Raw genomic sequence first — 62,500 nt, 5'->3', positions numbered from 1 at the left:
CTATGATGTTCAGTTCTGGTCCCCATATTACAAGAAGAATATAGGTCTATTAGAATCAATACAAAGGAGAATGACTAAAAGGATACAGGGGATGAGGGGTATTCCTTACGAAACGAGACTGAAGTTACTAAATTTACATTCCATAGAGAGACGTAGGTTAAGAGGGGACCTGACTGAAGTCTTTAAGTGGTATAGGTAGGGATTATGACAAGGGGGGCGTAAGCAAAGTTCTCAGGATCAGTAATCAGGATAGAACAAGAAATAACGGGTTCAAACTTGAAAAAATTTAGGTTCAAGTAAGAGATAGGAAGGAAATGGCTCTCAAACACTAAGTGGTAGATATAAAGAACGGACTCAGTAATCAGGTTGTTAGTGTTGAGTCATTAGGGAGCTTTAAAAGAAGATTAGACATATTTATGGATGGGGACGATAGGTAAAAAGAGGTAGGAATGCCACGTGTAGGCCTAATGGCTTCTTGCAGCTTCATTTATTTTCTTATGTTCTTGTTTCGACTCTCCCAGCGCACCACTTTTTTTTTTTTTTTTTTACAGTTGTAAAATTAACTTCCAGAAAAAAACTCACCCCCTTCCCTAAAAAAAAAAAAAAACACACACAAATGTTTGAAAGCTTTCATGGAAAAAAGGGAAAAAGCGTGATGACCACATTGACCTGGATAACGCTAGTAAAAAAGTGCGGCAAAAAGTATATTCAGCGGTAGGAATGTAAGCTGCCGGTGCGTGAGGGGCCCCGGCAGCCTGTAATGACACCAACGTAAGAACCTAAAAAGAAAAAGAAGGAAAAGAACTTTTACCTACGCCATTGTATCAGCAATAACTCTTTCTGTTTTTTTCCGTTCTGCCAAAATTAGTTGCTGTTTTCTCGTCCCTTTTTTATTTCTTCGTTTCTCTCTTGCACATGCTAGGTCACCTATTTACCTATATTATAACATACTCGAATGAGACTGTTGTGTTGGTATTCTCATGCTTGTAAGTGAGATCCTATGAAATTTATGATAATCCATATGAAAAATCAGATTTTGGATGGAATAATCTGATAATCATTAAAAAATTCCAAATGACAAGACTGTCAAGTCTGCTGCCTATCACCTGTGTAACATACACACACACACACACGCGCACACACACACATATAAATAAATAAATAAATAAATAAATAAATAAATAAATAAATAAATATACATATATATATATATATATATATATATATATATATATATATATATATATATATATATATATATATATATATATATATATATATATATATATATATATATATATATATAGATAGATAGATAGATAGATAGATAGATAGATAGATAGATAGATAGATAGATAGATAGATAGATAGAAAGGTAGATAGATAGATAGATAGATAGATAGATAGACTGATAGATAGATAGGGGGATGTAAGCAAAATTCTTAGGATCAGTAACCAGGGTAGAACAAGAAATAACGGGTTCAAGCTTGAAAAATTTAGGTTTAGGAAGGAGATAGGAAAAAATTGGTTCTCAAATAGAGTGGTAGATGAGTGGAACGGACTCAGTAATCATATTGTTAGTGCTAGGACATTAGAGAGCTTTAAGATAAGATTAGACAGGTTTATGGATGGGGATAATACTCGTAGAAGGAAATAGGTAGGTATATTTCATACAGGGACTGCCACGTGTAAGCCTGGTCGCTTCTTGCAGCTTTCCTTATTTTTTATGCTCTTATGTTCTTATGTTCTTATGCCAGTATGGGTTCCGTCAAGGCTGCTCTACTGGTGATCTTCTGGCTTTCCTTACTGAGTCTTGGTCATTCTCTTTTAGAGATTTTAGTGAAACTTTTGCTGTTGCCTTAGATATATCAATAACTTTTGATAAAGTCTGGCACAAAGGTTTGATTTTCAAACTACCTTCCTATGGCTTCTATCCTTCTCTCTGTAACTTCACCTCAGGTTTCCTTTCTGACCGTCCTATTCCTGCTGTGGAAGATAGCCAATGTTCTCCTAAATTTATTAATAGTGGTGTTCCTCAGAGTTCTGTCCTGTTACCCACTCTCTTTCTATTATTCATCAGTGATCTTCTAAACCAAACTTCTCGTCCTGTCCACTCGTACGCTGATGATACCATGTACTAGGGAATGTATATAAGCTTCTTCTATTACTACTGTGTTATATTAATAAAAATAATACAGTACAAAAGTAATAAATATATGAAGCTGCCCGCGTCACACGTCCACCTCTGAGGCCTGCAAGAACGACTTGGGGTGATGTAAGGGTGGTTGCTGGCCGGGTCAGGTCACGGCCAGGACTGGCGTCCGGAAGACAAAGGTTGAGGGTTGACCTCACTGCACGAGGTGATAGGAAAGGCGACCGGAGGCTGGCGTCAGGTCTCAGGGGAAAGGCATGCCATTGAATGTGGGCGGTAAGGGTGTGGGCGTGTGTGCCCACACCAACACAATGTTCAGCCACCCTTCTAAGCATGCCCTCATGCCTACAAAACATGTGTGAGCACATTGAAACACATAATTCACATCATAAATACACTGTTATCTGTGTAAGACACGTGATGTATGCACTGTAGCCATTCGCAAGGCTCACAGAACAAAGACGTCAGAAAAGAGAGCACGGTGACCAAACACAAAATTCACATTAGCTGTGACTTCAGCACAGCGAATCACAGAGTACTAGAGAGTGTATATAATCTTCTTCTAGTACTACTGTGTTATATTAATAAAATAATATTGTACAAAAGTAATAAAGATGTGAAGCTGCCCATGTGTCACACATCCACCTCCAAGGCCTGGGTGGACACGACTGGGGGTGATGTAGGGCCGAGTCATATATATATATATATATATATATATATATATATATATATATATATATATATATATATATATATATATATATATATATATATATATATATATATATATATATATATATATATATTGCTATTTATTTTTAATACTGAATATGTTTTCCAGTTCCGGTCCGGCCTGAACTGATATTGGTTCAGATGCATCCCTAATATATATGCGTATTTATATAACAACGAGGTAAAGGTAACTATAAATAAGTAATGAGCTATATGAATAAAGTCATCTAAATCTGTCTGTTGTGTGTCTTGTGTGCGGAAATTGTGCGTAGCCATGCTGAGTACTGATTGTTGCCTCCCTTTTTGGCCATGCACCCTGATCCTGGCGCCTCACAGCCCCTCATATGACCACACACCTTCGGAAAGGTTAAGTTATAATCTGTATTTCTACGTGTTTCTGCCTCTTATTTTCTCGCCCAGATTCTCATGGTCTCTACCTATTTTTCTTTCGTTGCCAAGGCATGTGACCTGACACTGGCCACCTCTTATCCCATTATTCACAGTTCTGTATGTGCGCATCATCATTTAGGTTTAGTTAGCTGAGCCTGTTTCCCAGCCTATTCTTCTGTCTCTCTTTTTTTTTTTTTTTGGTCGCTTGGTTACACTCAAAAGACGCTAGTTGCCTCCTTTCCTGGCCATCACAGTCCTTTATTTACGCACTCTTTTCTATTTTTTTTTCCGTTTAATTTTAAGTCTCTGCCTCTTCTCTGGTCGCCTGGCTGTATCCCTGACTCTGGCCACTCCACGTCTGTTCCTCATGGTTTCTCTTTTGTTTATCGCCATCTTTCATTAGTTGTCCGAATCTCTCTCTCTCTCTCTCTCTCTCTCTCTCTCTCTCTCTCTCTCTCTCTCTCTCTCTCTCTCTCTCTCTCTCTCTCTCTCTCTCTCTCTCTCTCTCTCTCTCAATGCCTTGTTATTAGATTGGCAGTATGGGCTTCGTCCTAAACTTTCCACTTATCTAGCTGTCCATAAACTTTGTCAGAATATTTTTGACGGTATTGATATCAATATGTATCAGCTAACTTCGTGTTGTGACTTTTCTAATGTCTTTGACACTATTTCACGTTAAATTTTGTTACAAAAACTTTCAGTTTATGGCTTTTGAGGCAGGACTCATGGCTGGTTCAGAAGTTATTCAAATGGTCGACATCAGTATAATGCATATAACAAAAGAGTTTCTTCTAGAAAATGTGTCAGACTTGGTGTGCCACAAGGCTCGGTTTTAGGCCTGATGTTATTCTTATTGTTCGTAAATAATATTGTAAATTCCAGTGATAAGCTCAAATTTATTCTCTATGACAGTGACAAGAATATTCTTTTTCATGACACAAACTTAATTGATATCCAAAACATAAATAAAATAAATAAATAATGAAAATAAGGAATTAATTGTGAGTTTTCTTCCTGATGTAAAGCAAACCGGTAAAAATCACGACGTATAATAGTCGTTTTGCACATTCGTCACTACAATTTAGAGATCTTAAACTATTAAAACAACCAGATATTGTTCACTTACAAAAATGCAAATTCGTTTTCAATAGCTTGAAATTCAGTATGCTACTGAAAATCTTCCCAGCTGAAGACAACCTAAGAATACCACTCTGCACAACATCCTTATAGCGGAACGGAGTACTGGAACCATCTCTCACAAGACATCAAATTAGCTAATTCAACACTAAGTTTTAAAATAAAGTTAAAACAGAAATTACTGGACGGTTATTTTTAAGAGAACATTGTATTTTTATGTATGTGTTTATGTATAATTTGTCTAGTATATGTATTTGTTGGATGTGATAATGTGTTCTTGTATATCTATGTATATTAGCATGTAAGATAAGATTTAGGAATAACACTTATTTTTTACCTTAACAGGGTTAATTATATGTACTATTTAGGTATATGTGGTTCTTGAATAGGATTATATGGCTAAACTATATCAATAAGACATGAAATCCGCTCAAGTACAACTCCTTGATGCTCAAAATGTTTATGCTTCTGGTCCGGAAGAGTTTCGGCTCAACGGGCCAATATTTCGCATGAACTGTATTATCATTATTATTATTATTATTATTATTATTTTTTTTTATTCTCATCATTGTAAACCAATTGTGACCAATAATCATATCAATATAAATATCAATTCTCTCTCTCTCTCTCTCTCTCTCTCTCTCTCTCTCTCTCTCTCTCTCTCTCTCTCTCTCTCTCTCTCTCTCTCTCTCCGGGTGTGACAAAAAGTAACATCAAATTAACAACATCAACTACTGCTACTACTGCTACTACTACTACTACTACTACTACTACTACTACTACTACTACTACTACTACTACTACTACTACTACTACTACTACTACTACACTACTACTACTACTACTACTACTACTACTACTACTCCTACTACTACTACTACTAATGATAATAATAATAATAATACTGCTACTACTACTACTACTAATTATTATTATTATTATTATTATTATTATTATTATTATTATTATTATTATTATTATTATTATTATTATTGTTATTATTATTGTTATTATTATTATTATTATTATTATTATTATTATTATTATCATTATTATTATTATTATTATTATTATTATTATTATTATTATTATTATTATTATTATTGTTATTAATATTAATAATATTATTATTATCTTAACTGTATATTCCACTGATGTCACATTACGTACACACACACACACACACACACACACACACACACACACACACACACACACACACACACACACACACACACAGACAGAAAAAAAAAAAGAAAAGAAAAGACCAAACAAAAAAGGCGCAACTTGACACATCACGATTCTCTCTCCCGCCAACCTCTTCCCCCAAAGATGGAACGAATGATTGGTGACTGATCATGAAGCACAATTTTGTGGAGCCGCTTCATTGGAGATTGACAAAAGTGGAATACGTAAGAAGTGGAGAAATTATAAGCTTAGATCAAAAACACGTAAAGTGCTTGTAACATATCATAAACACATTTATAACAGTAAATATTTAATCGTAATTTCTGATAAGATGAGCAAGAGTCGCTGAATCCACACATGAGATACACAAAATGCTGAAATTTATCAAGACTCAATTTCTTGTAAATAACTTATTCTGTTTGTCTTCATAATTCAAGATGTTTTCAATAAGCATTCTTTCTACATGTGCAATATACTGAGAAATATCAACACTAGTATCGCTGCCTTAGTCTTACAGCTTTACAGGGAAAGAAACGTTGCGTGAGACCTATACAGTAAACGACGCATTAAGAAACCTTTCATTCTCAAAGAAAAAAAAGTGTCCCCTCAGTCTAAGTGTATTAGATGATGAATGGGATCAACTACCATTCTCAACTCTTTTGTTCAATTTACGTTGATGTTGTTGATGGATGAAAATCATGATGTGATGGCCAAATTAAGATTATTGTGCCTTGCCACTTATTTGATTTTCGGTTATCGGAAACTTTTTTTTTAATCTGAAGAATTGCAGTTAGAGTGAGGGGGGTGTTGAGAGGGCGAGGTATAGTACAGTGTTCATTGTGATCGGGAGCTACGGTGGTGACTGAGTGATGGGTTAGGAGAGTGATTGGTTATGATGAGGTGATGAGAAAGGACAGGTGGTAATGGTGGGTGTGTTAGGTGACACACACACACACACACACACACATAAGTTTTTCCCCATCCCCTATGTACATTTTCAGTTTGTCAACTGCCTAAATAATAAACCATTTATTATTATTATTATTACACGCACACATACATGCATAGTTCTTACTACATATTACTGCTATTTAGAAAACTGTATGCTTCTAGAAAAGTTTCATGTACGTATGATAGCATTTTTTTCTTTTAAGTTTGTTGCTGCATTCAAAATTTCAATGCTATCAAACCACAAAGTGATACGAAAAACTGACATCCACAGTGCGATTTTAACGGATACCTGACTGTCATGTAAGCACTCAACCATTACTTACTCCCTTTACAACATGCTATTTACCCTCAATTTTACTGGCAAAATCCAGTGTAAATAGGTCAGATCGTGTCTTGCCCTCGTGCCCGTGACGTAGGCATTCTTCAGTTTCTTGTACCATGAAGTACCATTTTTGCCCTCTCGGAATATGACCATCGCTATAGAAACAGGCAGTTCTCTCCACCTAAAATAATGTTGAGTTCCACCAGCGTCTTTTTATAGGGCAATAAAAACAGCAGGAAAAAAAAAAAAAAGGTAAGAAAGTGACCTCTTGGAGTGGGATAGTATATAAGAAGCAAACTGGTTCGCCACGACTCACAACACGCAACCCCAGATCGGTATACAGCTGCCTCACTCGCACTCAGGAGCAGCGATTCGCGTTACGTGGTGAGTCGCACTACGCGCTGGACGTTATACGTACTATCTTACGAAATATCTCCCAAGTGTCTGTGTGTGTGTCAATGGAAAATATATGTATACACACATACACACACACACACACACACTAAATGAAAGCCCAAAGTTGTCATCTTAGGGAAGAAGCAGGAAAGTCCGAGAAGCCTCAGCACCTGCTGGTCACCAAAAAGACAGCGAGGAGGAGCAGATAGACGCGGCCAGCAGGGGACAGTGCGCAGTATGGGAGTGGGGGGGAAGGAGTGGTGGCGCCGATGTCGGTGGTGGTGCGTCCCTGTGGTAGCCGTTCTGCTAGTAATCTCTGGCCAGACTTGCACCTCTGCCTCCTTGTCAGGTCAGGAAAAAAGTGGTGTAACACGAGGCAGATGAAAAAAAACAAAACAAAAAAAACAGCACATGTCCTTGTTGAAAGATTATCAAGTCAGTTGCCCAATATGAATGTTCTAATTCTGGTAATATCGTTTCAGTCTCCAAAGGCTTCAGTGCGTCCAGATCTAACACCACGCAGCTGCAAGCCACCACTGATTCTTTGAGTGATGGAAGTCCTAACACTGATCAAAGAAAACAGCATGATTCACAGGAAGAAAACACAAATGCCGGTATACATAAGATGGATGGTAGCGAAGATGCTATTAATGAAGATAGAAGAATTGAAACCGACGAGGTGAGAGGCGAAAAAGAAAAAAATAATAATTATGAAAATCCTCATAGTAATGTGCTTACGTTGGAGGAGGTAAAGAGAAACATGGAAGCAAAAGATATTTCGCCTGAAGTATTCCGTCCAGACGTAGTGGAGAACGAATTGCAGCGCCTCTTGGCTTTCTTCAACCGTAAGTTCGTTGTTCTCGGGAACAATGTGTATATATATATATATATATATATATATATATATATATATATATATATATATATATATATATATATATATATATATATATATATATATATATATATATATATATATATATATATACGAAAAAGAAGTTACATCAAGTTACTATGCATTCATTATACTATGTAATTCCTTGTTAAACTGGCTTCATTAATAAGAATTCAAAATTCTTGATCTTGCATTGACAACTTGTCATTTTTACGGTTTTAGCAGCCCAGCAGGACGGAAGGAGCGGCGTCAATGCCAAAATAAGTCTGTGGGAGTTCCTGGTCAACTATGTTACCGGCAACGTTCAGCCTCCACTGCATCACCAGTCCTTCACTAAAGGTATGCTTCCTATGTGAATCTTCTCGAGGACTGATGGAAGGAAAAACATCACCAGATTCGGTGACCTTTGACACACAATTAATATATATATTGTCACATTATACAATCGATGAATAATGAAAAGACTGCCATCAAATGTATAAAGCTTTGCATCTCAAAACTCTTAATCTCAATGGGCTTTCAATAGTCAATATTCACCACACTAAAGGTAAGCATTCATCAGCACATCACCGCGCTGGATTCTACTCAGCACACTCGTATCAATATCCAAGATGAACATGCCGTGATTAGTATACATGAAATAAAGTAAATTAGTAAATGCAACATATAGAGATAAATTCAAATCATAATATAATATCATGCATTCTTTCTTTATATATTTCGCTTCCTGGGGCACTGACCCACAAACCACAAACATCTCACCGCCGGCCACAAGCAAGCTGCCACACACGCCACTCTCTCACTCATCCTATGGTGTAAATGAATACACGGCACACGGAATGACTCAAATGAATATATGTACTGAATTCAGCAATATTATTAACAAAAATAAACAAAACATTGCATAAATGTGGTTACTCACATGGCACATGTAAAATACTACCTGCAAGTACTACAGCCAATCTCGAACGAAAGTGAAGCATCCAACCTAACGGAACTGCTGAGAGAGGGTCACCCGGCCACTTGGCCGCCCTGTGCACGCTGCCAGACACAAAATTTTGATTCACCTTGATAGCTGTAGGAATATTCTAAAATTTTACTGAGAGAGAGAGAGAGAGAGAGAGAGAGAGAGAGAGAGAGAGAGAGAGAGAGAGAGAGAGAGAGAGAGAGAGAGAGAGAGAATCATGATACAAAAAGAAAAAATCTTCACAAGTGTCTTGAAACTCCCTTGTAAGCTAAGAACCGCAAAAGTAAGCAGATTTAATAAACTTCCTTCCTCTGCTTTTCTCCATTAGTTGTAGAGGAGCCTCCCCCAGCCCATCCTTGTGACAATGTACCCGGAAGCTACAACCAATGGTGAGTTCCTGCCACAATTATATATATACATATATATATATATATATATATATATATATATATATATATATATATATATATATATATATATATATATATATATATATATATATATATATATATATATTCTATTTTATTTTGTTTTGATTTATTTATTTATTTATTTATTTATTTATTTTGTGTGTGTGTGTGTGTGTGTGTGTGTGTGTGTGTGTGTGTGTGTGTGTGTGTGTGTGTGTGTGTGTGTGTGTGTAGGAAAAGGACATCTTTCTTACAGCTGTAGGATTTACACGTTTCGATGTGATACATTATGTCATAATTATAGTGGCTAAAATCTGGGAAAATTTATAATTACACAGCAGTGAAAATTCGAAGCTAGGATTCAGTTTATCTGCACAGCCCTTAAACGTCACAAGGCACTGAAGGGACGCTGCAGACACAGTACTATTGACGTAACTTGTGGACATCGTTTTAATGCAACTAATTAGATGGGCTATAACAAAAATGTTGTCCCCAAGTTATGTGATATTGTGTATGCAGCATTACCCCTTATATTTTGTATATGATAAGGACTGTTAAGGGGCATGAGTATTTTACCGGTTTTTTTTTTTTTTTTACTTGCATAGTTATTTTCATCTTTCCTATGTTTTAAGTTCTGATGATAGCGTAATGAATCATACCGAAACGTTTTGACTCCATAAAAAAATTGCTGTTTGTTTGTTTGGCACCGGCCAAGGGCAACAAAGTTATGAGAAAAAATGCCCACTGAGATGCTGGTCGTCAAAAAATAAAGGATAAGTGTCTTAAAACCTCCCTCTTGAAAGAATTCAAGTCACAGGGAGGAGGAAATACAGAAGCAGGCAGGGAGTTCCAGAATTTACCAGAGAAAGGAATGAATGATTGAGAATACTGATTAACCCTTGTATTAAAGAGGTGGACAGAATAGAATATGACGATCCTCGTCATCATAACCAAGGTTTGACAATTCATATATTTGTTTTATTTATTAATTCATTTATTTATATTAATATCAATTTCGTTACACATGTAGTTGTTTATTTTGATTATTTTTCTTTGCCATGCCAGGTTCCGCGACGCGGTGCCGCGGCGAGTGGTGGTGGCGGGAGGTGGAGTGGCTGGCTTGGCCGCCCTCACCACCCTCATCAGACTGAAGGTAGACGATGTGCTGCTTCTCGAGGCCACCGATCGCATGGGAGGTCGCGTGAAGACAGTCATTCACGGTAAGTCATATGGACAATTCACACCAGCCAAGGGAGGGAACATTTTTTTATGAAATCTAGTGACTCGTACATATTTCTTTTAACAACTTGAATTCTTATCGGTACAATCTCTCCCCTTTCAACCCTTAAACGAAAACAGTTTAGATGTCCCCAGAATGAAAATGAAAAATTAGTTGGCATTTTTACTTTTTAATTTGTTTACTTTGTAAATAATTCTGTGTAAAAAAAAAAAAAAAAAAAGAATGTCTATATCCATAATATTTAATGAGATTACACTGTGAATACGTCTTTCGAATTTCGTATCAGCTGCCGGATCTTGAATGCACAGAAGCAATACAGTGTAAATTTCAGTCAGTTTTCAGCTAGTTCCTAAACTCGGCATGGTTAGCAACGAACACGGAATATCAAGTTTAAAAGATATGCATCAAAGTCAGGAATGTTAATGTCAAAACGCCAGCAAAGCGTTCAGTTACAACGACTCTAAATCTTATTGTTTATTTATTTATTTATTTATTTATTATTATTATTATTTTTTTCTCAACAAGTAAGTTGAACTATGAAATTTCTCTTATAGCATCCGTTACTTAAGCGTCAGCCTATTCGTATGGTTTCCTGATCAATTTTCAGCTTTCTTTCTTTTCATAAATATTTGGATGCTTTTTCTCCTTCTTTTGGTAACTCATTTAAATTAATGATTATTTGTTTCTTTACCTGAAAATTAAGGTAATTGTGAAGGAAAGAAAAATCCAAGCAAAACTAACATGTTTCCGTCAACATTTCAAGACAGACTTTTGCCATGAAGGTTCGGGTGACATCATGTTGTGATGTTACTGACGTCTCTCCCATAAAATTCGAGGTGTCGCCGCACTTCCAGGATAGAAATCGCTGGTTTAGACTCTGAGAAGGACAAGCACCATTTTTTTTTTTTCCGACTCTTGAAAAAATGCTTTTAATTGATTTTTTTAGACTACTAAAATCATAGGATATTCTTATTTTAGAATTTCTCGCAACTCTATGGAATGAAAGGAATGCAAGCTCCAGTTCACTAATGCATTAGCTCCATAGCACTCTTCTGTGTGTGTGTGTGTGTGTGTGTGTGTGTGTGTGTGTGTGTGTGTGTTCCCTTGATAAGTTCCCAAGCAATAATTATTGTACCAAAGATATTCACAGATTTACCTGGTAGTGTGTATTTGCCCTATAATGAATATATGTATATATATATATATATATATATATATATATATATATATATATATATATATATATATATATATATATATATATATATATATATATATATATATATATATATATATATATATATATATATATATATATATATATATATATATATATATATATAAATAGACTGCTCTTCTGATATCGACTCGAAGTGGCTTGACACCCCCTCAACTTTTTCTTCATTAAATTCTGCAACATTTGTGGCTTTAAATCTGATTTTCAATCTTTGGAACACTATCTTTCTTCTACTAAACCTCATCTTCTTTTCCTCACTGAAACGCATGTGTCTGACGGAAGTGACAGTAGCCCCTTCTCTGTTCCTTTCTACTTTCTTTATTCTCAATTTCAATCAAAAGTTGGATGTTGCGTCTATGTGCACAACGACCTAACGTGCTCTCGTGCCCACGCTCTTGAATCGTTCGAATTTTTTGCCATCTAGCTTCGACTGCAGAGTCACTCTCAGTCTAAATTTAACTATGCTATATACCTCTCACCTAACTTCTCTAACTATCAAAATTTTTTTGGCCATTTAACTTCCAGGGTGGAACACATCCTGATTCTCTTCCTTTTCGAGGAGATCTCCATTCTTAGAAATTTCAATGTTCACCACCAGTTTTGGCTTTCCCTCTCCTTTACTGACTAATCTGAAGAACTAGCCTTTAACTTTGCTATCCTCCACGACCTAGAGCAATTAGTGCAACTCCCTATTCGCATTCCTGACCTATCGCTCCAGTTCCTCCTCAGGATCCCCTAAAGTGGAGGTGCCTCTGGGGTTTTGCTTCTGCTAATTGGGGGGACCTGAAGTATTATTTAGATTTTCCTTGAAATGACTACTGCTTCCATGTCAGGCCCCCGTCTCTATGTGCTGTACGCATAATTGTCTGGCATGGAGGTGTACATTCCTCACTCTTTCTCTTGTCCTAAACTTTCCAAACCTTGGTTTAACATAGCCTGTTCTCGTGCTATACATAATAGACAGGCGCCCCACAAACGATACTTGAGCCTTCCATTACCTGAATCTCATCCATTTTATATTTCTGCCCAGAATCATGCTAAGTCTATTCTCCAGCTAGAAATATCAAAATCTTTCTAGATTTAACTCTCTTCGTGAATTCTAGGACTTAACCAAAATACCTCTAATTCTTTCAACCTGATGGCACCATTGCTATCTCATCTATCTCTAAAGCTGAACTCTTCGCTCAAACTTTGCTAAAAACTCTACCTTGGATAATTCAGGGCTTGTTTCTCCCTCTCCTCCACCCTCTGACTACTTAATGCTACACATTAAGATCCTCCGCAGTTATGTTTTCCATGTCCTCGCTGGCCTTAACCCTTTGAAGGCTTATGGACCTGATGGGGTCACTCTTATTGTTCTCCAAAACTGTGCCTTCATGCTTGTACCTTGCCTCATCAAACTCTTCCATCTCTATCAAAATATAACTTTCCTTCTTGATGGAAGTTTACCTACATTCAGCCTGTTCCTGAAAGGGTGACCGGTTTAATCTCCCAGACTACTGTCCTATTGCTTTAATTTCCTGCCTCTCTAAAGTCTTCGATTCTATCCTTAACAGGAAGATTCTTAAACATCTATTACTTCAGACCCTTACATCTGATCGCCAGTATGGGTTCCGTCCTGGCCGCTCTTGTGATGATCTGGATTTCCTTACTGAGTTTTGATTATCCTCTTTTAGTAATTTTGGTGAAACATTCGCTGTTGCCTTAAAAATAAAAGCTTTTGATAAAGTCTGGCACAAGGTTTTGATTTCCAAACTACTCTCTTACGGCTTCTATCCTTCTCTCTGTAACTTCATCTCAGGTTTCCTTTCCTGCCGTTCTATTGCTGCTCTGGTAGACAACCACTGTTCTTCTCCAAAGTCTATAGAACAGTGGGGTTCCTGAGGGTTCTGTCCACTCCCTTCTTATTATTCATCAATGATCTTCTAACCCAAGCTTTTCCTTCTGTCCACTCCTACACTGATGGTACCATCCTATACTTTTCTACGTCTTTTCGTAGATGTCCAATCCTGCAAGAACTAAACAGCTCACGCAGGGAAGCCGCAGAACGCTTACTCCAATTTCTCATTGGGGCAGAGTAAACTTAGTACTGTTCAGTGCCTCAAACAGTCAATTTCTCCATATATCAATTCGATATAACTTTTCAGATAACGAGCCTCTTTTCTTTAATGATACTAAACTGTCGCCTTCTTCTACATTGAACATCCTCAGTCTGACCTTCACTAATATAATCTAAACTGGAAACTTCACATCTCACTTCTAGCTAAAAGTTTTTATGAAGTTAGATGTTTTGAGTCGTCTCCGCCAGTTTTTCTCACCCCATCCCCCACCTCCACTGCTAACTCTGTACAGGAGCCTTATCCGTCCATGTATGTATGCTTTACATATATGGGCGGGGGAGGGAGAGCGGGGAGGAGGGGGACGGTTTCACTCATACCTTTCTTTGACAGAGTGGAATCAAAAGCATGTCATCTTATCAACTCTAACTGATGTATTCATTTTCTCTCTCATCGCTGCACTGTTGCATCTTTTGCTATCTTCTACCGCTATTTTCACGCTAATTCCTCTTCTGATCTTACTAACTGCATGCCTTCCCTCCTCCCGCGGCCTCGCTGCACAAGACTTTCTACTTCCTCTCACCGTTATTTTGTCCACCTCTCTAATGCAAGAGTTAACTAGTATTCTCAATCATTCATCCCTTTCTCTGGTAAACTCTGAAACTCCCTCTCTGCTCGTTTATTTTCTCCTTCCTATGAATTGAGATCTTATAAATGGGAAGTTTGAAGACACATCCTCTATTATTTGATTTCTTAGTATGGCTTTTCTTTGGGAACTGGCACTCAATTGGGCCTTTTTTTTAAGCAGATGGCCTCCTTATATATATATATATATATATATATATATATATATATATATATATATATATATATATATATATATATATATATATATATATATATATATATATATATATATATATATATATATAGAGAGAGAGAGAGAGAGAGAGAGAGAGAGAGAGAGAGAGAGAGAGAGAGAGAGAGAGAGAGAGAGAGAGAGAGAGAGAGAGAGAACGCTATGTCAAGCTCTTTCCTCTTCATTCCCGTTAGCGCATTCTGAGGCTTTCATTGTAATCTAAACTTCCACAAGATCGCAGATTTTAGAGACCTGCCGTTAGAATCACTACAATGCACTGCTTACAACTACTGGTTTTTAATTAGTGGTGGTGAGAGATTAGTACTTTTCATAACACTGTTTACTCCACCAAAATCAGTCCATCCCATTGGTATTCTTCAGATATATATATATATATATATATATATATATATATATATATATATATATATATATATATATATATATATATATATATATATATATATATATATATATATATATATATATACACACACACACACACACACGGGTAGTACTGCTTTTCTGTCATACGTATTTATTGCATGTCGGTGAACGTTTTCTATGACTTCATACTCGCCTTTAATTGTATAACTTAAGATGGAATTATTGAATATTATTTTTGTTTTCTTCAAATTCATCTTCAAACTTTATTTTTTGGTGTGGTTTGTAAACGCAAAATAATATCTTATATTTGTTGATTCACTTACCATAACAATATCATCGCATATCTGATGCTATTTAGGTATTCTTCATTGACACTCCTAAATCCTGCTTCTTCCCTTACCAAGTTATTAGGGCTTTCTTTAATACCCCTGTGAACGTTTTATGCATGCACTGGGTGACGTTCCTTCCTCTGAGGTTCATGTCAACTTTCCACTTTTTCAGCGCCTTCAAATTCTGCACACTCATTTCCGGAACCTCCCATGGCACGTAACTTATTCACTGATCCACAGTTCGTGTCTATCATCTTTTCTCTGCTCTTTCCTCACACACAAAGTAGTCTACTTGTCTTGCCCTCACTCTCCCTTTGTAACCCACTGACCTGCCTCCCTGCACGGTTATAAGACGCTGAAAGCAATATAATCATAAACATATCCACTTGATTATATGGATACGACGGTAACCTGTAACCGGTTTGTGTGTGTGTGTGTGTGTGTGTGTGTTTGTGTGTGTGTGTGTCAATTTCTCTCTCTCTCTCTCTCTCTCTCTCTCTCTCTCTCTCTCTCTCTCTCTCTCTCTCTCTCTCTCTCTCTCTCTCTCTCTCTCTCTCTTTTATATTATATATTTTATGCTTGGCCCGGAAGGTAACTGGGTGGCGGAGGAAGGGCCGGGATTAATCCAGGGAGGCCGCAAGAACCCCATATACCAGATCGCCAGAGAGGAGGGGGTTCTCGGTGAGCCTGTTGACAACATTCTGCAAGGTGAGGCTTACTTATATTGACGTCCTTTGGTTGAACTGATTACTTGCAAATTAAATTTCACAACGTAAAAACAAGATAAGAGGAGAAGTTTTAACACTATTTTTGTTTTCTTCTTTCCTTGTGTGGTTCATTTAGTTATTGTTGACTAATAAATGAAGTGTCCATGCAGCTATGTTCCTTGCCGGGTGTAGCAATGCGCTGCCGCATCTGCAGTCAGGTATTCGTGAAAAGAACAGACATGCATATTCGTGTAGGTTTAAGTGTGCAATCAGATTTTACCGTGAAAAGTAATCTCGTCCATATATTAATATATATTATAATGTTCGTTGCAAAGTATACGAGCACACCCACTTCATGCACATGATTGTCAGTGTCCTACTAACAACACATAACATGTCATTAGGAAAACGTAGACAGCTGCACCCCAGGAATCTTTCAAAAAAAGTGTCTTGAGCACTAGGTATAGCCAGAGTTAATGAAGAATCTCTCTCTCTCTCTCTCTCTCTCTCTCTCTCTCTCTCTCTCTCTCTCTCTCTCTCTCTCTCTCTCTCTCTCTCTCTCTCTCTCTCTCATTTACTACAGTATACACTCACACACGCAAACTAAAATTGCGAGCATATCAGCAATTAATTGTATTGTTTCATGATAATGGAAGAAGTATCACACAAGCATTGTCTTTGGGACAGCTGAAAACGTGGTGACAAGCAGAGGGCAGGCAGTGACCCGTGCCGTGAAAGAGCTGCATGCAAGCATCCAGCAACACCTGCGTCACGTCCTCGACACCAGGGAGCTGGAAGATTATTACGACAAGTCACTTGGAGAATTTCTCAGCAGCAGGTGAGCTGTGATTCTCTTAGTAATTTAAAACGAACACAGAGAGAGAGAGAGAGAGAGAGAGAGAGAGAGAGAGAGAGAGAGAGAGAGAGAGAGAGAGAGAGATGCGCTTCGCAAGTGTAAGTAAAGTCACGTCATACTTAAGTGTTCGATAAAAACAACCGCAGTGTGACAGGTGGATTCTGTCTTTACACCGGCAGACACCAGTGGTTATGGGGCCCGACGAGAGAGCTGAGCCTTAGGGCAGCGTCTGAACACATCATTCACCAGGTGAGTTGTTATTTTGTGCTTGCAGTTCTAACAAAAGGAATCTTGACTTTTAACATATATAGTTACATACGAACTTCTCTCCTTGCAAAAAAAGCTGCTTGGTATTCTTACTAATTTTTGGAAGCCTCTACATGCCCTAACCAAAGTTGACAAAGTGCAATGCATGTATTGCCGGATTTTTTTTTTTTTTTCGAGGATTCTTTGTATTGAATAAATGATGAGTGGCATAATTCCTTCTATGCTAGAGAAGCAATAGCCCAGTCGTTAAGGGTATAGTACAGTGAGCTTCCTAACACATCCCCCATATTGACGGACCTCCATGACTTCGTCAGTTCCACTTCCGCGTTGATGTTCAGGCCTGAGTTGGATGGTAGACTTCTGGTGCAATTAAATATCTATATGTTTTTTTTTTTTTTCCAAAGATTATCCAATAACTTTCGAGCATCCAGCCTTCAAACATTCCTCAGTAACTACTGTTTGCTATGTTACTGTTTTGCATTATTAGCAGTGATTTATTAGAAGTAAAGTTGAAAGCATACATTGTAACTACACGTGGCCTTCGCGCTCATCTCCGTCTCATTGCCCTTCGAGTCTGTGGTGGATGATACCCTTTAACCAGAGTCACATGAGCACTGTGACATCTGGGTTTCCATAGTTCACCTTCCATCTCTACTTTCAGAAGCTATATTAGTATTTCCCAATCTGGGGAAAATTTCCCTCTGGAAAGAAATTTCAGTATTCCAGGGGGGAAATGTATTAAGGGAAATAAAAATGACTATAATTATAGCTAGTGGCCGACAGAAAAAGAAAATTAAATTCATATGATGTGGCAGTTGACTTTTCTTCAAGTACTAATGTACTATATAAAATCTCAAATCAAAATTTGTTACTTTTGCCTTTAATAGTGACTATGTACGATAATTTTGGTCGAAATTCCATAATTCTGTCTTGAAAGTTTTTACTTTTCCTTGTCACTCTATGAAAGAGAAAAAATCCGAACAGGCGAACTGGTTGAAGGGGGAAAAGACAGAAAAAAGGTTGGGAACCACTGGGCTAGATTGTCAGTCCCACCCGTGGTGGTGCAAGGAGGATTTTCTGAGTGACGAGTTTTGAGCTGACGTCTTCCCTGAGCTTCCCGATGAAATCACGATTAACGATAAGGTTCATCACCGTTGGTAGGAAGTACCCGGATATTCTTCGGTCACTTGGCGATAGTTTGAAAAAAAGAAAAAAAACAAACAAAAGGGTAGCTTCTGGCAGGAAGTAAATCTTGAGTCACAGAGATAACGCGTCCGAGCGTTGACTCTCTCGGATTGCCACTTCTTAATCTGTCCTGAATGGTCAAATTCTGCAATATCTAACTTCCACCATATGACACGGATATGCATTCTCACTTTTATAACATGAACAGCAACAATAACAACTATGATAATAATAATAATAATAATAATAATAATAATAATGATAATAATAATAATAATAATAATAATAATAATAATAGTAATAATAATAATAATAATAATAATAATAATAATAATAATAATAATAATAATAGTAATAATAACAATGATAATGAAAATAATATATATATATATATATATATATATATATATATATATATATATATATATATATATATATATATATATATATATATATATATATATATATATATATATATATATATATATATATATATATCGCTCCCGAGAACAATTTTGACGGGAATCAATGTATGTATGGAATTATATTGGCAAAATAGTATTGCTGTGTTGTCTGTGGAATATGTTATGATGAAAATGGAGCAAGATAATAAGAGTAATGTGTGATAACAGAGTGCCAAACCTTACTTCATGTGCAAGTATAAAAGTCCTACCGCTGTATTTTATATTCATATATTTTAGGTGTTCCCACCTTTTTTTTTTTTTTTTCAAGCACATGCACTCTTCCGGGAGCTTTTGAGAAATCCAAGTACTGTGTTTTATATTCATATATTATGTTTTACGTATGATAAAGTCAACATCTGTATGGAGTTTTATTGACATATTACTATTGCATTGTTGTCTGTTGAATATGTATTGGTATAAGTGGAGTAATGAGTGAGTGAGGAAACCATAACACTTTTGGTACAGATTGATAAAATGTAAAATCTTTGAGTATAAAACTCGGTGAGAGGCCTTTAACACTTGGCCATGGAGTAAGTTTTGATGTTCTGTTATCACTCACTACTCTTGTTTACTTGATCCATTTCCATCCTAACTTACTCCACAGACAACACAGCAATAGTAATTTGTCATTATAGCTCCATACAGAAGTTGACAATGGATGAAATATATAAAATACCTAGATGTTTAGATGTTCTCATTTTAATTTAATGTGCATGTGCAAGGGCATCAACTGGAAGAAATTTTGATCCGGGAGCAAATTGACACAACATAACCAGCAATGCACAACGATGCTCAAGATTACTGTCCAAATAAGGAAATAGAAAGCTTTAGATAAATTAGCATCTCAGACACTGCATCTGCGGCAGAAATAGTTACTATATAGCAGTGGTGTGGTTAGGCCTGGCATTTGAAGCTATAGTCCTAAATGTTTCAAGAATTGCCCTGGATTTATTTATTTATTTATTTACTTATTTATTTTAGAATAGTCCTATCCAGTTCAATACAAAATGTTAATTCTTGTTAAGCTGTTACTACAGGAAATTAGATTTGATAGATCTCATATGGAGATTGTATAGTTTGATCCTTTTTTTTTTTTTTTATGTAGGAGGGACACTGGCCAAGGGCAACAAAAATCCAATAAAAAAAAAATGCCCACTGAAATGCCAGTCCCATAAAAGGGTCAAAGCAGTAGTCAAAAACTGATGGATAAGTGTCTTAAAACCTCCTTCTTGAAGGAATTCAAGTCATAGGAAGGTGGAAATACAGAAGCAGGCAGGGAGTTCCAGAGTTTATCAGAGAAAGGGATGAATGATCAAGAATATTGGTTAACTCTTGCGTTAGAAAGGTGGACAGAATAGGGGTGAGAGAAAGAAGAAAGTCTTGTGCAGCAAGGCTGTGGGAGGAGGGGAGGCATGCAGTAAGCAAGATCAGAAGAGCAGTTAGCATGAAAATAGCGGTAGAAGACAGCTAGAGATGCAACATTGCTGAGGTGAGAGAGAGGCTGAAGACAGTCAGTTCCTGTCCAGTTAATGTTCTATTCATGTATTCATGGCCACTCACCAGCAGGCCATCAGTCAGTGGTGCCAGGCAAGCCAAGATGCACTTCCTGGCCTATGCACACGTGTGAGTGAGAGTTTGTTGATGGGCAGTAGTAGTAGCAAACAAGACCTGAGGCTGAGGCTATGGACATAAACTTTAGAAAAAGAAAAAAGGGGACCAAGGCAATGAAGTGCATCCTGCAAGCAAGAAGAGGCAGAGGAAGAATTTTACTTACTGCTATTGCTGTAACTGCAGATGAGTTGGGACGGGAGACTACCACTGCCTTAACATTGCCTGTTAGCTCTGGCAAAGTAGAGGGCTCTTTAGCTAGCTAACAAGTAGCCATAATCTACCTGAGTGGTTCTCAAACACTTTTGTCACACAAAGCACCCCAGCTCCTTAAAAAAAATAATAAATAAATAAATAATAATTGTTTTTATATTGTAATGATGGGGAATGCTCATTCAGCAGTTTGGAGTGGAACGAGGGACTAATTTTTCAAATTTCCAAAAGATCCAGCTATTATCAATTTTGTGACATTGTAATGCTGATATTATTTACAAGTTAAACTGAAAGAATAAAGAATCTATTCAATCTGCGTCACTTTCACTTATGTATTCAGAAGAAAACAGTCAACCTGTAATTTAAGTGTGTTTTGTATGATTTCCCCATATGTACTATTGTGTGCTATTCAGAGATAACTTGGCTATAATTAGTTAATGTGTGAGTGTGCGTGTGAGCTTAACCGGTTTCACACAAGCGGTTTTTTCCTTTGCGGTAAAATGACCACATGGGTGGGTGTCTAATAAGCATGTCTTCACACGAGTGGTTTTTTCCCGTGCAATTCATCTGCAGCAATGCACAGAATATTTTTCAGTTTTCTGTTTGTTCAAGATGGGGGACGTAAAGAAGAGAGTGATCTATGTGTATATAATGAACAGGGTATTAAAATATATATATATATATATACGAGTATATATATATATATATATATATATATATATATATATATATATATATATATATATATATATATATATATATATATATATATATATATATATATATATATATATATATATATATATATATATATATATATATATATATATATATATATATATATATATATATATATGTGTGTGTGTGTGTGTGTGTGTGTGTGTGTGTGTGTGTGTGTGTGTGTGTGTATATACTGTATTTTTATTTATTTATTTATTTTCAGAAAAAATACCATCCATGATGCCAGAAACTACGGTATATTTATGATTACTTTCTAGTATTGAAGTGCTTTTCTTACTTGTGCATATGTGTACATTACTGATTTAAAATACATCTTGAAGTACTATACAAGATGGAGGGCATATATATCTTATATATCTTAATATATATCTTAATATAAAAAAAAAAGTACTATCCTTGGTATCAGTATATGCACATAAGTACCAGTATTCATGTGACTGAGGCAGTTATGCTTTCTGCCAGGGTGTGAATACTCAGTTTGGCTCCTACACCTGGTTTAACATATCAGCCCATGATGCTGATAATTTCATGGAGCTTGGACAAGACCACATCTGGCAGGGTGGGATGGAAGGTCTGGTGCACACTCTAATGGTAAGCCTGGTCATGATATATTTATTAACAATAATTAATGTAATGATGATGAAAATACTATTGACAGCAGTAGTATTACATAATACTTTTAAAGTATTAGTGCATGATACCACTAGATTTATGAGTGAGAATTACCAGTGGCAGCATCGCTATGGAGTGGCATGGAGCACCCACTAAAACTTATTTCTGTGCTATTTTTTTTATGAATGTATTATAAAGTCTGCATATACTGCACTGTAATGCAGTGTTTGCTGGTGTAATTCTGATTGTCTCATTAAATAATTAAACAAATACACTGACCTATAGGCAGTGGAAGGTGCAGGGCCTGCTGAAGTTGAGATTTGCACAAGCCAGCTCCGCCACTGAGAATTGCATTATATTTTCAAACACATCACGCATTATGAATACAGTTCTTATTCTGTTGCAAATCCTCTTTATTGTGCTAAGCACACATTGCATCCAAAATTTTTTTTTTCATTCATCTTTCATCAAAATTCATACTGCATGGAACAACTTTGAGCCTGTTTTCCATCACTGTGATAGAATAAGGTACCCAAAGGGCAGGTGAGAATGTTGAGCCCTGTCTGCAAAGTGTATTGGGACCTTCCTGATGGACGTCATACCCTGGTGGTGACTGCAGACGGGTCCTCCTACCTCGCCAATCACGTGCTAATGATGCTGCCACTGGGTGTGCTGCGAGAGCGACACGACCACACCTTTGAACCACCTCTTCCCACTAGCTTATCAAGGGCGATATCAGTGAGTCTATTTACCTCAATGAAGTATTCACAGTCTGTGTGAAGCTTTTCTGCCTTATATTTTACTTTTATCTACCTAAATAAATCCTCTTAATCTCATGGATGTTACTTGCACATACCACCTCTGCTCTCAAACAATTCCAAATCTCAGTGCTTTTATTTGATTGATTCAGAATTTCTTTATATCCCTTCATCATCTTGTTTAATCTTATCATCATCCCTTATCAGGAAATATTGTAAAGTATCTATCTATCTATTGGTCTATTTTTATTTATTTCTGCCATATATATATATATATATATATATATATATATATATATATATATATATATATATATATATATATATATATATATATATATATATATATATATATATATATATATATATATATATATATATATATATATAAAATATATATATCCAAAAAAATGAAATATGGCTCCAATTATTTCTAGTAAAGAATGAAAACTAAATATATGCAATTTAAATTTTTTGAAAGAAATATGCAGCAACTTGATACTCAGAATACACAAAGAGTATGAAGTGAAGTTTTAGATGCTTTTTCAGGGCTAAAGATATGAAAAAAATTGTTTATATATTTACCTAACTCTTTCTGCCTTTATTTACCTAATTATCTCTCTCTCTCTCTCTCTCTCTCTCTCTCTCTCTCTCTCTCTCTCTCTCTCTCTCTCTCTCTCTCTCTCTCTCTCTCTCTCTCTCTCTCTCTCTCTCTCTCTCTCTCTCTCTCTCTCTCTCTCTCTCTCTCTCTCTCTCTCTCTCTCTCTCTCTCTCATGTTACATGCAGATGGTGGAACCTGGAACAGTAAACCAAATCAATCTTGGCTGGGCCTCACCATGGTGGGGCAGTGAACCATTCCACATGGTCATCTTCTGGAATAGCAATGAATTCCCACCAGAAATGGTAACTTTAAAATATTGGCAGTACTGTTTTTTTTTTTTTTTTTCATTTATCAGAAATATTTTGAGGAAAATCAAAACTTTATTTTATAATATATGTATATTAAAACCCCGATTTTCCAAATTATATAAGAGGGGGATAAGAGTTAGCCAAAATTAGAAGGTCCACAGTATCTGATGGATGTTATAAACAGTACAAATAGTAGTAAAGAAATCTGGACTCTTACTCCAATAGACCAGATTTACACTGAACCTAAATTACAATAAATGGGATTAAATGGGATTTACACTCCAGGGAACTGGATTTAAGTCTCATAAACTGGACTTACACCCTGAGAAATTGGATTGAATATTCTGACAAATTGGATCTAACTTAACTAATAAACCAGTAAACCAGACATATTCTGATTAAGCTGACTTACACTTAAATAATCACATTTAAGTTGAATTTTTTATATTTTTTTCATGTTTCTAAAATTTTACAAAATAATTGAGGTGCAGAAACTTGATAGCCTACTGTACAGTGTAAGTATGGGAGTATGTAGCTTTCATATTTTAGAAATAAAATTCAGTACTAAAATGGCATTAAACACTGGATGATATTCAGAAGAATGAAAAAAAATAGGTACTTGAGAAATTAAGTGCTGTACTAGAAAGCAAATAATATTGCTAATGTGGAGCTAGAAATATTTTTTGAGCTGTGATACTGCTTGAACAATTTTGATTGATTGCAGACTCAGGGATTCATGAATATAATTGAATTTGTAGACAGTACAAGGTTCATATCTGTCTTTTCTTACATAACCTCACTTAACAGTTCATTATTTATTTTATTTATTTTTTTTTAATCAATGTTCATTGGTCAAGGATGTCTTATGAATTTCTCAAATCACATATAGGACTGGGTATCCAACATAGTGCAAGTGAGGGGCACACACCACCACCTTGCTCTGCTGGAGATGAAAGTAACGGGAAAGGCTTCATTCATTATGGAAAAATTGGATCCAGAAACTATTATCTCCCATCTCATCACCTTCCTGCGTGCTACCAACAAGAACAGTATTGTACCTCTGCCACTCTTTTTTCACAGGTTTGAAATTTTTTTGTACAACTTCATGTATGTATTGCTCAATATGGTGCAATATGGTGGAATAGGAAAAATTTCTTAGTTACAAATTGCTCACAATTTCTATCAGTGTGGAGATTAGGCATGTCAGAGGCCTAGTAAAAACTTCTTATAAGAACATTCATGGCCCTCTCCTCTATGATGATGGTAATTGCTCTTCACTCGCAATAAGTTGTTCTTTCATCTCTTTAAGAACCATTACTTTCACCATCAGATCTAAGTGCAGTGAGAACATGTGGGCACGAGGGTCTTATCAGTCCTATGTGACAGCAGGAAGAGGTGCTTTCCATCTGAAGGATCGGTCTCCACTTGCTGCAGAGCTTTACAACTCCAGAAGGCTTCAAGTAAGGTTGATATATTCAAGTAGATATTCCTTAAAATTTATAGAAGTGATATCTTTGAAATGAGAAAGGCTCAGGAAAGTTTTTTTTTTTTTTTTGTTCTTGTAGAGTAGCTTAGTTGTCTAAAGTGCTGCCCTAAAGTTATAAAAGTTTGAACATTGTTGAGGAACTGCTTTTACTTAGTATTCCTGTATTTACCATGAAACACTGTTGCATGTGGCATGCATGTTGCATGTGGCTCTGTGCTAGTTAATGTGCTTATTTACTCTACTTTTCTTACATAATTTCTATTTTGCATTAATTTGCTTCTTTGAGATGGTTAGGTTTCAAGGGATGAGTAGAAGCTGGCTCCAAGCCAAGCTCAACTGTGGATAAGAGGGCACTCAACTTTGTCTGGATCTTTGGGTAGTCTTGTCTGGGAGCTCTTGAGGATGTCATCATGATATTTCCACTTGATATTAATCCTTTGGTTGTCTATGCATCTCAGAGTCCTATTGTGATTAATGGCTGTCTTCAGGCTGTCTTCAGTTACTGAATCTTGGTCACCCTTTCTTAATGATTTCAGCAAAACCTTTACTGTTGCCTTAGACATAGCAAAAAGCCTTTGACAAAGTCTGGCATAAATCAGTAAACTCTAAGCTTCCCTTGTACAGTTTCTATCTTCTGGCACCTTTATCTCAAAATTTCCTTTCTGGCTGCTCTATTGCTTCAGTGGTAGATGGCCACTGTTCTTTTCTTCCACAGGACTCTAGCCTATCACCAACCATCTTTCTAGGCCACTGTTTTTTTCTTCCACAGGGCTCTAGCCTATCACCAACCATCTTTCTAGTTTTCATAGATTATCTTCTCAGCTAACCCTCTTGCAGTGACTATTTTTATGCTGATGAATCTATCTCATATCCCTCAGGATCTTTTGTTAGATGTCCAACTCACTAAGGATTACTGTATTTAATGGCATGTAAGATGTATGAGCATATGAGATGCATCCCAATTTAAGCAAGACATACTCAGGAGAAAGAAAGTTTTGTTGTATTTAAGCATCTATGTAATATTTCATTCATATGCTTAACTAATTTTTTAATTGGGCAAGAAAAACCTTATATTGTTTAGTGCCTTAAAAACCTATTTCATCTATCTTACTCAACACAACCTTCCATACAGCAATCCCTTTTCTTGAATTGTACTCAATTATCCCCCTTCCCTACATTGAATATATGTGGACTATCTTTTATTTGAAATCTCAATTAGAAATTTCATCTCTTGTCATGCCAAAACAGGTTTCATAAAGTTTGTTGTTTTGTGTTATCTCTGCTAATACAGTGGTACCTTGATTTATGAGTGCCCCAACTTATGAGTTTTTTGAGATACAAGCTGTTGCTTGAATGATTTTTTTGCTTTGAGTTTTAAGCCAAAATCTGAGATATGAGCGAGCTTCAGCTACATTGCGGCTATTTGGTACAGCGAGCACCACATCATCTGCCCAGCATTTCTCATCTCACTTGTTCACTTCACGTGTTTTTATACATTTGTTATTTATAAATACATTTTCTTACAGTAAACCCTCGATATAACGAACACATAAGGGGAGAGAGAGAGAGAGAGAGAGAGAGAGAGAGAGAGAGAGAGAGAGAGAGAGAGAGAGAGAGAGAGAGAGAGAGAGAGAGAGAGAGAGAGAGAGAGAGAGAGAGAGAGAGAGAGAGAGAGAGAGAGCAATACATCATCAGCCATTGTCAAGGTCACTCACTGTCTGTCACACAGCCACAATTCATGTCTCAAACATGCAGTTGATTGTGTCAGCCAACTCTCCCACATTTTAAGGCCTAGGATGTTCACAAAATAAAGCAAGCATTCAATAATTTTGAAATATACTGTAATTTGCAAACAGTTTCTTAAAATAAAACAAGTGTTTGATAACCTTAAAGGAGTTGTTATGTCAGAGATTCAGTAGATAGAGATTTGTTATATCAACAGCTTATTGTATTTAAAAACATGTAACAAAGAATTGGGGTGTTTTTTGGGGGGCTGGAATGGATTAATGGCATTTCAATTCATTTCAATGGGGAAAATAGATTTGACATATGAGCAAATTGAGTTACAAGCTCTGTCATGGAACAAATTAAATTTGTAAGTTGAGGTACCACTGTATTTCTCCTCCTCAGAGATACTAATTCTGTTATATTAGGATCTTCATTTTTCTGCTATTGTATACAGTAAAGCTCCCATATATGGTGGAGATCCACTCACATAACCTTACTAATCAGGATGGAATAAAAAAATGTTTGCCTTATCAACTCCCTTCCGTTGACTGACTCTCTTCAGTTTCAATCTCTCCTTATCTTTGGCTGTTATTTTCATAGTTACTAATCTTCTGAGCTTGCCAGCTTTATATCTCCCTTTTCTTATGGTCTTACTGAACAAGACTTTTTAGTTCTTCACAACCATATGCTATCCATCTTACTAATGCAAGAGTTAAACAGTATCTTTAGTGCTCCACCCCTTTCCTATGACTGTTTCAAGAGAGGAGTATTGGAACTTATGCAAAACTAAATTGGTGTATATTTTGAAAATCTCATCTCTGTTTAACTTTTTACGAGTAGGAAATTAATGGATTTTTTCATCATTTTTGTGCCTTTGGTTTTTTCATGCTTTTCATGCTTAGAAATAACCTTAACATAAATTTATGTTATGTGAGCTTGCTCTGGTCATAATCATCCCAATTTCTCTCCCAGCTGTTTTGTGAGGTATTTGGCATCCTTGCAGTATTTTAGAATAAAAAATTCATCTATAGATGGATAGACAAATAGATTGATAGATAGATAGATGGACAGATAGACAGATAGATAGATAGATAGATAGGCAAACAGAAGAGTAGTGCAAAATGAAGTTTTCATGCATGTACATATTTTGTACTGAAGTTCATTAATTTTGCTTGCATTGTGACATCTTTCAGATTAGGAGTCTGTAATATCTCATCAACTGATGATAGATCCTCAGATGTGGGTTGAAATCCTCACCTCTCTTGTTATCATTCTTCAGGAGTTTTACAGCCTTGATAGTCTGAGATGTGCCAGCCTGACCTCATTCTTTTGTGCCTCTTGATAGCTTGGTACATGATTCTCTGCTATTTGCAGAGGTTTCAAGTTTTAAAAATCTTACTTGTTTTTTGGCCATCCTTTTGCAGTTTTTCACTGTGATACTGCTTTCTAATATTTCACTATACATTTACCATATAGAACACAGAATACATGTGACATTTACTAATCATCTGAGAGTACAAAAATCTGAAATTAATGTGCTCAAATCTTCATGCTCATTGCTTTCAAAAGTTTTACTTGAGTATGGGATCTTTTTAAGCCTGTTTGCATCCATAGGAATAGTCTATTGTTATGGTGACATCCTTAATTAGTTATTTATTTATTTTTAACTTGAATAATTACTTAAGTAATGCAGTGATTTACTTGTACTTAAGGTCATCTAATTACACTGCTGCTGGTAATATCACATTCACAATTTTCCTATCATCCCTACATATGTAATGGAAAGTGAAACTCATATTATTATTTTTTTCTATTTGTTATGCTTTCTCAAATAAGAATACTACATTTATCCATCTTCTATCTCTTCACCATCCTCCTCATTTCAGTCTTTTTGATTTTACATTATGTAGTTAAATAGTAGTAATATCAAAGCAAAACTTATAAACAACATTTGTTCTCTTACAGTCTGTGTTCTTTGGGGGAGAGCATACATCTACAGAGCGCTTTGGCACTGTGGATGGAGCGTTTCTGTCAGGAGTGAAGGGAGCTCTCTGGGTTACAGATCAGATCTGGCAGGTAAATTGTTATTACAGGAGGACCATTGTCTAAGTGGTCAACTAGGGGCACATATGCCATGTAAGTGAAAACCATGTAAACTGCATCCTAAGGCTCGTTATGATAGATCTATTAGGATCTTTGATGATCATATTTTCTTAAATTTGCTTATAGGTCATATCTACACTTCTCTCTCTCTCTCTCTCATGCTGTGGCTGTGGTTAGTTATGGTACCAGAGCTGTCACGTTTCTTGCTGTAAAAGACATGGCCTGCACTTTGCATAGGTATAATTTAATTTGAAATAGTCTTGATATAGTTTGAAATAGTTTTATATAGTTATCTAGATTAAATTGGTTTTGCACTTAGAAGCCAAGCATCCATCTGAACCACAAAAACACACCCTAATGTGGTGATGGATAGCGGGCAGCACCTGTGTATCTTTGTCATTCTGCAATATATGACAATTATGTAACTACAAATTTTATGAAGCAAATAGGTTTAAAAATTAAAAATGTTATCTCTTTTGTTAATAAGATTCAAAGTTCTAATGCAATTCAAAGCATCCTTTTCCAAGTAGCCAGATATGATCAAAACTTGTAATATATATATTTGAAGGAACATATATTGGAAAAAGGAAGATATTTGATTTACATAACAAGTATAGGTTTTCTTTATAGAAATATAGCTTATGAGGAATGGACTAAAATTAGAGGTTATAGCATATATCTAAGAACCACATTAGTGCAGCTAAAACTCTATATACCACGGCTCGGTACACACACAAACACATACACACACAAATGGAACAAAATGGACAGTAGGAGACATAGACGAAGGCTAAAGAGGACCACTTTTAGGTGAAATATTAAGAAGCACAGCTTTACTCACTGGAACACTGAAGTCCAGAATAATTTGGATGAGAAAGTGGTTCATGCAAGGCTAAGAAAAAAATGGATGCTAGCAGATATAAAGATGGGACAGCATGAACATTTTTGTTGTAAATACACCTGCAGGTGTAGGTAAATACACCTGCAAAAAAAAAAAAAAAAAAAAAAAAAAATAAATAAATAAATAAATAATATATATATATATATATATATATATATATATATTTGTAGGAATAAAGTGTACATGAAAGATGTGATATGAGTGACTAGAAATGGTATAAATTGTGGAGTGGTGAGTGATAAGGAACACAGAAATAGTATGACCATGCTAAGAAGACAAAGAGTGAAGAGTTGTTAAGAGAGTGTAGGTGAGTAAAACTGAATGTACTAATAGGAGAGGAAGACAATTTTGAAGATAGGATAGAGTAGAGGAGTGTGTGTAAAAGAGTAATAATAGAGGCCAAAATCTTGAAAATGTAAAAGGGAATGTTTGGAGAGGGAGAGATGGAGGATCTTCTGCCAAACTCCTAAATGGAGCAAAGCATCATATATATATATATATATATATATATATATATATATATATATATATATATATATATATATATATATATATATATATATATATATATATATATATATATATATATATATATATATATATATATATATATATATATATATATATATATATATATATATATATATATATATATATATGATATTTTTCTTTTTATTTGGGATTTACATCTGGTTTCCTTAACCTATGTATGTATATCTATCTAACTATATATATATATATATATATATATATATATATATATATATATATATATATATATATATATATATATATATATATATATATATATATATATATATATATATATATATATATATATATATATATATATATATATATATACAAACACACACACACACACACACACACACACACACACACACACACACACACACACACACACACACACACACACAAGGTTGAGATCTATTTTCTAAATAAAGGAGATAGCCTATACAAGACAGAATTTCATAAAAAAAATTATGGATAAATCAATTTTAAGAAACATTTTGTTCTTTGAAATCACAATAAATTTTTTTGTTTCAAACTTTCAGGAAGGAAGAAAGAACAACACATCACACTCCACCTGTCCCAAAAATATACTAAGGAGGAGTTATTACAATCTTTTCAGACATCCAGAAAGATATCAGGGGATTGTGTCTTGTGATAATCCTGACAAAAAAAAAGTACCTAAGGAGAGGAAAAAAAAGGTGAAAAGCATGAAAAGAAAGAGAAAGAATAAGCACAATCAGTTTGTGCCAGAATATTTCTTTCAGAGGACAAAATCAAATACAACTCAGGAATTGCAGAAGAATTTGACAACAAAGACAGGAAATAATGGAGAATTTTCTAAACTAAGATTATTGAATAATAGTACTGATGGGAAAAACACAAAAAAATTTCTAAGTGGTAAGCAAATTAAAGAAGTTCCAGCAAACAACAGAAAAGACAAAAATGAAACAAGTCATTTGGTGCCTTATGAAACAGTTATTGAGATGCTCATTAAAAGGCTGAGTGAATCAACGGAAGACTCTCCAGAAACTGAAGAAAGTTATCCTAAAAGAATTGTGGCTCAAAGAAAGAAGAGTATCAAGAAAAAGAAAAAAAAAATTAAGAAAAGAAGAATGCAGAAAAATAAAGAACCTGTTTCCAGAAAAAAAGATGATAGATTATCAGTCAATGCTCCACTACTTGATCAGACTTTGAAAATTTCAGCTCCTCCACACTCCATTAACAATGAACGAAATAGTGAAACTCACCTCCATTTTTATTTGTCACAGCCCAAAAATCTCTTGAACCTCACAAACATATCAGACCAAAAAGATGTAGAAAACAATGGCAAGCTAAGTTTAGATAAGGAAAAGACACCTCAGCCCTTATCTCCAACAAGACTCGAAGAAAGAGGTGACCAACAATCAACAATAACCTATAACAATTTTCACTCACGACAAGACCAACAACATCTTTCAGCAGGCTCCAAGTTAAGAACTAGCTTAAGTTCCAGCGAAGTGGAATACCAGCTTTCTTCTATGGCAAATTGGAATGATGACCAAAAAATAGCAGGTGTATTGTCAGGCCATCTTATTCTTAGTAGCAACAATGAAGGCTTTTTATCCTCAAATTATACACTCATGCAGCCCTCATATAACAATGTTCCACTGTCAAATGCCACTCAGGGCACTACAAGACTTTCTAGCAATCAGATGCAAATTGGTTTGCCTCTTCAAAAATCCAATTCAAAAGATGATACACCCAAAATTTCTGGTCATGCCACCTCTGAAATACATGACATTGAATGGGGAAAAAATAGTACTTCTTTCTATGAAGTCAGTGACAGAATAAAAGAGAAAAAGCAAAGACATAAGTACAAGAGGAGAAACAAGTCAAGGAGAAGACCTATGAAGAAAAAACAAAAGATCAAGCACTTTTTGCAAGAAATGATAAGTCATGAAATCAGTCATAACACCCAGGATATTAATAAAGAAAAGACTCAAATGACTTCAACAACTGAGCCCTCTGAATTGAATGAAGACCATGCTAATACCAAAAATCTGTTAAGTTTCTTGCCATATTTCAAAAGAGTCAATGTTACAAGCATGTTACAGCCAGTTGGAAATCTTCAGCCAAGCTCTAATACATACAGTACTCTTTTGATATCACCACATCATGAAATACCAAGGTTGGACATGGAATATAAAAGTAAGAAACAAAATTATTCAGAAGTGTCAAAATAAGAATATAAAATCTTATCACTATGACAGTTAAGGAATGAGAAATGCTTATTAAGTTTCATGCATCAGCTTGAAGAAGAGTCTCAAACATATATTTCAATATCCATCTCATTGGATATTGGCTCAAGCCATTAGATTGAAAGACCTCTTTAAACTTGGAATTCCTGATGTTAGTTTTAGTTGGTCATGCATTGTAATGCCCTGAGCTCTTTGCAGGCCACACTTAGCAAATCATAGTGTTGTGCTGAGGTAAGTCCTCAGATTCTACCAATCTGCATTCAGCATGAGCTGCCTGCACAGTTTGCTTTCCAACTGTGCCCAGTTCATTTATGGCTCATGTGCACTCATTAACATTGTTGGGTGCAAAAATTGTAGTTTCCTTAATATTATTCTTTTTCCTGCTTGTTCCTCTCCTCCAGCCAAGATGGGAGTAGGGTGACATATGTTATGTATTTGTGTCTGCTTGTGTCAGCAGATGAAGAGGGAAGCTAGTAAACTTATTCCAGTGTTAAGTAATCCCTTCAAATGGAAAGTACAATTTAAAATAATAATTTACAGTTTAGGTGTGGCTGTGTTTTACTGTACAGGTGGTGTTCACTTGTTCCTTTCTAATTTTATAGTTCTGTAGTTTTATAGTTGTGCAGTTAAACACTGATATGCTAACTGTATTCTATTGACTGTGGCATTGTGATGATAAATGTACATGAAAACTCCCGTTTTTTTTTTTTTCTCACAAAAACCCCATAACTAATCAGAACCCTTTCATAGTATGAGACAATAGGTATGTATGGTGGAGTAACTCATATGTACTACAATGTGTGCAGAAAATAGTCAACACAAAAATTAACATATAATTTATGCTGGAACATCATTTTCCATAATAATGTATTTTCTTTATATTTCATGAATGTATAATTTATAACCAGTGTTGTGGTATTTTTATGAACCAAACAAATACCTTCCATTCAGTATAAAAACTTCTGACTTTAACTATTTTATAGTGAAATAAGTCTATCCTGTTCTCAAAAAAAAGTTTTGTATATAAATAATTTTAGAATAAAGTTGCTCAGTGGTGCCTTGTCTGGGCCATCCCAAGTGGGATTGCCAATCTAATAGTTGCATAGAATAAAATTTACTCATGCCACCACTTTGGTTGATCAGCACCTCCCATTCCTGCTGCCTCAGTTCAATCTTTTTTTTTTTTTTTCTCTTTAAAGGAGGTGTCAAAAAGGTAAGAGTATGAGAATATTTGAATGAAATATACCTTGAATTTTATGGCATAGCATATGCACTTTTTTATATACTCAGTTAGTAATGATGTGGAAGGCCCCTGCAGCCTTTCTTCATAATATTAATGTTTCTATACTAAACCCCTTTGTCATTTGCCATAATAGCTGCATATAATACATAATACATCTGAATGGTCAGCTCCTTGCATTAAGGTGTGTTTCCTACCTCCTGCAGGCATTATTTTTGCTGTGTTGACAGTCTTCACCTTGAGTCTGCTGTCCCTGACACTGGAGAAATCAGTGAAGGTCAGGGTGGTTAATCCCTTCTATTTTTAGGCAGTATGATGTGTCTAGAGTCAATGCATTAGATGAGTTAAACAGTGTACTAATCAATGAGGAGACAGTACAAGAGTCTGTGAGGAAAATTAAAAAAAGGGAAAGCTGCAAGTTTGGATGGATGTGCTGTAATGTTTGAAGAGTGGTGGAGAGAGCATTATATTGTGGTTGGTAAGGTTACTAAATGTTTACTTTATTGCTGGCAAGGTGCTAAAAGACTGGTAGCTTGTATGGTTTCCATACAATAGACAGGAATGTTCAATCAACAGGGATATTGGTTTGCTGAATATTTACTTAGTTGTATTGTACAGGACACAAGCCAAAGCTCATTTTGTTCTGTCTCCATATTCATATTTATCCAGTTTCTCCTTAAACATGTGTACACTGTTTGCCACAACCACCTCCAGTGTGCTAGGAAGTGTATGGCAGGGATAAGGATAAGAGAAGGAAAAGAAAATGCCATTCAAGAATAACAGGGAGGATTTAGAAGGGGAAGAGTGAGACCAGATTTTTGCACCAAGGCAGTTGTGTGAAAAATTTTTGGGAAAGGGAAGGAAGCCTTTTTAGGTGTTTATGGACTTTGAGAAAGTGTATGATACAATTGACAGGAAAGGATTATGAGATGTAACTGAAAGCATACTGCATACTGAGTTGGAGGCAGGTTGAAGAATTTCTATGTAAATAGTGGGGCATACATGACAATTGGTGATGGTGTGAATGAGTTCCATCAGTATAGGTTTGCATCAGGCTTGTGTAATGCCATTGGTTATTCGACTTGTATATAGGTGGTGTTGTAAAGGAAGTGAATATGAGGGTGTTTGGCAGAGGCCTGAGTTTGATTAGTGGGGAAGAAAGGGTTTGGGATCTAAGTCAGCTACTATTTGCTGATGATACAGCTCTAGTGGCTGACTCAAAGTTAAAAAGACTGGTGGAGAAGTTTGGACATATTTGTAGGAGAAACCTGAAAGAGAATGATTGTAAAAGTAAAGTAATGATATGCTTGAGAGATAGCTGGTAAAAGGATGGATGCAAGACTGAATGGAAAATAGCTGGAAGAGGTGGACTGTATCAAGTATTTGGGAACAACAGTTACAGTGGAAGGAAGGATGTGTAAAGAGAGGGTTATATGAAGTGATACCCATAGTGCTGTATGGAGATGAAACGTGGAACATGGGAGTAGCAAAGAAGAAATGGCTAAGTGTAATGAAAGTGTTTGAGGAGTATATATGATGTAACAGGAAAGGACAGAATAAGAAATGAGGAGGTAAGAACTGTTGTTTTGAGAGTTATCTGGACAGGCAGATCAGTGTGCATGTGAGGAAGGTTTGGGCATGTGAAAAGAATGGAGGACAGTAAACTAGGGAAAGAGAATATGTTGAGATGTGCAGGGCAAAAGGTTAAGGAGATCACTCCTTGTGTGAATGGACTGTGAAGAAAGCAATGAATGAGAGGAATGACTGTGCAACAAGCAAGAATGATTGTGCTTGATAAAGGTGAATGAGGAGTGACAGTGGTGAGAGCATGAAAATGACATGGTCTTGTTGCCCCTGGGAGGGGATGTGGGTGCACTAGGTGGGTCCCATTGGCATATGGATGCAGTTAGGCTACATGCACACCAAATGAGTCAAGTCAAGTCGAGTCATCAGAAACATTTGACTCAAGTCAGATTGATTCATTTCCATTCACACTGAAAGAGTCAAGGAGTCACATTCATTAGTATCTTGTCAGATGCCAGGGAGTATGGACACATTCTCTTGCTGTCCTATATGCTTTGTTAAGGATTCAGTGGCAAAGAAGAAAGAGGAGCAAAGTATGGGTGCATGAACTTATCACCAAGAGACCTCAGTTTGGTGCTTTAAGTCATGTTTCCTGATCTAACTAATCCAGACAAATTCTAGTTTTTTCGGAAAAACAACAGAAAACTTTGAGAAGCTGGTTGATGTAACAAGAATGTCAATCAAGAAAATGGACACTAACAGATGTCACACTGGAACAAGGTTTATCAAATCCTCAAGCTGCATGCTGCACAGTGGACTCACCATGACTGATGAAAAAAATGGGTCTGGCCACATTCATGACTTGGCATGACTCATCTCAACTCCCCTGGTGTAAATGGTTCCTGCAAAATTACTTAGAAAATTGTTCCCTTGCCTGGCAAGTCATGTAGAGTCAAGACTCTGTGACTCAACTTAACTTGCTGTGCATATAGCCTTAGAGTGCAAGGAACTCCACAGGAAGTACCCTGCATCTGTTGTAGTCTTGGGATTTAAGTAGGTACAAGATAAAAATGTCTCATTATGAAGGATCAGGTATGTGTATGCTGTCACGCCTTGCTGTGGATGTGTATAACCAGCTGTGCCTGGGCTCCTGGAATGTATTACAGTGGTCCATAAGATTGTCCCTTTTTACCAGGAACTGACAGTGAATGCGAAGTGCTTTCTCTGAGTCACCCCCTGTAGGATTGCCAGCCTGGTATATAGATAATATTTAGGAACATGGACCATCAAATTTGAACATATAATGTGCCAGAAAATGCACACAATTTGGTAACAGCTGATAAAAATAGTTTAGAATTTATTTTATTTCTAAATATTTTCACTCATCAAATACAATATAATACATGTTTATCCAAAGATAAGTTCAAGTAATAACTAGATGATACAGAAATTAATCATGGAATACTGGATAATAAAAATACACTGTCATACAATTTCTTTACAAAACCCACAATTGTAGATATAATTAACAACTTCCTTTATACATGACAAGAATGTTTTGCTTGTCAACCTGTTTTGAAATGTAAATTCTTGACTTAACAAAGTTTGAGAACTAGTTCTGGATTTATAATGCAACAAAATTAAAAACAATGAAAAAAACTATTGGCAAAAATAAAAATACTGAGGAATGAAGTTTCAGTACATGACTTTCAAACAAGTTAAATTACATTAAGATCGGTGTACTTCAAAGAACACAAAACTAAGTCAAACATTACAGAAACTACAGAGTTTTCTTTCTCCAAGTCCGCAAGTTTCACATGGAGACTACTTTAGCCTCCTGGCTTCCATTTTATTCAACTGCTGCTGCCTTAAGTTTTTTACTGAGGCAGAGAAAGGAGGGTACTCTGATTGTTGGGGAGATAAACCACATTGCGGTTCTTTGCCAACCTAGGGAGAGAAAAATTACATTAATATTTTCTGATAAATACTTTTTTTTTCTTCATATGAAGGATACCAGCCAAGACAACAAAATCTAGGGGAAAAAAAGCCTGCAAAACTACTGCTCCTATGAAAGTTATATAAATCATCAACTAATAAAGAGATGTGTGTGGAATGTTATGTTTTTGTAGTTGAAACAAACTGTTCAAGAATGATTCAACACTTAGATATAAGCAAAAAAGAAATTTGATGGCCAATGACTTGATTCATGTAAAATATCTATCTATCCACCAACCTATCTCTGATGTCCTGCTCTCTGGGAACATTCCCCAAAATGGAATGTTCAAGGCATGAGAGCCTCTATCTCTCCCATCCTAGTTTTTTTCCTTCTTGGTTGTGCAAACACTCTGCCTTTAGCATCCCTTTCACACATCTTTTGTATATCCATTCACCTACCAAGTGGCCTTCCTCTCCTATTACCTAATTGTTGCTTACACTTCTTTCACATAATCATTCTTCATCCTTTCAAAGAGGCTAACTTTTTTTTATGAAGGAGGGACACCAAACGAGAGAGAGAGAGAGAGAGAGAGAGAGAGAGAGAGAGAGAGAGAGAGAGAGAGAGAGAGAGAGAGAGAGAGAGAGAGAGAGAGAGAGAGAGAGAGAGAGAGAGAGAGAGAGAGAGAGAGAGAGAGAGAGAGAGAGAGAGAGAGAGAGAGAGAGAGAGAGAGAGAGAGAGAGAGAGAGAGAGAGAGAGAGAGAGAGAGAGAATGCCGGTCCCTCAACAGGGTCCAAAGCGGTGGTCAAAAACTGCAGGATAAGTGTCTTGAAACCTCCTTCTTGAAGGAATTCAAGTCATAGGAAGTGCAAATAAAGAAGCAAGCAAGGAGTTCCAGAGTTTACCTGAGAAAGGGATCAATGACTGAGAATACTATTTAACTCTTGCATTAGAGAGGAGAGAATAGGGGTGAAAGAAAGAAGTCTTGTGCTGTGAGGCAGCAGGAGGAAGGAAGGCATGCAGTTAGCAAGATCAGAAGAGCAGTAAGCATGAAAATAGTGGTAGAGGATAGCTAGAGATACAACATTTCACCGATGAGAGAGAGGCAGAAGGCAGTCAGAGAAGAGTTGATGAGATAAAAGGTCTACCCTGTCTAAAAGAGCAGTATGAGTGGAAACCCCCCAGACATGTGAAGCATACTCCATACATGGACGGATAAGGTCTTTGTACAGAATTAGCAGCTGGGGAGATGAGAAAAATGCCTAACTTCATAAAAGCTGTTTTAGCTAGAGATGAGATGCGAAGTTTCCAGTTTAGATTATAAGAAAAGGAAAGACCAAGGATGTTCAGTGTGGAAGTGAGGGACAGCTGAGTATCACTGAAGAAGAGGGGGCAGATGTCTGGAAGGTTGTGTTGAGTTGATAGATGGATGAATTGAGTTTTTGAGGTACTGAACAATACCAAGTTTACTCTGCCCATCAGAAATTTTAGAGAGAGATCAGGAGTCACATGTCCTGTGGCTTCCCTGCATGAACTGTTTACTTCCTGAAGGGCTGGACGTCTATGAAAAGACGTGGGAAAGTGCAGGGTGGTATCATCAGCGAAAGGAGTGAATAGGACAAGAAGTTTGGTTAGATAGTCACTGATGAATAACAGGAAGAGAGTGAGTGATAGGACAGAACCCTGAGGAACACCACAGTTAATAGATTTAGAAGAACAGTGACCATCTACTACAGAAGCAATAGAATGGTCAGAAAGGAAACTTGAGAAGAAGTTGCAGAGAAGGATAAAAGCCATAGGAGGGAAGTTTGGAAATGAAAGCTTTGTGCCAGACTCTATCAAAAGTTTTTGATATGTCCAAGGCAACAGCAAAAGTTTTACCAAAATCTCTAAAAGCCAGATAACCAGTAGAGCAGCCTTGATGGAACCCATACTGGTGATCAGATAGAAAGTTGTGAAGTGATAGATGTTTAAGAATCTTCCTGTTGAGGATAGATTAAAAACTTTAGATAGGCAGGAAATTAAAGCAAAAGGATGGTAGTTTGAGGGTTTAGAATGGTCACCCTTTTTAGGAACAGGTTGAATGTAGGCAAACTTCCAGCAAGAAGGAAAGGTAGATGTTGACAGACAGAGTTGAAAGTTTGACTAAGCAAGGTGTAAGCACAGAGGCACAGTTTCGGAGAACAACAGGAGGGACCCCATCAGGTCCATAAGCCTTTTGAGTGTTTAGACCAGTGAGGGCATGGAAAGCATCACTGTGAAGAATTTTAACAGGTAGCATGATGTAGTCAGAGGGTGGAGGAGAGGGAGGAACAAGCCCTGAATAGTCCAAGGTAGAGTTTTTTAGCAAAGGTTTGAGTGAAGAGTTCAGCTTCATAGATGTGATAGCAGTGGTGCCATCTGGTTGAAATAAAGGAGGGAAAGAAGAACCAAAGTTATTGGAGTTGTTTTTGGCTAGGTGCTAGAAGTCACGAGAGGAGTTAGATCTTGAAAGATTTTAACACTTTCTATTAATGAAGGAGTTTTTGCCTAGTTGGAGAATGGACTAGGCATGGTTCTGGGCAGAAATATAAAGTGCATGAGATTCTGGTGAAGGAAGGCTCAAGTACCTTTTGAGGGCCACCTCTTTATTATGTATAGCACGAGAAAGGGCTATGTTAAACCAAGGTCTGGTAGGTTTAAGTAGAGAAAAAGAGTGAGGAATGTATGCATCCATGCCAGACACTATCACCTCTGTTATGTGCTCAGCACACAGAGATGGGTCTCTGACACGAAAGCAGTAGTAATTCCAAGGAAAATCAGTAAAATATATCCTCAGGTTCCCCAAACTAGCAGAGGCAAAATGCCAGAGGCACCTCTACTTAGGGGATCCTGAGGAGGGATTTGTGCAATAGGACAAGATATAGATATGAGATTGTGATCGAAGGACCCCCAATGGAAAAGAGAGGGTGACAGCATTAGCAGGATTAGAGGTTAGGAAATGGTCAAGAATGGTGGGTGTATCTCCAAGATGGTTAGGAATATGAGTAGAGTGTTACACCAATTGCTCAAGGTCATGGAGGATAGCAAAGTTGAAGGCTAGTTCACTTGGATGGTCAGTGAAGGGAGAGGAAAGCCAAAGCTGGTGGTGAACACTGAAGTCTCTAAGAATGGACATCTCTGCAAATGGGAAGAGAGTAAGAATGTGCTCCACTTTGGAAGTTAAGTAGTCAAAGAATTTCTTATAGTCAGAGGAATCAGGTGAGAGGTATACAGCTCAGATAAATTTAGTTTGAGAGTGACTCTGTAGTTGCAGCCAGATTGTGAAAAAACTTGGAAGATTCAAGAGAGTGGGAATGAGAGCAGGTTAAGTCATTGTGCACATAGATGCAACATCCAGCTTTGGAATGAAAATCAGGATAGAAAAAATATGAGAGAACAGAAAAAGGGCTACTGTCAGTTGCCTCAGACACCTGTGTTTCTGTGAGGAAAAGATGGAGGTTTAGTAGAGGAGAGATGATGTTCTACAGATTAAAAATTAGATCTAATACCACAAATGTTGCAGAAGTTAATGAAAAAAAAGTTGAGGGGGTGTCAAGACACTTAGGGTCGATATCAGAAGAGCAGTCCTACCTGGGGACATTTGTGGTCCCCTCCCCAGATAGGGACTCCAAGGCTGGTGTAGGAGTTGTCATGATATTTTTGAATTTTGAGTGAAGGGTGTGTGTGTGTAATTAGGTGCATGTAATTTTGTGTGAAGGAAGAGAGTTGTCTTTAGAGGGCAGGCTGTGACTGCCCCCTTGTGTTGCGAGACACAAAGGTAAATGTTCAGAGAGGTCACATTTGGGTTTAACGACAAGTTCACAGCATCCTCTGATCCAGTGCTTTAGACCTCACTGGGAGTAATTATTGTTTTGGCAGGTGCCTAATGCCTCCTCCTGATGCCTATATCAGTGTATTTCTTTTTGGTCATTCTACCACTTCATTCTATTACCACAAATGCACATATCACATCTCTCATACACTCATTGCTCCCCTAGTCACTCCACATGCCCTTTTCAGAAAACCCACTTCCACAACACACACTCTAGACCCAAGTGCCCTACTCCACTTTAAGTCTCAGATCCTAATATCAGTGTTGGTAGAATACTGTTTCTTAACTCTCTTTATATCCATGACCACATTTCTCCCTTTTGTAGTTCTTCTTGTTAATGTTATCATATCCTTATCTTTCACAACACTTGTTATTTCCTATGCATCTCATCATGTTTCCATAAGACTTTCCTCAGATTCTTACTCACTCCAGCCTCTTTCTCCTATAACTTCACACACCTCACACCCTTCCACAACACTCATCTTAAGTTTTAATACTTAAACCAAACACTTCCACTTCCTCTCAAAAACTATCACATTAGCCCTTAAACTGTGGGCAAAAAAAAAAAAAAAAAAAAAAAAAAAAGGCATCATAAAAATGAGAGCAAAAATCTAAATCTGAAAGTATATAATGAATAAGAATATTCTGATGTGAAATATTACAGATGAAAATGGTATATAACTTTTTAGAGCAAATATAAGGTAGTCAAATTTTGGTGGCCTTCAAAAAGTGTGCAAGAATTTGACTTGCTGTGTAGAATGATGGTTCTGGGCAGGTGACAGCTACAGGTATGGCCTATCTCTCTCTCTCTCTCTCTCTCTCTCTCTCTCTCTCTCTCTCTCTCTCTCTCTCTCTCTCTCTCTCTCTCTTCCCTCCTTCTACCTATCAATCCCCCTTTCTCTCTCTCTCTCTCTCTGTAAGAATAAGAACAATACTGAGAATTGCTAAATAAAATGAGACTGACTGAGAAAGAAAATGGAATTATATGGGAGTGAGAGACAGTGAGAAAGGATGAAGTGTGAATGATACAGAATGAGTGAAGGGGTGAGAGCGATGTATCACTCTGGCAGATAAGGGAAGGGATGGTGACAGGGAGGGTAGTTTGAGACTAGGGGAGGAAGAGACATAACCTGAGAAGGAGAATACATGTGGCAAGAAAGTGGAGGAAGGGTGAAGGAAGTGGATGGGAAGAAAGAAATAGTAAATATAGGCAGCAAGGGTGAGGACAGTGAAATATTAGGAGAGAGGAAATACTGAGGAACAAGTATTCTCTTTTCCTGTTCTCTATCCCTTTTTGTTTTTCCTGCATCTTTTCCCTTCACATTTGTACTCCCTTCATTTCCTTCCCATTATATCTTCTACATCACTAAAACACACACACACACACACACACACACACACACACACACACACACACACACACACACACACTCTTTTATGTGCAAATAGATACAAGGTGTTGTCAAAAAGTATCCAACCTTGAATTTGTTAGCACAAAGTAATAATGCATGAGCAAAATCTGCAAGAGTATTAGGTAGCTGCATCCTTACTGAGCATGCACAAAAAATTTTGTGTCTGTAGGTGGCGACAGTTGCCTGCAGTGACGTATTGAGTACAGATGTGTAGAATGTACTGTGCAATTTTTCTTCTTGAGTCAAGATGACTGAGCGCATTGAGCAAAGATGCTGTATCAAATTCTGTCAAAAACTTGGTGATACGCAAGACCAGACTATCGAGAAGATTCTGAAGGCCTTTGGAGATAATGCTATGGGAAAAACACAAATAAATGTACAATCGGTTCAAAGATGTCCACATCTCCGTGGACAGTGAGCCATGTTGTAGCTGACCATCAACTACCAGAAGCGACGAAATGATTGCAAAGGTTCAATGACAAGTCTATGAAGATCGTCATGTGGTTATTGAGGAGAATGTTGCTGAAGTTGGAATCAACCATGGGTCAGTTCAGTCAATTATAACAGAAGATTTATTCATGAGGAGGGAGTCTGCCAAATTTGTACTAAAACTACTGTCTAGCCAGCAGAAAGAAAACAGAAAGGAAATCTCCCAGGACATGCTGGAGTGTGCTAACCAAGATCAAAACTTCATGAACACATCATCACTGGCAATGAGATGACCCTGAAACAAAACTGCAATGATACCAATGGAAGTATCCATCCTTGCCAAGACCAAAAGAAAGCAAGACAGGTGCGCAGCAATGTTAAACTTATGATGAACTGTTTTTTTGAGTACAGAGGTATTGTGCACCATGAATATGCACCATAAGGTCAGATAATTAACAAAGAATACTACCTTGGGGTTCTTCACTGCCTTCGTGAAGCTGTGCCGCAAAAACGACCCGACTTGTGAGCAGCAAAGGACTGGCAACTCCACCATGACAATGCACCCACTCATTTCGCTCATGTCATCCAAGCATTCCTTGTCATATATTTAACACACCACTTATTCATCAGGCTTCCTACTCCCCAGACTTGGCTCCGTGTGACTTTTGGCTATTCCCAAAGTTCAAAAATGCATTTAAAGGGAGATTTCAGTCAACAAAGTACATTAAACAAAATTCAATGCCATATCTCTACAGCATCCCAAAAAGTGACTTCCAGGAATGTTTTCAGCAGTGGCAGGAGTGCTGGCAGAAGTGTGTAGACTCCAAAGGTGAATACTTTGAAGGAGACTAAATCAAAATTGAGTTTTTAATAGTTTTTTTGGCCAAAGGGAGGTTTTTTTTTTATTATACCTCACGTATCAAGGTGTATTGTATCCATGCATTGCATACAACATAATTCCTTCCAATTCCAGCTTTATGCAAAGATCCAAAGTATTTTTTCTCTCTCTAATTTGTCTTTACAGGCTCCATTTTCTCTTCCACCACATTTTCTATTATGTGGAATGTGGGCTTGTATCAGTCTCAACAATTACTTTTATTATATATGTGTATATTTCACTATTTCATATATTCATCCCATGTGTACCATGGCCAGCCAGTCCTTTCTCCACCTCTCAAGGGAATTTTACACCTACTTCCTGTCCTTAGGGATAATGCCTGCGTACATATGTTCGTCTTCCTTCCTGGTCATTTCTCCTCCTTCTCTACCTCAAAGGAATTTCACACACACTTCAAGTCCTTAGGGATAACACCTGCATTCGTCCCCCTTCCCTACCTCTTAAGGGAATTTCACATCCACTTCCAATCCTTAAGGATAATTATCTGCGATCCACTTAGCTCAGATAAATACAGCCCGCATGTAGTGAGCTCTCAATTCATTCACAAGTTCCAGTTCAGTCCCAGTCAGAGTCAGAGTCAGTCAGTCACCCAATCACGAGCAGTCAGTCTTGGTCTCTCACTCAGTTCCGTTCCATCACAGTCAGCCGTGAGAGACGATGCTCAGTTATAAATCATGTCATTTCAGAGAGAGAGTACAATCAATTACAATTTTGTCTTGAATCTAGTGTGTACATCAACTATTATTAAATCAAGAACCCTCATCATTGTGCCTTTTACTTGCACACAAATCAACATGTCAACTAACAACCCATGACCTCCAGGCTACTAGAATCACCGCCTCACTCCGGTCCTCCAAGCTACCAACACTCAAAGCATGCTCATTGACTGGGCAAGTAACAAGCATCATCAATCATCAACTCCAGAACAACAGAGGTAGCAAATCAAATCTGATACACAAGTAGCACATCGACCAGAAGCAGTGGTGGGTAACTTCATCGAAAGTGGTGGCACAATCTCACTGATAGAGTGGTGGCAACGCGGTGTTGTGTGACTGAAGACACAAACTCATAAGTACACACCAAGACAAGAATATCAAGCCCTCCCAAAGCAACTGCAATGCTGATATGCCACATGCTCCCTCTCTCTCTCTCTCTCTCTCTCTCCTGGCCGCTCCCACGTGATTCATCCCTGTGGCCTCACCCTGCTACAGGCCATGCCCTGCTGCTGCTGGTTGTCGTTCCTGCTTCCCTACCGAGGAGTGGGTGTCCCTTAGCTCCTCCCCCAAGCCATCACAGTGCTCATGGACTTGGCTCCTTCCCTGAGCCACCCCCAGCCACCACTCCCTCCACCAGTGCTCACAGCCATCCCTCATCATCAGACGATCTTCCTGGGATGTTCCATGTGCCTCTAGCTGTCAACACTCTCCCTGTCTGGACCTGTCCAAGGTCATCTCCTCCCATCTCCTGCAGCCGTGTTCCTCTAGTCATCCGCTGTCACTTCCTGGCCAACATTTAAATATCAAATCCGATCCAGATTATTCTTGCCTTTCACTCTTCCTTCTTCTGTTATTAAGTGGTGCCTATCTTTATGTTGTCAATGATCGCATGACCAGCAGAAGTAGCAGTTTTGTCCTTGAGAGCAATGAGAATAGTGAAATGAGTGAAACTATTCACACAAACTAGAAGATACTGATAACTGTTCTCTGTAAGTGGAAGTTTGAGCAGATCAACAGAGACAGAATCCCAAGGAGCAGAAGTGATGGGATATGGAAGTGATGGACTCTCGTTTGGGAGTGAGATACGACGTGAAGCACACTGAGGACAGAGTGCAGTGTTGAAAGATATCCTTCCTCATAGTCGGCCAGAAATATGATAATTTTGCCTGTGCGAGGCATCTGTCCCAACTTGGATGTCCTGCATGGGACAATTACTTTTATTTTATATATATATATATATATATATATATATATATATATATATATATATATATATATATATATATATATATATATTTCACTATTTCATATATTCATCCCATGTGTACCATGGCCAGCCAGTCCTTTCTCTACCTCTCAAGGGAATTTCACACACACTTCCAGTCTTTAGGGAGAACACCTGCATTCGTCCCCATTCCCTACTTCTCAAGGGAATTTCACATCCACTTCCAGCCCTTGGGGATAATTATCTGCGATCCATTTAGCTCAGATAAATACAGCCCGCACGTAGTGAGCTCTCAGTTCATTTGGGAGTTCCAGTTCAGTTCCAGTCAGAGTTGGAGTCAGTCAGTCACCCAGTCATAAGCAGTCAGTCTTGGTCTCTCGGTCAGTTCTGCTCAATCACAATCAGCCATGAGAGACGCTGCTCAGTTATAAATCATATCACTTCAGAGAGAGAGTACAATCAATCGTCACGTTACAAATTCATCTCGAATCCAGTGTGTACATCAACCATTTTTAAATCAAGAACTCTCATCATCGTGTCTTTTATTCACACACATATCAACATATCAACTAACTACCCATGACCTCCAAGCTACCAGAATCACTGCCTCACTCCAGTCCTCCACCCTACCAACACTCCAAGCATCTTCGTCGACTGGGCAAGTAAGAAGCATCATCAATCATCAACTCCAGAACAGGCTTTCTACCTGGCAGGTTATGAGGACTGCCAGATATCTCCAATATTTCCAAAAAATTTGATGTAGGGCCATATCATCACCTCTCTGGCTCTCAAGATGAAAAGAGAAAGTGGCCAGAGATAACTAGAACACATTTGAAAGAAAGCACAACATAAAAATTCTTGATTGTATAAGTGATCAAAGCAGTTTAGATGTTATAACTTACTTGTAAGCAATGTCTTCTGATGCTTCAATCCTCCTTAGTTCAACCAGACCCTCTCCTGCCTCACCAAATGCCTTGGCCATCAATGTGGCAGCTGAGGCATCACCATCTGCACTGATAATGGCTGCTTTCTTCTCTTGTTCAGCCTAAAAACAGAAAAATGTTTCTAGTTTTCCCTCATCTTGAAATCAGTAAAAGAATCAATAAAAAAGAGATGTATATAAGTATAGTGAATGTTTTCTTAAAGTAAAATTGCTAGCCTGCTTATAAGTAATATGTATAAACAGTCATTTTATGCCCACTGAGAAATATAGGTGATACAGGCAACACTGATTTATTCAGCAAATAAAGTAACATTTTTGACATGATAGAAAACCAACAAACATTCAATGACAATGAACAAAAAAACAATGCCTTAAGTCATTTATGTACACCAACCTTTTCCACAAGGAACTTTGCTCTTTCTGCTTCTTGTTGTGCCACTTGCTTCAGTTCAACAGCTTGAGTAAATTCTTTGCCAAAAGTCAGGTGGGTCTGAAATGTCCATAAAATATTAGAACATTTGGGATTCACTGTAAAATTCAACCAATCAATAAAATAAATATCATCATATCTTTAAAATACACAAGAACATTTTTCTTTCTCTTTTAAGCTATTGCTATACCATGAAAAGAATAAGTAAAGATCACTTGAAATGTGTGAACAACTGAGAATAAAAGTAAAACTTGTAAAGTGGAGAGGTTTAAGCAGGAAACTGGCTGACTCAAACTGTCATCCAATCACAGATGCATTCCTGGCCAGACTGGCAAATTAATCTTGCCACTGTACACTGCTCTGGCAAATGAGTGCACATATCCTTTAAATATTTTGTGGTACACTTACATCTTATTTTATCTACTATCAGATTACAATATGGTGTTCAGGTGACTCTTCTTCATATGATGCAATGAATTGTTTGTATTGTTTTAAAGATCACTGAAAATAGTGTGGATAAATAAACCTAATTATAAAAATTCTGGACTTAGCATGTGAATTTAACTTGTTACACTTCCTTTAGGTTTTATTCTATTGGAGTTTAGACAACTATATCCAGTTAGGCAATGTAAATTTAAGTTTGATTATGTAGCAGTGGACTACTACATAATCATCAAAGTCTTCTGTTCCTCACTCTCATCTCTCCTTGAGTACAAATTTATAATTTTATGCTGGAATAAGTTCCTTATTTCACCATACCTGAGGCACCCTGCATTTTGAAAGACTGCTCACACCAACACAGGCAAACGACCAAAGTGAAATAATTGTGTACAGCACTTTTATGAGAGGAAGAATGTTCTTTTGAACACTGTAGGTAAGGTTCATTAAAGGAATGAAGTCTGGTTGACCACTGATGTGGGTGTAACATGCTACTGCAAAGTATTCCATGTTAGAATGGTGGCTTAACCAATGCTGGACAAGCCAATCACTGCTCCCCTCTCATAACATCACACTCGGCCAACTGGAGGTCAATTGCAGCTGGCATCCATTAGTTCCTTTCATTTTGGTTCCCCTCTTTTTTTTAATTATGTAAGAGGGTCAGTAATAAAGGGAAACAAAACCAGAAAAAAAAATCCCACTTAGGCACTAGTCTCATGAGAGACATCAAGAGAATCATAAAAAAATTGAAGGATAAGTCTCTTGAAACCTCCCTCTCAAAAGAGTTGTCATAGGAAGGAGGAAATACTGAAGCAGGTAGGGAGTTCCAGAGTTTAACAGAGAAGGGGAATAATGATCAAGAATACTGGTTAACTCTTGCATCAGAGGTGAACAGAATACGAATGAAAGAAAGAAGAAAATCTTACGCTGTGAGGCCATGGGAGGAGAGGAGGCATGCAGTTAGCAAATAGCGATAGAAAATAGCAAGAGATGCAACACTGCGGTGATGATAATGAGGCTGAAGACAGTCAGTTAGAGGAGAGGAGTTAATAAGATGAAAAGCTTTTGATTCCATTGTCTAAAATAGCAGTATGAGTGGAACCCCCCCCCCCCTCTCCCCATGCACATGAAGTATACTCCATACATGGGCAGATAAGACTCCTGTACAGAGGCAGCAGCTGGGGGAGGTGGGGCGGGGGGCAAGAAAAACTGGCGGAGACAACTCAGAATGCCTAACTTCATAGAAGCTGTTTTAGCTAGAGATGAAATATGAATTTTCCTGTTTAGATTATAAGTAAAGAAAAGACCAAGGATATTCAATGTAGAAGAGGGGGACAGTTCAGTGTCACTGAAAAAGAGGGGATAGTTGTCTGGAAGGTTGTATTGAGCTGATACATGGAGGAAGTGAGATTTTGAGGCATACCATGGTCTGACCATTTTGAACTGAGCGTTTGGGTGTTGTTGTTTACAGGGATTCCCCAACCTGCAGTGCTGCCAAACCTTGTACTGGGCCAATTATCAAATTAGAGCCTATGTGTCACTGATAACCTCGCTCCCCACACACCACTCCTCTCTCTCTCTATCTCTCTGCATATACAATCTACATTTAATACAAATTTATTTTCATCAGAGATCTATACTTGCTTATGAATCATTAGAATTTGAGAAAAAATCTCCTGCCTGTCAGTCAGTCAAGCTGCTGCTGCTCTCTCTCTCTCTCTCTTTCCATTGTGAATTTCGTTTAAATGTGATAGGTTTCCTTTTGGATACGATACTTCCCTTAAACTATGATGTTATATTTTTATTTTTTAGTTACGACTTTTTTTCCATATCTGAATCCAATCTCTTTGAGTATCTTCCATTGAGATTCAGTGCATCCTTTGAAGAAATATTTTCCTTCAATTTTTCCTTTACTTTGCATGGTGTTGAGATCTCCTTCCTTATGTAAAATCCCAAAACTGTCCTTCTCACCATAAGTCTGTCAAAGTCATCAACATTGGTTATGGTTGCGGGGCAGTTCTTTGTTGGTGAGAACACAGGATGTGCTGGTGGCCTCTGTCATGTGAGCTTCATTGGCAGATGAACAAATTCTTCTAACTGTTGCCTCACTCATATTGGTGGCTTTCGCTGTTTGGGCAACAGCTCTTGAGGAGTCAAGTAATGGCCCCCTATTAGCCTTTTTCTTCCCCAAAAATACTTATTTACAGAGTAAATAAGCTCTTTTCTCGGCTGTGGAGGTGATGAGAATGAGCAGGAGAGGTAGCTTCCATCCTGGCTGGCGGCGTGAGAGGAAGTGACCTATGGATTAACACGATCAAACTGACTGTGTGACCTCACTCAGTCACCTATGGAAAAGTGACAATGCTTGGAGGAAATGCTTCCAAGTATTGTGGTGTTTGAAAAAAAAAAATAAATAAATAAAAATAAATAAATAAATAAATAAAATAAAATAAATAAAAAAATAACACTAACTTGCCTTTTTTAGAGCATCACAATGTATATATACTACAACACCATTTAATTGTGAGGTAGGAAGCACCTGACATGAGGTGTGTCTTGGTGTAAGTGTAGCAGAGTCACAGGCCAGGGAATCCCCAAAAATGACAATGCCCAAACCCTCAATTAAAAAAGTCAGACCATAAGTTTGATCTGCACCAATCAGAAATTTTGGAGAGATCAGAAGTCAGGCATTCTGTGGCTTCCCTGTGTGAATTGTTTACTTTCTAAAGGATTGGACATTTACAAAAAGATATGGAAAAGTGTAGGGTGATATCATCAGCATAGGAGTGGATAGGACAAGAAGTTTGGTTTAGATCATTGATGAATAATAGGAGGAGAGTGGATGACAGGACAGAACCCTGAGGAAAACCACTGTTAACAGATTTAGGAGAAGAACAGTGACCATCTACCACAGCAGCAATAGAATGATCAGAGAGGAAACTTGAGATGAGGTTACAGAGAGAAGGATAGAAGCCATGGGAGAGTAGTTTGGAAATCAAAGTTTTGTGCCAGACTCTATCAAAAACTTTCGATATGTCTAAGGTAACAGCAAAAGTTTCACCAAAATTTCTAAAAGAGGATGACCAAGACTCAGTAAGGAAAGCCAGAAAATCACCAGTAGAACAGCCTTGAAGGAACTCACACTGGTGATCAGATAGGTTGTGAAGTGATAGATGTTTAAGAATCTTCCTTTTGAGCATAGATTAAAAAACTTTAGATATGCAGGAAATTAAAGCAATAGGATGGTAGTTTGAGGGATTAGAATGGTCACCCTTTTTTAGCAACAGGCTGAATGTAGGCAAACTTCCAGCAAGAAGGGAAGGTAGATGTTGATAGACAGAGCTGGAAGAGTTTTGGCTAGGCAAGGTGCAAGCACAGTGGTACAGTTTTAGAGAACAATAGGATGGACCCCATCAGGTCCATAAGCCTTCCAAGAATTAAGGCCATTGAAGGCATGGAAAACATCACTGCAAAGGACCTTAATGGGTAGTATGAAGTAGGCAGAGAGTGGAGGAGAGGGAGGAACAACCCATGAATAATCCAAGGTAGAGTTTTTAGCAAAGGTCTGAGTAAAGAGTTCAGCTTTTGAAATAGATGAGATGGCAGTGGTGCCATCAAGTTGAAATAAAGGAAGGAAAGATGAAGAAGCAAAGTTATTGCAGATGTTTTGGGCTAGGTGCCAGAAGTCATGAGAGGAGTGAATCTTGAAAAATTCTGACACTTTCTATTAATGAAGGAGTTTCTGGCTAGTTGGAGAGCAGAAGTGGCATGATTCCAGACTGGTGTATAAGCATAGGATGCTTCCAACTTTTTAGCTTATGCATATGAGTGCCAAAAATGTCTGATAAAGATGTAGAACATGAGTGTTTAACATTAACAACTATTGCTATTACTATCTTTTTAGTACTACTATTACTATTAATGTCTATGATGAGTATTAGGCTCTAATGGCTAGTGGTGGGCTGGTGTAAGATTAATTGGATGAGAGGCTCTTGTGCCATAGCAGTTTTTCCCACTATTTTTAAAATTTCATTGTTAACATTATTTATTTTGTTCTTTTTCCCCTATCCATGAAAAATTATCATATGCAATATTCAATAAAAGTGAACTCAAAATTTGATGTAACTTCCAAACCATAACACAAGTTCCAAGGAAATTAAAAAATCCCTTACTGGATGCTGTAATATTGAACAACCTTTGATACCATTGTGCATGTCCATTTATCACTGTGGGACCAAATTTATTGCCAGAGCATAGAAAATAACAGATCTAATTGTAAAAACTTTGCCAAACTGAGAATATTCTACATCTATTATTTTGGCGTGAACTGCATTTCTAACCTCATATGTTCACCAAGCGTTCCTTGTTCTCATTCCCTACATCTCTCCATTTTTCTCTTATTTGCAACTTTTCTCATTCATATCTCAAACTAAAACTACCCTTCTCCCTCTTCTAGTTTTCATCATGTATTAACTAAAGTCATTCCAAAGCTCCTTCATCTCCTCTTTTTTCATTTTTTGTATTCACTGGTGTATACAAACACATTCATGCATAGGTATGTAACTATCCCTATTATATGAATTCTTTTGTAACAGGATCACATGTACTGTGAAAATAAAAAAACAAATTTCCAATATACTTGCAGAAAAGTTCACATACTTACAATAGAAATATCATCCAAGATTATTCCAAACTGAGCTGAACGCTCAGTGAGTTGCTCTGAGACGTTACGTGAAACCTTTTCTCGCTGTGTGATGAGTTCTCCAGCATCATATCTAGCCTGGAAATCACAATATGAAATTATAATGGTCAATGGCTTAATGATGAGTCTCATACTTTTGAGAATACTTGATATTTTCAAAGCTTTAGTACTAAACTACTTTTGCAACTTATGCAACTTATGAACTATAAGAGATTGATGTGTACAAAAAAAAAGGGCATAGAGGCACATCAGAGGCAAGGATCTAAGATAGTGTGGACAGAGGAAAAAGTAAGAAAATTTTAGATATGCATAGATTTGTGTGAATGCACTTAGAAATTCAAGTATGAAAGGAAAAGAGGAGGTAAGGAAATCTTGGAATGACATAAATGAATGCCTTGGAAAATTGGAAATTGGAGAAGATTAGTGACAGTTGGGGATATGAAAGAAAAAGTTGGAAGTGGTGAGGTAGCAAGTGTAGCACAAAAATAGGGCAGTAAATGAAGTGACTGAGAATGATGAGCATCTAATAGACTTGTGTGTGGAAAGGAGGATGTTCCTGGTGAGCATTTTCCTCCAACATAAAATGATGCATAGGTATATATGAAGAGATGAAAGTGGCGAATAGAAGAGCTTGATGACTATGAGAAATTAAGGATGGATATGTCAAATGCCAAGATAGCTAGAAGGATGTTTGAAGGGTTACATCACAATGCTGTTGAAGTTAGGATGAAAATAAGTGATAAACAGGAGTATGGTAAGGAGTTGAGTATAATAATATATAGGAGATGGCAGGAAGGAGTATTTTCTCTCTCTGGCAACTTTATTTGCCCATCTTAATATATGGAATTTTACAGATGACTGGAGGATAAGGAGTATAAAAAAGAATGTATGAAGTGAGAAGGTAGGAAGACAGTAAGAGAGGGATCAAGTGTAAAAGGAAGTGTTCAATGCAAAGATGATTTTAGTAGAAGTAGTTATGGGGTTATGTAGATAAAGTTCATACAGGTCAGTGAGCAAATATCCCATATAGGGCAATAAGATCACAGAAAAATGACCCTAAATGGATGACTGCTAGGTTAAAACATTATATAGGGCATAAGAGAAGTATATATGAGATTAAGGGCAAGTGAAGAAGTTTTAAGGTCACAATATAATGAATTAGTTAGAACAGTCAGGAAGTTAACGAGGAAAGCTAATGGCAATTATGAATTAAAGGTAGCCAGCCAGGCGAAGACGGACCCCAAGATTTTATCAAGTATACAGGACGAAGAATAAGGATACTATAGGTCCATCAAAGGCAACAGATGAGGAGCTGGTTAGTTCTGGGGAGGACATTAGTAAAATTCTGAATGAGTATTTTTTAACTGTCTTCACCCAGGAAAACATCCAGGATATGTCAGATAGTGAACAGATGTTTAGAGCAGATGAGAATGAGAAGCTGACAGATATTTCCATAACTAGGGAGATAGTGGAACAGGAGATAGATAGACTAAAAAAGTTCAAGACACCAGGACCATATGAAATATATCTCAGAGTACTTAATCAATAATAGTGAGGAACATTAGGGAACATTTAGACAAACATAACTTGATAAATCAGTCACAGCATGGCTTCATGAAGGGGAAGTCTTGCCTGACAAACTTGTTAATTTTTTTACAGTAAAGTGTACGAGGCAGTGGATAATGGTGATAGTTATGATATCTTATATCTGGACTTTAGTAAAGCATTTGACAAGGTACCCCATCAAAGGCTCCTGAGAAAGGTTAGGACACACGGGATAGATGGGAAGGTGTTAGGCTGGATAGGGTCATGGCTTAGCGACAGGTGACAAAGAGTTGTAATAAACCCGAGTGGGGTCATGTAATTAGTGGGGTGCCACAGGGATCAGTATTAGGGCCATTGTTATTTCTAACATAAATCAATGACTTGGATAGTGGAATTAGTAGTGATGTTTAGTAAATTTGCGGATGACACAAAGATAGGTAGATTAATTAGGTCAGAATCGGATGCCATCGCCTTGCAGGCAGATTTAGATAGGATGAATGAATGGATGGACAGATGACAAATGCAATTTTTTATCAATAAATGCAAAGTACTTAGCGTAGGTAGAGGAAACCCACACAGTAGGTACACATTAAACAACCAAACTCTGGTAGGTACAGGGTATGAGAAAGATTTAGGAGTTATAGTTAGCTCTGGACTCCGTCTAGGAAAACAATGCAGAGGCCAGAAACAGGGCAAACAGGGTACTAGGATTCATTTTTAGGAGTGTTAAAAGTAGAAGGCCGGAAGTAATATTAAAGTTATACTTGGCGCTGGTCAGACCTCATCTAGACTATGCTATGTAGTTCTGGTCCCCACAATACAGGAAAGATATAGGTCTATTAGAATCAGTACAGAGGAGAATGACTAAAAGGATACAGGGGATGAGGAGTATTCCTTATGAGGCGAGACTGAAGTTGTTAAATTTACATTCTTTAGAGAGACGTAGGTTAAGAGGGGACCTGATACAAGTCTTTAAGTGGTATAAGGGTTATAACAAGGGGAATGTAAGCAAAATTCTTAGGATCAGCAACCAGGGTAGAACAAGAAATAACGGGTTCAAGGTTTGAAAAATTCAGGTTTAGGAAGGAGATACGAAAAAATTGGTTCTCAAATAGAGTGGTAGATGAGTGGAACAGACTCAGTAATCATGCAATTAGTGCTAGGACATTAGAGAGCTTTAAGAGAAGATTAGACAGGTTTATGGATGGGGATAATAGATGGAAATGGGTAGGTATATTTCATACAAGGACTGCCACGTTTAAGCCTGGTCGCTCCTTGCAGCTTCCCTTATTATTACTATTTGTGTAAGAGAAATGAAGATCTAATTAATCAGATATGAAATCTGAATCGAAGATTCATAATATAACAAATTTAGAAATACCACCTGCCCAAGGCTACCTTATTGTACTAATCAACTGTAAAAAAAAATTAGTCATATCCGCAAGCATACTATCTACTTACCACAACAGCTTTCAAAACTTCATTTGTAATGGAAGGCAAGACTCGATCTTCATAGTCAATACCAAGGGTAGTGTAAATGCGGGGCAGCTGGTCACTGATAGGTCGGAATAAAACTCTTAATGTGATGTTGACTGTCTGAAGATCTGAAAGACAATTTAATTTCAATATTGAGTTATAATGTGGTAGTAATGTAACAGGAGTGTCATACTTTGTAGAGAATTCCTCTTCCACACCTAACTTTTTGAAAGGAACAGGTGTCATGTCCTGCCTTGGAAAAACTGATCTGAAGGAGGCATTAATTGTACATGAGAGCTGTGCCAAGGATCCTGTGGAAGTTAGAACACTAAGGGAAATAGAAGTCCTCAATTTGCTGATCAAGCGAAGATGATTACCAGGGCCTAAGTGGTTTCAACTGGCATTGACACCTGTCACTTCAAATATCAGGGTAAATTTTAAGATTAAATTAGATAAGAAAAACTTTCTCCAAGTATTCTGGAACACTCACCCTTACTACCAGTAACAACAGGGACATTTCTGGGACGGGTCCTAACATCAAACATGATTGGCTTCTGGACCCAAGGAATGAAGAAGTGTGTTCCTTCACCTGTCACAGTCTGCTTCACTCCCATAAATCTGTCAAAAATGACTGCACGATGACCAGCATCCACTGAAAAAGAAAGATTAAATTCTTACTTTTTTATCATATAATGAAAGATGAGACCCAAATCACTGACTGCAATACAAAAAAAATATCCTTCTCATTGTTGCTAGTTCAATGTAAGGTTCTTGAAATTTTAATTTTAAGCCAAGCTGTCATATACTATACTTCAAAATCCAGATTTGACTTTTGTAATATTTTATTTAACACTAGAGCCACCTGCTGCTGACCACTCATAGTTCTCCCAATTGGTGAGAGAGAGAGAGAGAGAGAGAGAGAGAGAGAGAGAGAGAGAGAGAGAGAGAGAGAGAGAGAGAGAGAGAGAGAGAGAGAGAGAGAGAGAGAGAGAGAGAGAGAAAAGCATCCTCACTTGACCAGGTAACACTGCAAGGGAAATACATAACTGGCAGCTAAGACCTGCCAGACACGGCCCAGCCAGTTGGGGGGCCCACTTTAACACTAGTGCCTGGTTAGGTTGGATTAGTTTCGTTAGGTTGGATTAGGTGGTGGTGGTGACAGCCGGCTGGCAGCCACAGGCAACTGGCAGCTAGTCCTCTTGTGGGGAACACTGAGCAAGCATTAGTGTTACTTATTTATGAGGACGAAACTATGTTTTTCTGGTAGATTTCGGTCAGTTTTGTATTAATCTGCCTTCCATTTTTACTGCAAACCATTAATATCTGTTGGGGGGGTAGGGTGGTGGTAAAAATAGGAACTAATGATTTGCCGGAAAAACAACATGCTAATTAATTCAAAACAGACCGAAAACTACCAGGGAAAAAAAAAAAAAAATCATCCGGAATTGAGGGACTGGTTTCATGAGTAGAAATATACCATTTTAAGGTTCAAATCAACGCATAAGTTGTAAACTTTTTTGATATTTTTATTTTCATAGAAGGCCGAGATTTGCACGGAACCTTATGCAAATATTCTAACGGGGGATGACTGAATTCTGAGCAAATTAAAGTCAATAAAATCTCAAAACTTTTTCCCTTACGTGATTCACATTATCCTGTGCAGTACTGGCTGATGCTATGTTCTATCACACTACCCTATTGCCTGGTGCACTAACTGGATATATCCACTAGAGCAGGGAGATGACTTCGACTGCAGGGAAGAATTCATTATATATTTGCATGACTTCCCAAGTTATGGTACAAAATACCAATGGGCAAAATGACACAGGCCACTCACCATTGTAGAGGGCTGAATTCACCACGCCGCCCACTACGGCCACACCAAACCCGATCTGTCCCACCCTGGTGAAGAGATTGGCTAGCTGCTGCGCCATCTTAATGTTTACTTGTGGATATCAGTTGTATGTGATCTTCGGGTTGCCAGCACTACCCAGCGCGCAACAGCAGGGTGATGTAACGCCGGGTGAAGGAGAGGGGGGACGAGCAGACGGCTCACTGCAGACCACCAGCACCACTACCACGCCAAAGCAATCCTCTAAAACACTACCCGCAACTCCCGATATACTTTGATATTGTGTTGTGTACGTTTATATATATATATATATATATATATATATATATATATATATATATATATATATATATATATATATATATATATATATATATATATATATATATATATATATATATATATATATATATATATATATATATATATATATATATATATATATATATATATATATATATATATATATATATATATATATATCGTTCCCTTCCTACTACTATTGAGATCCTGCATAGGATCGAGGTGACGTGAATTTGATACAATGACAGAATTATAATAAACCAAATAAGTAAATAAGTAATTATAATAAAATAAAATGAAGACATTCTTCTCTATTATGAAGCTTGTTCTGATGCACAGATGAGGGAGGGACATGATTCCTAGGAGTTTCAAATATTTTCCTAATCATTAAAAAACCGCGTAATTTACAACACTTTTTATATATAAAAATCCTAGAGCCTCCTCTGAGTCAATCAAAATAAACAGACATTTCCAAATAAAGTTTCTGAATGAAAATTCTACCGTCCAACTCTAAGGATAACCTCAGTAGGCGACTTATTGACTGTCAATATCTTGTATTTATAAGTTATGAACAATGACTATATAAAACATACTCTGAGGTCCCAGACGATAAACTTTTTTCATACTTCTGAGTAAAAAAAAAAAAAAAAAAATGTTAAATTAAAATAAAAGGCTGCAAGATGTATCATAAGAAATTTTGCCCTGCTGATCGGTGCCATTGTTCCTGTCACTCATAACTTTGTCCACAGTTTTCTGGTTCCTCATTTCCTACTGCTCTTTCTGTTTCTTTAGTGTATATCAAAGATAAGATTTACAAGATGCATGTAGAACTTTTTCGAGTTACTCAAAATATGGTGATCATAATTGAATAATTTGTGCAAATCTTAAAATTATTTTTACTTAACCTACAAAGATACACAAAGTATGTCTATTGTGCTTGCGGGATTGTAGTTGAAAACAACCATTTATACTAAGATCTGGATTGTGGATGTAGTACTTAAACAGTAAAGACCGACAGAAAATCGCTTGGACCTTGCTGATCACGCATACGAGTAACGTCATGGTCTCGCACTGCCGTGAGTGTCTGCACCAGTGAGCTCAGCTAGGAGTATAAGAACAGAAAAATAAGTGAAGCTACAAGAAGCCAGTAGACAGACCTTGTATGAAACATACTTAAATGTATCCAATGTATCCATTGTCTATAAATTCATCTAATCTTTTATTTATTTATTATTGACTCGACAAACACAATTTGAGTCCATTTCAGTCATCTCTGCGAACCAGTTTCTTCATATCTCTTATTAAAATCTAAGTTTATGAAGCTTAAACACGTTGCTTCTAGTCTTACTGATTGCTGTTATAACCCCAAGAATTTTGTTTGCATTACCCTTGTAATATTCCTTGTGGCACTTATAATCCTTCCACTAGATCCCACTCTTAACTCTACGCCTCTCAAACGAATATAGATTTAAAGGCCCTAATAAAATCTCTTAAGGAATATTTCGTATCCTTTATATCTTTTTAGTCATTCTGCTATATTTGCAGCACTGATTTCAAATTACACGAATTAGCTATCGCAGCGCGAATGTTAAAGCCCGCAGCAGCCATGATGAGCATCTTTTATCATTCAGGTCGAGATTTTTTTTCATGAAAATCAAGTATTATCGTTCTCTAAGAGTTAGTATGATATAAGTAATTTCAATACAGATTTATAAAAAGTTTATTCTGAAGAACACAGCTACTTTGTATTGGCATATCTGGCACATTTTTTTTTCTCGTTATTTGATTATAAACCCTCTAAGTATCATAGATGATATGTGTTTCACTCTAGAGGATTATTTTATTGTACTAAAAATAAGTAAATAATAGCAATGTCACGGCATAACGTTTTTTTTTAGTTTCCTATTATACTGATAAGTTTTCTGTTTATTATTGTTATCTAATCACGCTGCAGCCATTTGAATAATACAATAAGTACATAAGTGCCACATGATTTGAACTCTTGTCACGCCTATTTTTTTCTTGCGGTCAAACACCACGTACACAAATCACCATTATGAGAAATGTAGCCAAGGGCCCAAGACAGTCAACTAACTAGTGTCGCCCTTTAAATGCAGTCAACGTGGTTTTCTTTTAAGATCTAAAGCATAAATATATCACTTTGATGAGAAACACTGCGCTATGAGAGCGGTTTTTATGTAAATAGTAGTAATAATTCTTTATTCCAATAAAATATTCTTTTACAATAAAAACATATATCTAATATGGCATTAGGGTATGCTATAATTAAAAATATGAAAGGAATATTGTTTTGTGCCAAATATGGGAATACTAAACAACACTCACTTATTCTTCGTACGGGATTTACTTATCGGCGGAAAGTAAGCATCCGGCGGGGAGGAAGGGCGGTGAGGGAAGGAATTAAGGAAGGAAGAAGGCAGAAAATATCTGCCGAATCGATGATAACTTCTAGTGAGGCCTTACAAACGGTGAACCTTCGGGTGCTGTGAAGTTATCTACGACCCAGCTGTGACCTCCATGAGCGTTTCCTTGTGTGTCTCCCAGCGCAAGGGGGCAGTTATACCTTGTCCTCTAAGGTCAACACTCTTCCTTCACACAACTTTACATACACCTAATACACGCACACCCCTCACTCAAATTTAAAAAATCAATTAATATTTTTCGTGAATTCTTTTGACTCTCTCTCTCTCTCTCTCTCTCTCTCTCTCTCTCTCTCTCTCTATCCATCTTACATAAAAAAAGACGGTGTGGGGTTCTTCTTGTTCCTCTGATGCTGTTGCTTCTTTTTTTTTTGTTGCTTCTTCCTCTGATGCTGGTGGTTCATCTTCTTCCTCTTATGCTGTTTGTTCTTCCTCTGACGCTGCTTCTTTCTCTAATGCTTCTTCTTCCTTTTCTTCCTCTTCCAGCTGCTGCGTCTTCTTTTTTCTTCGGGTATGCTTCTTCTTCTTATCCTTCTCCTGTTGTGGCTTGTTGTTGTTGTTGTTGTTCTGCTGGTGCTTCTTCTTCTTCCTCTGATGCTGATGCTCCTTCCTCTTTCTCTGCAGTTGCTCATTCGTGTTCTTGTTCTTGTTCCTGTTCTTGTTCTCCTTCTTCTTCTGATGGTGGTGGTGCTTCTTCTTTTTCCTCCTCTGATGGTACTTCTTTTTTTTTTCTTCTTCCTCTTCTTCTTCTTCTTCTTCTTCTGCTTCTTCTTCCTCTTCTTCTGATGGTGGATGTGGTGCTGCTGCTTCTTCTTCCTCTTCCTCCTGACCCTGGCAACTATGCGAACCACTAACTAACTATATCCTCTCCTCTCCTCTCCTATCCTCTCCTATCCTAACCTTCCTATCCGTAACCTGCTAGCGTCAGTCACTTTGGTGGTCCAAGTTGTAAGGGTCAGTTCGGTGGTGCTTTTTCTTATTCCTGTGCTGGTGGTGGTGGTGCGTCTTCTCTTTCTCTGCTGGTGGTTGTGGTGCTGCTTCTTCTTCCTCTGTTGGCGGTGGTGGTCCTTCTTCTTCTTCCTCTGCTGCTGCTGGTAGTCCTTCTTCTGCTGCTGGTAGTCCTCTGTTGGTGCTGCTGCTGATGCTGTTTCTTCTTCTTCTTCCTCTGCTGCTGCTGGTGCTGGTGTTGGTGCTGTTCCTTTTTCCTCTGTTGCTGGTGGTGGAGCTGCTGCTTCTTCTTCCTCTGCTGCTAGTGTGGTCCTTTTTCTTCCTCTGGTAGTGGTGGTGCTTCTTCTTCTTCTGTTTTTTTTTTTCTTTATGTATGAGGGACACCGGCCAAGGACTACAAAAATCTAAAAAAAAAAAAAAAAAAAAAAACCCACGGAGATGCCGGTCCCTGAATAGGGTCCGAAGCGGTAGTCAAAAACTGAAGGATAAGTGTCTTGAAACCTCCCTCTTGAAGGAGTTTAAGTCATAGGAAGGTGGAAATACAGCAACAGGCAGGGAGTTCCAGAGTTTACCAGAGAAAGGGATGAATGAATGAGAATACTGGTTAACTCTTGCATTAGAGAGTTGGACAGAATAGGGATGAGAGAAAGAAAGTCTTGTGCAGCGAGGCCACAGGAGGAGGGAAGGCATGCAGCTAGCAAGATCAGGAGAGCAGTTACCATGAAAAATAGCGGTAGAAGATAGCTAGAGTTGCAACATTGCGGCAATGAGAAAGAGGCTCAAGACAGTCAGTTAGAGGAGAAGAGTTGATGAACCGAAAAGCTTTTGATTCCACCCTGTCTAAAAGAGCGGTTTGAGTGCAACCCCCCCAGACATGTGAAACATACTCCATACATGGACGGATAAGGCCCTTGTACAGTTAGCAGGACAAAAAAAAAAAAAAAAAAAAAAAAAATATATATATATATATATATATATATATATATATATATATATATATATATATATATATATATATATATATATATATATATATATATATATATATATATTCTGCCAGTAAACGTTTTTACGTTACTTCACTACTTGGTGATTAAAATTGCGTGAGTAATAACTGTAATGAAATGTGATGAAACAGTTGTTGCCAATCTTCTAAATGAATGCTGCATACACAGAGGATATTAAAACTGGATCTTTCTGTTATTTGAAAACTTGTAGAACTTATTTTCAGTT

The 62,500-nt window shown here is 37.2% G+C and overlaps 2 protein-coding genes across 2 annotated transcripts; one reads left to right on the top strand and one right to left on the bottom strand.

Moving 5' to 3' along the window:
- Positions 1-7,184: 7,184 nt before the first annotated feature.
- Positions 7,185-36,594, top strand: LOC135105245 (uncharacterized). The gene is made up of 17 exons (XM_064013479.1): positions 7,185-7,617; positions 7,751-8,113; positions 8,386-8,502; positions 9,459-9,519; positions 10,606-10,760; positions 16,241-16,357; positions 17,044-17,194; positions 17,392-17,461; positions 22,153-22,281; positions 22,825-23,040; positions 23,848-23,964; positions 24,860-25,050; positions 25,301-25,430; positions 29,150-29,260; positions 31,265-32,519; positions 34,406-34,476; positions 36,394-36,594. The coding sequence occupies exons 1-17, from the start codon at positions 7,506-7,508 to the stop codon at positions 36,592-36,594; spliced, it is 3,567 nt and encodes a 1,188-aa protein (XP_063869549.1). The 5' UTR covers positions 7,185-7,505.
- Positions 36,595-37,206: 612 nt separating this feature from the next.
- On the bottom strand, positions 37,207-57,820 carry LOC135104796 (prohibitin 1-like). The gene is made up of 7 exons (XM_064012391.1): positions 57,561-57,820; positions 56,214-56,375; positions 55,709-55,851; positions 52,664-52,780; positions 47,527-47,622; positions 47,092-47,234; positions 37,207-37,670 (listed from the first exon to the last, which is right to left on the bottom strand). The coding sequence occupies exons 1-7, from the start codon at positions 57,655-57,657 to the stop codon at positions 37,601-37,603; spliced, it is 828 nt and encodes a 275-aa protein (XP_063868461.1). The 5' UTR covers positions 57,658-57,820; the 3' UTR covers positions 37,207-37,600.
- Positions 57,821-62,500: the final 4,680 nt, after the last annotated feature.

Source organism: Scylla paramamosain, chromosome 1 (genome assembly GCF_035594125.1).
Source record: "Scylla paramamosain isolate STU-SP2022 chromosome 1, ASM3559412v1, whole genome shotgun sequence".
Taxonomy (NCBI): domain Eukaryota; kingdom Metazoa; phylum Arthropoda; class Malacostraca; order Decapoda; family Portunidae; genus Scylla; species Scylla paramamosain.
This window is presented reverse-complemented; position numbering and strand designations above follow the sequence as displayed.

Coding starts and splice junctions, on each gene's coding strand:
- LOC135104796 (XM_064012391.1), bottom strand. CDS start 57,657: ATGGCGCAGCAGCTAGCCAATCTCTTCACCAGGGTGGGACAGATCGGG. Junction 55,852..56,213: donor TGTTGTTACTGGTAGTAAGG/GTGAGTGTTCCA, acceptor ATTGTCTTTCAG/ATCTTCAGACAGTCAACATC. Junction 47,623..52,663: donor TCTTGGATGATATTTCTATT/GTAAGTATGTGA, acceptor TGGACATTTCAG/ACCCACCTGACTTTTGGCAA.
- LOC135105245 (XM_064013479.1), top strand. CDS start 7,506: ATGGGAGTGGGGGGGAAGGAGTGGTGGCGCCGATGTCGGTGGTGGTGC. Junction 25,051..25,300: donor CTGCCACTCTTTTTTCACAG/GTTTGAAATTTT, acceptor TTTCACCATCAG/ATCTAAGTGCAGTGAGAACA. Junction 29,261..31,264: donor TTACAGATCAGATCTGGCAG/GTAAATTGTTAT, acceptor TCAAACTTTCAG/GAAGGAAGAAAGAACAACAC.